Source organism: Paramormyrops kingsleyae, unplaced genomic scaffold (assembly GCF_048594095.1).
Source record: "Paramormyrops kingsleyae isolate MSU_618 unplaced genomic scaffold, PKINGS_0.4 ups27, whole genome shotgun sequence".
In the NCBI taxonomy this organism is placed as follows: domain Eukaryota; kingdom Metazoa; phylum Chordata; class Actinopteri; order Osteoglossiformes; family Mormyridae; genus Paramormyrops; species Paramormyrops kingsleyae.
Window position 1 is genome coordinate 479,787 of NW_027325965.1, and position 72,089 is coordinate 551,875.

Here is a 72,089-nt window from a genome sequence, read left to right on the forward strand (position 1 = left end):
CTCGGGGCCTACAAATCCCAGCATTCAAGAGGTGAAAACACAGACCCAGAGGGAAATTGGGAATAGCCTGTTAAATGAGGCAGAAGCAAAAACATCCTTTGACTGTGCTCTTTATTCGTGTCTGTATAAATCTCACCGAGTGGAACTTTACAGATTAAATACTGGCTGAGAATGTACTGTAAATGTAAACGCTGATAAGGAGTCAGGAACATAAAGTGCTCATGTAGTGCACACCTGGGTCCAGAGGGCACTTGTTCAGGTGGAAAACTGAACAGGCATCCTTCATGCTAAATCACAGCCGGTGCTGCTCAAGATGATGGACACTGTGGGGAAAGAGATTTGAATGAAAAGACACACAAGAGTAACAGTGCAGACTGTGAATGAGTCTTTGGTCACGTCTCCCCAGCTCATGCCTGTGCCAGGCTCCATACTGACCCTAAAACTGTCTTTACACACAGGAAACTCACAAACTCAACACAATATGATCCTTACCTTGCCTGGGGAGTTTCACCTGGTTACTGAGATGCCAGGCAGCACAGACAGTCTTACCAGCAACAGATCCGCTATTAAGGGGTGCGAAGCATCTGCTGCCAGCACATGGCTTTACGTCTGTCAGCTGCATTTGTGCTGCTCCTCCCTCCTATAAAGCAAACGGTATAGAGATTGTGCAGAGTGAGGGACTTAGGGAGTAATACAGAAGAATAAAAGCTGAATCCCATATCCAGGCGAGATGCGTGGCTGAGAGGCTGATGAACGTTTCAAACTCTTACCTCCACCGTACTGACAGCTGTTGTGCTGCTGTGGCGTCATGGCATCAAAAGTCTGTTTCTCCAGGCAAGAAAACAACCAAGACCAACCTTAATTATCTAAAGACTTTGAAGACTGATATAAATGGTAAATATGAGACGTGAGTACCACCCAACACTACCTGGTACTTACTGAATACTAAGTCATGCAGAAATGTAACCTAAAGTTATAATTATGGGGACACGTGCCCGTCCGCTGCAGGTGTACTAAACTCTTTCATACTTAAAGAACGCTTACAGTTATTACTTTATAAGGACTCATAAAACTGCAGTAAATTTATGGAATATATACTGCAGCAACTACTTTTTGGTCATTTATTAAGTAACTGACTAATATTTTCCTGCGGGATCTTCTAATTATGTTGAAATAAAAATGTAACTTACAGCGTAAAAACATGGAATCCAGTCAGAAGCGCATGGGCCTCTTGTGCGGTGGAGGAGAACTTGAGCCGCTGGTGTCGTCGGGCTCGGCCTTGCGCTTCCTCTGACTGGTGCCAGCGGGCCTCTGAGGAGGCCTCTCCTCCTGCCTCACGCCCCATGTTCGCAGAGAACTGCTCACATGCACGGAGACATGCACGGACATGAGAACGGTGTGGTCATCACCGTAGTCCGTAATGCCCCAGAGTCCCTCGGGGATGCTGAGCTCATCCAGCTTCCGCAGGTAGTTGCGGCCTTCGATCTCAAGCTGCTGCCACGTGCTGTTAGGGCCCACAGGGATCCAGAAGGTGGAGCTGGAGGGCTCAGCATGTTCTGGCTCAATCTGACTTCCAGGTTGAGTGTCAGAAGCCACAGATAAGGATGGAGATGAGGGCTCATCTTCACCCCAGGCCAAGGGGAGAGCCTCAGGAAGCCCATTAGCATCCTCAGTCGTGGATGCTGGAGCTGCAGGGGAAGCCTCCCTTCTAGAGCTGGGTGATGGCAGCTCCTGTCCGTAATGGTCATCCTCCTCAGCTGGTGATTCTCCATCCCCATGCTGGACACCAGTCTCTGTACCATGATGTACCACTTGCAGCCGTGCAGTTGCTACGTGCAATAGGCTGGGATCCAACTCCTCCCCAGTGAGCCGCCAATAAAATGAAGGGACACTGAGGGCCAGAGACTGCAAGTTCTCCATGGTCAGTGGGCTCCTCTCGAAGTTCACGACCAGAATGGAGATGAACTTGTCCTCCACAAACTCATGAACTGGGACAAAATGGAACACAGAGAGATATATAAGAACATGACAATAACTGGATAAATACTCTACTACAAAATCAGTTTAAAATGAGTCCATGGGCTTCAGATTGTCAGATAAATGAAATAATGTGAATTACCGATAAAGCTAAGAAAGCTAAACCAGAAGACAACATCCATGCATACGCTTACTCTCACACATATCCAAATGAATAAATATTAAATGAAACACATTTAGTCCTGCACTTTTGTCACTAACAGTGATCTTGCTTTTCATTTTCTTATTATTTAAACAAGATGAGCAAGAATGGGAGACAGAAGGGGAGTATAACGAACGGCATTTCCTATCACATCGTTACATTTTCTCATTTTAAAACTCTGCTTCCAATGTATCCGTTTGCAGTTCAAAATACATTCGTTTCTGTAGATAAAAGTTGAATTTTTCAACAGGTCGGTTATTTTACCTCGAAAACCAAAGGTGTTACTTATCAGCTTTACCTCAAGACTAACAAGCATTAGGCCAATGCAGACTTGGCCGTTCATTTCGTCTGTCACATACCGGGAGCTACAACTTTATTATCATTTAATCACTATAATCATTAATACCTTCTGGATCCATGTTCTCCACGTTTAAGGAGTGATGGATTCGAAATCTCATCGAGTAACAGTCCTTTATCTCAACTATCTGCACCATTTTGCCAAGAGCGAGAGTTTGCGCATCCAGAAAGTTTAACCGTTGTTGTTTTATTTCAAACTGCCTTCATTGACCGGAAACCGTAAATATTTTAAACTCTGCGCTAAGACACATTCGCATGGCGTTAGTTTTACCGATTCTGACGGGATAAGAAACGTGCGCAATTTCTCAAAATTACCACACAGTGGAGAATTAATGCCGGCAGGATCTTACTGTCTACAAAGCAAGTTCAATGCAAGTATAACCTTCACAAGTAAGACGAAGCATGGCGGCGGAAAAGAACAACATTTTTATTTTACAATTACTTCAAAATTAGGAACAAAAATATGACCAAAAATTCTTTAGTTTGACATGTGATCAAAATACAGAGTAAACTAATACATGATAGCATGCATGCAAAAGATCAACGGCAGAACAGGGACTTTTAACGTTGTCTGCATTAAAAAGGAATTAACCATCCCTCTCAATATAAAATTGGGATAATTTTTTTCTCTTCAGAGGCCTCCATAGAATAGTGCATCCATCCCCTCACTCATGTGTATAGAGACGTATCCTAAGGCTCTGTCAGCAACATTCAGATGAACAACAGCATCAACAATTTCACAGCTAGTTTTAAAACTTGCTTAAACGCACAGTGATTGCAGAAAATGATAAACAAATTAGGTAATATTAATTAAATTATTAAATTGTGCAGATTAATAGTCAGAAAAGGTTATTGAATTTTACATTATGATAAATGAGAACTATACTTGATTACTAATTATTGTTAACTAATTTACTGTATGAATTTTTCCCCCTCGTTGTTAAAAATCATTATGTCAGGGTGCCAGTCAGTGGAAGCACACAGACACGTTGGCCAGCTGTCCTATTCAACTACTTTTTGGTCATTTATTAAGTAACTGACTAATATTTTCCTGCGGGATCTTCTAATTATGTTGAAATAAAAATGTAACTTACAGCGTAAAAACATGGAATCCAGTCAGAAGCGCATGGGCCTCTTGTGCGGTGGAGGAGAACTTGAGCCGCTGGTGTCGTCGGGCTCGGCCTTGCGCTTCCTCTGACTGGTGCCAGCGGGCCTCTGAGGAGGCCTCTCCTCCTGCCTCACGCCCCATGTTCGCAGAGAACTGCTCACATGCACGGAGACATGCACGGACATGAGCACGGTGTGGTCATCACCGTAGTCCGTAATGCCCCAGAGTCCCTCGGGGATGCTGAGCTCATCCAGCTTCCGCAGGTAGTTGCGGCCTTCGATCTCAAGCTGCTGCCACGTGCTGTTAGGGCCCACAGGGATCCAGAAGGTGGAGCTGGAGGGCTCAGCATGTTCTGGCTCAATCTGACTTCCAGGTTGAGTGTCAGAAGCCACAGATAAGGATGGAGATGAGGGCTCATCTTCACCCCAGGCCAAGGGGAGAGCCTCAGGAAGCCCATTAGCATCCTCAGTCGTGGATGCTGGAGCTGCAGGGAAAGCCTCCCTTCTAGAGCTGGGTGATGGCAGCTCCTGTCCGTAATGGTCATCCTCCTCAGCTGGTGATTCTCCATCCCCATGCTGGACACCAGTCTCTGTACCATGATGTACCACTTGCAGCCGTGCAGTTGCTACGTGCAATAGGCTGGGATCCAACTCCTCCCCAGTGAGCCGCCAATAAAATGAAGGGACACTGAGGGCCAGAGACTGCAAGTTCTCCATGGTCAGTGGGCTCCTCTCGAAGTTCACGACCAGAATGGAGATGAACTTGTCCTCCACAAACTCATGAACTGGGACAAAATGGAACACAGAGAGATATATAAGAACATGACAATAACTGGATAAATACTCTACTACAAAATCAGTTTAAAATGAGTCCATGGGCTTCAGATTGTCAGATAAATGAAATAATGTGAATTACCGATAAAGCTAAGAAAGCTAAACCAGAAGACAACATCCATGCATACGCTTACTCTCACACATATCCAAATGAATAAATATTAAATGAAACACATTTAGTCCTGCACTTTTGTCACTAACAGTGATCTTGCTTTTCATTTTCTTATTATTTAAACAAGATGAGCAAGAATGGGAGATAGAAGGGGAGTATAACGAACGGCATTTCCTATCACATCGTTACATTTTCTCATTTTAAAACTCTGCTTCCAATGTATCCATTTGCAGTTCAAAATACATTCGTTTCTGTAGATAAAAGTTGAATTTTTCAACAGGTCGGTTATTTTACCTCGAAAACCAAAGGTGTTACTTATCAGCTTTACCTCAAGACTAACAAGCATTAGGCCAATGCAGACTTGGCCGTTCATTTCGTCTGTCACATACCGGGAGCTACAACTTTATTATCATTTAATCACTATAATCATTAATACCTTCTGGATCCATGTTCTCCACGTTTAAGGAGTGATGGATTCGAAATCTCATCGAGTAACGGTCCTTTATCTCAACTATCTGCACCATTTTGCCAAGAGCGAGAGTTTGCGCATCCAGAAAGTTTAACCGTTTTTGTTTTATTTCAAACTGCCTTCATTGACCGGAAACCGTAAATATTTTAAACTCTGCGCTAAGACACATTCGCATGGCGTTAGTTTTACCGATTCTGACGGGATAAGAAACGTGCGCAATTTCTCAAAATTACCATACAGTGGAGAATTAATGCCGGCAGGATCTTACTGTCTACAAAGCAAGTTCAATGCAAGTATAACCTTCACAAGTAAGACGAAGCATGGCGGCGGAAAAGAACAACATTTTTATTTTACAATTACTTCAAAATTAGGAACAAAAATATGACCAAAAATTCTTTAGTTTGACATGTGATCAAAATACAGAGTAAACTAATACATGATAGCATGCATGCAAAAGATCAACGGCAGAACAGGGACTTTTAACGTTGTCTGCATTAAAAAGGAATTAACCATCCCTCTCAATATAAAATTGGGATAATTTTTTTCTCTTCAGAGGCCTCCATAGAATAGTGCATCCATCCCCTCACTCATGTGTATAGAGACGTATCCTAAGGCTCTGTCAGCAACATTCAGATGAACAACAGCATCAACAATTTCACAGCTAGTTTTAAAACTTGCTTAAACGCACAGTGATTGCAGAAAATGATAAACAAATTAGGTAATATTAATTAAATTATTAAATTGTGCAGATTAATAGTCAGAAAAGGTTATTGAATTTTACATTATGATAAATGAGAACTATACTTGATTACTAATTATTGTTAACTAATTTACTGTATGAATTTTTCCCCCTCGTTGTTAAAAATCATTATGTCAGGGTGCCAGTCAGTGGAAGCACACAGACACGTTGGCCAGCTGTCCTATTCAACTACTTTTTGGTCATTTATTAAGTAACTGACTAATATTTTCCTGCGGGATCTTCTAATTATGTTGAAATAAAAATGTAACTTACAGCGTAAAAACATGGAATCCAGTCAGAAGCGCATGGGCCTCTTGTGCGGTGGAGGAGAACTTGAGCCGCTGGTGTCGTCGGGCTCGGCCTTGCGCTTCCTCTGACTGGTGCCAGCGGGCCTCTGAGGAGGCCTCTCCTCCTGCCTCACGCCCCATGTTCGCAGAGAACTGCTCACATGCACGGAGACATGCACGGACATGAGCACGGTGTGGTCATCACCGTAGTCCGTAATGCCCCAGAGTCCCTCGGGGATGCTGAGCTCATCCAGCTTCCGCAGGTAGTTGCGGCCTTCGATCTCAAGCTGCTGCCACGTGCTGTTAGGGCCCACAGGGATCCAGAAGGTGGAGCTGGAGGGCTCAGCATGTTCTGGCTCAATCTGACTTCCAGGTTGAGTGTCAGAAGCCACAGATAAGGATGGAGATGAGGGCTCATCTTCACCCCAGGCCAAGGGGAGAGCCTCAGGAAGCCCATTAGCATCCTCAGTCGTGGATGCTGGAGCTGCAGGGAAAGCCTCCCTTCTAGAGCTGGGTGATGGCAGCTCCTGTCCGTAATGGTCATCCTCCTCAGCTGGTGATTCTCCATCCCCATGCTGGACACCAGTCTCTGTACCATGATGTACCACTTGCAGCCGTGCAGTTGCTACGTGCAATAGGCTGGGATCCAACTCCTCCCCAGTGAGCCGCCAATAAAATGAAGGGACACTGAGGGCCAGAGACTGCAAGTTCTCCATGGTCAGTGGGCTCCTCTCGAAGTTCACGACCAGAATGGAGATGAACTTGTCCTCCACAAACTCATGAACTGGGACAAAATGGAACACAGAGAGATATATAAGAACATGACAATAACTGGATAAATACTCTACTACAAAATCAGTTTAAAATGAGTCCATGGGCTTCAGATTGTCAGATAAATGAAATAATGTGAATTACCGATAAAGCTAAGAAAGCTAAACCAGAAGACAACATCCATGCATACGCTTACTCTCACACATATCCAAATGAATAAATATTAAATGAAACACATTTAGTCCTGCACTTTTGTCACTAACAGTGATCTTGCTTTTCATTTTCTTATTATTTAAACAAGATGAGCAAGAATGGGAGACAGAAGGGGAGTATAACGAACGGCATTTCCTATCACATCGTTACATTTTCTCATTTTAAAACTCTGCTTCCAATGTATCCATTTGCAGTTCAAAATACATTCGTTTCTGTAGATAAAAGTTGAATTTTTCAACAGGTCGGTTATTTTACCTCGAAAACCAAAGGTGTTACTTATCAGCTTTACCTCAAGACTAACAAGCATTAGGCCAATGCAGACTTGGCCGTTCATTTCGTCTGTCACATACCGGGAGCTACAACTTTATTATCATTTAATCACTATAATCATTAATACCTTCTGGATCCATGTTCTCCACGTTTAAGGAGTGATGGATTCGAAATCTCATCGAGTAACGGTCCTTTATCTCAACTATCTGCACCATTTTGCCAAGAGCGAGAGTTTGCGCATCCAGAAAGTTTAACCGTTTTTGTTTTATTTCAAACTGCCTTCATTGACCGGAAACCGTAAATATTTTAAACTCTGCGCTAAGACACATTCGCATGGCGTTAGTTTTACCGATTCTGACGGGATAAGAAACGTGCGCAATTTCTCAAAATTACCACACAGTGGAGAATTAATGCCGGCAGGATCTTACTGTCTACAAAGCAAGTTCAATGCAAGTATAACCTTCACAAGTAAGACGAAGCATGGCGGCGGAAAAGAACAACATTTTTATTTTACAATTACTTCAAAATTAGGAACAAAAATATGACCAAAAATTCTTTAGTTTGACATGTGATCAAAATACAGAGTAAACTAATACATGATAGCATGCATGCAAAAGATCAACGGCAGAACAGGGACTTTTAACGTTGTCTGCATTAAAAAGGAATTAACCATCCCTCTCAATATAAAATTGGGATAATTTTTTTCTCTTCAGAGGCCTCCATAGAATAGTGCATCCATCCCCTCACTCATGTGTATAGAGACGTATCCTAAGGCTCTGTCAGCAACATTCAGATGAACAACAGCATCAACAATTTCACAGCTAGTTTTAAAACTTGCTTAAACGCACAGTGATTGCAGAAAATGATAAACAAATTAGGTAATATTAATTAAATTATTAAATTGTGCAGATTAATAGTCAGAAAAGGTTATTGAATTTTACATTATGATAAATGAGAACTATACTTGATTACTAATTATTGTTAACTAATTTACTGTATGAATTTTTCCCCCTCGTTGTTAAAAATCATTATATGTCAGGGTGCCAGTCAGTGGAAGCACACAGACACGTTGGCCAGCTGTCCTATTCAACTACTTTTTGGTCATTTATTAAGTAACTGACTAATATTTTCCTGCGGGATCTTCTAATTATGTTGAAATAAAAATGTAACTTACAGCGTAAAAACATGGAATCCAGTCAGAAGCGCATGGGCCTCTTGTGCGGTGGAGGAGAACTTGAGCCGCTGGTGTCGTCGGGCTCGGCCTTGCGCTTCCTCTGACTGGTGCCAGCGGGCCTCTGAGGAGGCCTCTCCTCCTGCCTCACGCCCCATGTTCGCAGAGAACTGCTCACATGCACGGAGACATGCACGGACATGAGCACGGTGTGGTCATCACCGTAGTCCGTAATGCCCCAAAGTCCCTCGGGGATGCTGAGCTCATCCAGCTTCCGCAGGTAGTTGCGGCCTTCGATCTCAAGCTGCTGCCACGTGCTGTTAGGGCCCACAGGGATCCAGAAGGTGGAGCTGGAGGGCTCAGCATGTTCTGGCTCAATCTGACTTCCAGGTTGAGTGTCAGAAGCCACAGATAAGGATGGAGATGAGGGCTCATCTTCACCCCAGGCCAAGGGGAGAGCCTCAGGAAGCCCATTAGCATCCTCAGTCGTGGATGCTGGAGCTGCAGGGAAAGCCTCCCTTCTAGAGCTGGGTGATGGCAGCTCCTGTCCGTAATGGTCATCCTCCTCAGCTGGTGATTCTCCATCCCCATGCTGGACACCAGTCTCTGTACCATGATGTACCACTTGCAGCCGTGCAGTTGCTACGTGCAATAGGCTGGGATCCAACTCCTCCCCAGTGAGCCGCCAATAAAATGAAGGGACACTGAGGGCCAGAGACTGCAAGTTCTCCATGGTCAGTGGGCTCCTCTCGAAGTTCACGACCAGAATGGAGATGAACTTGTCCTCCACAAACTCATGAACTGGGACAAAATGGAACACAGAGAGATATATAAGAACATGACAATAACTGGATAAATACTCTACTACAAAATCAGTTTAAAATGAGTCCATGGGCTTCAGATTGTCAGATAAATGAAATAATGTGAATTACCGATAAAGCTAAGAAAGCTAAACCAGAAGACAACATCCATGCATACGCTTACTCTCACACATATCCAAATGAATAAATATTAAATGAAACACATTTAGTCCTGCACTTTTGTCACTAACAGTGATCTTGCTTTTCATTTTCTTATTATTTAAACAAGATGAGCAAGAATGGGAGACAGAAGGGGAGTATAACGAACGGCATTTCCTATCACATCGTTACATTTTCTCATTTTAAAACTCTGCTTCCAATGTATCCGTTTGCAGTTCAAAATACATTCGTTTCTGTAGATAAAAGTTGAATTTTTCAACAGGTCGGTTATTTTACCTCGAAAACCAAAGGTGTTACTTATCAGCTTTACCTCAAGACTAACAAGCATTAGGCCAATGCAGACTTGGCCGTTCATTTCGTCTGTCACATACCGGGAGCTACAACTTTATTATCATTTAATCACTATAATCATTAATACCTTCTGGATCCATGTTCTCCACGTTTAAGGAGTGATGGATTCGAAATCTCATCGAGTAACGGTCCTTTATCTCAACTATCTGCACCATTTTGCCAAGAGTGAGAGTTTGCGCATCCAGAAAGTTTAACCGTTTTTGTTTTATTTCAAACTGCCTTCATTGACCGGAAACCGTAAATATTTTAAACTCTGCGCTAAGACACATTCGCATGGCGTTAGTTTTACCGATTCTGACGGGATAAGAAACGTGCGCAATTTCTCAAAATTACCACACAGTGGAGAATTAATGCCGGCAGGATCTTACTGTCTACAAAGCAAGTTCAATGCAAGTATAACCTTCACAAGTAAGACGAAGCATGGCGGCGGAAAAGAACAACATTTTTATTTTACAATTACTTCAAAATTAGGAACAAAAATATGACCAAAAATTCTTTAGTTTGACATGTGATCAAAATACAGAGTAAACTAATACATGATAGCATGCATGCAAAAGATCAACGGCAGAACAGGGACTTTTAACGTTGTCTGCATTAAAAAGGAATTAACCATCCCTCTCAATATAAAATTGGGATAATTTTTTTCTCTTCAGAGGCCTCCATAGAATAGTGCATCCATCCCCTCACTCATGTGTATAGAGACGTATCCTAAGGCTCTGTCAGCAACATTCAGATGAACAACAGCATCAACAATTTCACAGCTAGTTTTAAAACTTGCTTAAACGCACAGTGATTGCAGAAAATGATAAACAAATTAGGTAATATTAATTAAATTATTAAATTGTGCAGATTAATAGTCAGAAAAGGTTATTGAATTTTACATTATGATAAATGAGAACTATACTTGATTACTAATTATTGTTAACTAATTTACTGTATGAATTTTTCCCCCTCGTTGTTAAAAATCATTATGTCAGGGTGCCAGTCAGTGGAAGCACACAGACACGTTGGCCAGCTGTCCTATTCAACTACTTTTTGGTCATTTATTAAGTAACTGACTAATATTTTCCTGCGGGATCTTCTAATTATGTTGAAATAAAAATGTAACTTACAGCGTAAAAACATGGAATCCAGTCAGAAGCGCATGGGCCTCTTGTGCGGTGGAGGAGAACTTGAGCCGCTGGTGTCGTCGGGCTCGGCCTTGCGCTTCCTCTGACTGGTGCCAGCGGGCCTCTGAGGAGGCCTCTCCTCCTGCCTCACGCCCCATGTTCGCAGAGAACTGCTCACATGCACGGAGACATGCACGGACATGAGCACGGTGTGGTCATCACCGTAGTCCGTAATGCCCCAGAGTCCCTCGGGGATGCTGAGCTCATCCAGCTTCCGCAGGTAGTTGCGGCCTTCGATCTCAAGCTGCTGCCACGTGCTGTTAGGGCCCACAGGGATCCAGAAGGTGGAGCTGGAGGGCTCAGCATGTTCTGGCTCAATCTGACTTCCAGGTTGAGTGTCAGAAGCCACAGATAAGGATGGAGATGAGGGCTCATCTTCACCCCAGGCCAAGGGGAGAGCCTCAGGAAGCCCATTAGCATCCTCAGTCGTGGATGCTGGAGCTGCAGGGAAAGCCTCCCTTCTAGAGCTGGGTGATGGCAGCTCCTGTCCGTAATGGTCATCCTCCTCAGCTGGTGATTCTCCATCCCCATGCTGGACACCAGTCTCTGTACCATGATGTACCACTTGCAGCCGTGCAGTTGCTACGTGCAATAGGCTGGGATCCAACTCCTCCCCAGTGAGCCGCCAATAAAATGAAGGGACACTGAGGGCCAGAGACTGCAAGTTCTCCATGGTCAGTGGGCTCCTCTCGAAGTTCACGACCAGAATGGAGATGAACTTGTCCTCCACAAACTCATGAACTGGGACAAAATGGAACACAGAGAGATATATAAGAACATGACAATAACTGGATAAATACTCTACTACAAAATCAGTTTAAAATGAGTCCATGGGCTTCAGATTGTCAGATAAATGAAATAATGTGAATTACCGATAAAGCTAAGAAAGCTAAACCAGAAGACAACATCCATGCATACGCTTACTCTCACACATATCCAAATGAATAAATATTAAATGAAACACATTTAGTCCTGCACTTTTGTCACTAACAGTGATCTTGCTTTTCATTTTCTTATTATTTAAACAAGATGAGCAAGAATGGGAGACAGAAGGGGAGTATAACGAACGGCATTTCCTATCACATCGTTACATTTTCTCATTTTAAAACTCTGCTTCCAATGTATCCGTTTGCAGTTCAAAATACATTCGTTTCTGTAGATAAAAGTTGAATTTTTCAACAGGTCGGTTATTTTACCTCGAAAACCAAAGGTGTTACTTATCAGCTTTACCTCAAGACTAACAAGCATTAGGCCAATGCAGACTTGGCCGTTCATTTCGTCTGTCACATACCGGGAGCTACAACTTTATTATCATTTAATCACTATAATCATTAATACCTTCTGGATCCATGTTCTCCACGTTTAAGGAGTGATGGATTCGAAATCTCATCGAGTAACGGTCCTTTATCTCAACTATCTGCACCATTTTGCCAAGAGTGAGAGTTTGCGCATCCGGAAAGTTTAACCGTTTTTGTTTTATTTCAAACTGCCTTCATTGACCGGAAACCGTAAATATTTTAAACTCTGCGCTAAGACACATTCGCATGGCGTTAGTTTTACCGATTCTGACGGGATAAGAAACGTGCGCAATTTCTCAAAATTACCACACAGTGGAGAATTAATGCCGGCAGGATCTTACTGTCTACAAAGCAAGTTCAATGCAAGTATAACCTTCACAAGTAAGACGAAGCATGGCGGCGGAAAAGAACAACATTTTTATTTTACAATTACTTCAAAATTAGGAACAAAAATATGACCAAAAATTCTTTAGTTTGACATGTGATCAAAATACAGAGTAAACTAATACATGATAGCATGCATGCAAAAGATCAACGGCAGAACAGGGACTTTTAACGTTGTCTGCATTAAAAAGGAATTAACCATCCCTCTCAATATAAAATTGGGATAATTTTTTTCTCTTCAGAGGCCTCCATAGAATAGTGCATCCATCCCCTCACTCATGTGTATAGAGACGTATCCTAAGGCTCTGTCAGCAACATTCAGATGAACAACAGCATCAACAATTTCACAGCTAGTTTTAAAACTTGCTTAAACGCACAGTGATTGCAGAAAATGATAAACAAATTAGGTAATATTAATTAAATTATTAAATTGTGCAGATTAATAGTCAGAAAAGGTTATTGAATTTTACATTATGATAAATGAGAACTATACTTGATTACTAATTATTGTTAACTAATTTACTGTATGAATTTTTCCCCCTCGTTGTTAAAAATCATTATGTCAGGGTGCCAGTCAGTGGAAGCACACAGACACGTTGGCCAGCTGTCCTATTCAACTACTTTTTGGTCATTTATTAAGTAACTGACTAATATTTTCCTGCGGGATCTTCTAATTATGTTGAAATAAAAATGTAACTTACAGCGTAAAAACATGGAATCCAGTCAGAAGCGCATGGGCCTCTTGTGCGGTGGAGGAGAACTTGAGCCGCTGGTGTCGTCGGGCTCGGCCTTGCGCTTCCTCTGACTGGTGCCAGCGGGCCTCTGAGGAGGCCTCTCCTCCTGCCTCACGCCCCATGTTCGCAGAGAACTGCTCACATGCACGGAGACATGCACGGACATGAGCACGGTGTGGTCATCACCGTAGTCCGTAATGCCCCAGAGTCCCTCGGGGATGCTGAGCTCATCCAGCTTCCGCAGGTAGTTGCGGCCTTCGATCTCAAGCTGCTGCCACGTGCTGTTAGGGCCCACAGGGATCCAGAAGGTGGAGCTGGAGGGCTCAGCATGTTCTGGCTCAATCTGACTTCCAGGTTGAGTGTCAGAAGCCACAGATAAGGATGGAGATGAGGGCTCATCTTCACCCCAGGCCAAGGGGAGAGCCTCAGGAAGCCCATTAGCATCCTCAGTCGTGGATGCTGGAGCTGCAGGGAAAGCCTCCCTTCTAGAGCTGGGTGATGGCAGCTCCTGTCCGTAATGGTCATCCTCCTCAGCTGGTGATTCTCCATCCCCATGCTGGACACCAGTCTCTGTACCATGATGTACCACTTGCAGCCGTGCAGTTGCTACGTGCAATAGGCTGGGATCCAACTCCTCCCCAGTGAGCCGCCAATAAAATGAAGGGACACTGAGGGCCAGAGACTGCAAGTTCTCCATGGTCAGTGGGCTCCTCTCGAAGTTCACGACCAGAATGGAGATGAACTTGTCCTCCACAAACTCATGAACTGGGACAAAATGGAACACAGAGAGATATATAAGAACATGACAATAACTGGATAAATACTCTACTACAAAATCAGTTTAAAATGAGTCCATGGGCTTCAGATTGTCAGATAAATGAAATAATGTGAATTACCGATAAAGCTAAGAAAGCTAAACCAGAAGACAACATCCATGCATACGCTTACTCTCACACATATCCAAATGAATAAATATTAAATGAAACACATTTAGTCCTGCACTTTTGTCACTAACAGTGATCTTGCTTTTCATTTTCTTATTATTTAAACAAGATGAGCAAGAATGGGAGACAGAAGGGGAGTATAACGAACGGCATTTCCTATCACATCGTTACATTTTCTCATTTTAAAACTCTGCTTCCAATGTATCCATTTGCAGTTCAAAATACATTCGTTTCTGTAGATAAAAGTTGAATTTTTCAACAGGTCGGTTATTTTACCTCGAAAACCAAAGGTGTTACTTATCAGCTTTACCTCAAGACTAACAAGCATTAGGCCAATGCAGACTTGGCCGTTCATTTCGTCTGTCACATACCGGGAGCTACAACTTTATTATCATTTAATCACTATAATCATTAATACCTTCTGGATCCATGTTCTCCACGTTTAAGGAGTGATGGATTCGAAATCTCATCGAGTAACGGTCCTTTATCTCAACTATCTGCACCATTTTGCCAAGAGCGAGAGTTTGCGCATCCAGAAAGTTTAACCGTTTTTGTTTTATTTCAAACTGCCTTCATTGACCGGAAACCGTAAATATTTTAAACTCTGCGCTAAGACACATTCGCATGGCGTTAGTTTTACCGATTCTGACGGGATAAGAAACGTGCGCAATTTCTCAAAATTACCACACAGTGGAGAATTAATGCCGGCAGGATCTTACTGTCTACAAAGCAAGTTCAATGCAAGTATAACCTTCACAAGTAAGACGAAGCATGGCGGCGGAAAAGAACAACATTTTTATTTTACAATTACTTCAAAATTAGGAACAAAAATATGACCAAAAATTCTTTAGTTTGACATGTGATCAAAATACAGAGTAAACTAATACATGATAGCATGCATGCAAAAGATCAACGGCAGAACAGGGACTTTTAACGTTGTCTGCATTAAAAAGGAATTAACCATCCCTCTCAATATAAAATTGGGATAATTTTTTTCTCTTCAGAGGCCTCCATAGAATAGTGCATCCATCCCCTCACTCATGTGTATAGAGACGTATCCTAAGGCTCTGTCAGCAACATTCAGATGAACAACAGCATCAACAATTTCACAGCTAGTTTTAAAACTTGCTTAAACGCACAGTGATTGCAGAAAATGATAAACAAATTAGGTAATATTAATTAAATTATTAAATTGTGCAGATTAATAGTCAGAAAAGGTTATTGAATTTTACATTATGATAAATGAGAACTATACTTGATTACTAATTATTGTTAACTAATTTACTGTATGAATTTTTCCCCCTCGTTGTTAAAAATCATTATGTCAGGGTGCCAGTCAGTGGAAGCACACAGACACGTTGGCCAGCTGTCCTATTCAACTACTTTTTGGTCATTTATTAAGTAACTGACTAATATTTTCCTGCGGGATCTTCTAATTATGTTGAAATAAAAATGTAACTTACAGCGTAAAAACATGGAATCCAGTCAGAAGCGCATGGGCCTCTTGTGCGGTGGAGGAGAACTTGAGCCGCTGGTGTCGTCGGGCTCGGCCTTGCGCTTCCTCTGACTGGTGCCAGCGGGCCTCTGAGGAGGCCTCTCCTCCTGCCTCACGCCCCATGTTCGCAGAGAACTGCTCACATGCACGGAGACATGCACGGACATGAGCACGGTGTGGTCATCACCGTAGTCCGTAATGCCCCAGAGTCCCTCGGGGATGCTGAGCTCATCCAGCTTCCGCAGGTAGTTGCGGCCTTCGATCTCAAGCTGCTGCCACGTGCTGTTAGGGCCCACAGGGATCCAGAAGGTGGAGCTGGAGGGCTCAGCATGTTCTGGCTCAATCTGACTTCCAGGTTGAGTGTCAGAAGCCACAGATAAGGATGGAGATGAGGGCTCATCTTCACCCCAGGCCAAGGGGAGAGCCTCAGGAAGCCCATTAGCATCCTCAGTCGTGGATGCTGGAGCTGCAGGGAAAGCCTCCCTTCTAGAGCTGGGTGATGGCAGCTCCTGTCCGTAATGGTCATCCTCCTCAGCTGGTGATTCTCCATCCCCATGCTGGACACCAGTCTCTGTACCATGATGTACCACTTGCAGCCGTGCAGTTGCTACGTGCAATAGGCTGGGATCCAACTCCTCCCCAGTGAGCCGCCAATAAAATGAAGTGACACTGAGGGCCAGAGACTGCAAGTTCTCCATGGTCAATTGGCTCCTCTCGAAGTTCACGACCAGAATGGAGATGAACTTGTCCTCCACAAACTCATGAACTGGGACAAAATGGAACACAGAGAGATATATAAGAACATGACAATAACTGGATAAATACTCTACTACAAAATCAGTTTAAAATGAGTCCATGGGCTTCAGATTGTCAGATAAATGAAATAATGTGAATTACCGATAAAGCTAAGAAAGCTAAACCAGAAGACAACATCCATGCATACGCTTACTCTCACACATATCCAAATGAATAAATATTAAATGAAACACATTTAGTCCTGCACTTTTGTCACTAACAGTGATCTTGCTTTTCATTTTCTTATTATTTAAACAAGATGAGCAAGAATGGGAGACAGAAGGGGAGTATAACGAATGGCATTTCCTATCACATCGTTACATTTTCTCATTTTAAAGCTCTGCTTCCAATGTATCCGTTTGCAGTTCAAAATACATTCGTTTCTGTAGATAAAAGTTGAATTTTTCAACAGGTCGGTTATTTTACCACGAAAACCAAAGGTGTTACTTATCAGCTTTACCTCAAGACTAACAAGCATTAGGCCAATGCAGACTTGGCCGTTCATTTCGTCTGTCACATACCGGGAGCTACAACTTTATTATCATTTAATCACTATAATCATTAATACCTTCTGGATCCATGTTCTCCACGTTTAAGGAGTGATGGATTCGAAATCTCATCGAGTAACGGTCCTTTATCTCAACTATCTGCACCATTTTGCCAAGAGCGAGAGTTTGCGCATCCAGAAAGTTTAACCGTTTTTGTTTTATTTCAAACTGCCTTCATTGACCGGAAACCGTAAATATTTTAAACTCTGCGCTAAGACACATTCGCATGGCGTTAGTTTTACCGATTCTGACGGGATAAGAAACGTGCGCAATTTCTCAAAATTACCACACAGTGGAGAATTAATGCCGGCAGGATCTTACTGTCTACAAAGCAAGTTCAATGCAAGTATAACCTTCACAAGTAAGACGAAGCATGGCGGCGGAAAAGAACAACATTTTTATTTTACAATTACTTCAAAATTAGGAACAAAAATATGACCAAAAATTCTTTAGTTTGACATGTGATCAAAATACAGAGTAAACTAATACATGATAGCATGCATGCAAAAGATCAACGGCAGAACAGGGACTTTTAACGTTGTCTGCATTAAAAAGGAATTAACCATCCCTCTCAATATAAAATTGGGATAATTTTTTTCTCTTCAGAGGCCTCCACAGAATAGTGCATCCATCCCCTCACTCATGTGTATAGAGACGTATCCTAAGGCTCTGTCAGCAACATTCAGATCAACAACAGCATCAACAATTTCACAGCTAGTTTTAAAACTTGCTTAAACGCACAGTGATTGCAGAAAATGATAAACAAATTAGGTAATATTAATTAAATTATTAAATTGTGCAGATTAATAGTCAGAAAAGGTTATTGAATTTTACATTATGATAAATGAGAACTATACTTGATTACTAATTATTGTTAACTAATTTACTGTATGAATTTTTCCCCCTCGTTGTTAAAAATCATTATATGTCAGGGTGCCAGTCAGTGGAAGCACACAGACACGTTGGCCAGCTGTCCTATTCAACTACTTTTTGGTCATTTATTAAGTAACTGACTAATATTTTCCTGCGGGATCTTCTAATTATGTTGAAATAAAAATGTAACTTACAGCGTAAAAACATGGAATCCAGTCAGAAGCGCATGGGCCTCTTGTGCGGTGGAGGAGAACTTGAGCCGCTGGTGTCGTCGGGCTCGGCCTTGCGCTTCCTCTGACTGGTGCCAGCGGGCCTCTGAGGAGGCCTCTGCTCCTGCCTCACGCCCCATGTTCGCAGAGAACTGCTCACATGCACGGAGACATGCACAGACATGAGCACGGTGTGGTCATCACCGTAGTCCGTAATGCCCCAGAGTCCCTCGGGGATGCTGAGCTCATCCAGCTTCCGCAGGTAGTTGCGGCCTTCGATCTCAAGCTGCTGCCATGTGCTGTTAGGGCCCACAGGGATCCAGAAGGTGGAGCTGGAGGGCTCAGCATGTTCTGGCTCAATCTGACTTCCAGGTTGAGTGTCAGAAGCCACAGATAAGGATGGAGATGAGGGCTCATCTTCACCCCAGGCCAAGGGGAGAGCCTCAGGAAGCCCATTAGCATCCTCAGTCGTGGATGCTGGAGCTGCAGGGGAAGCCTCCCTTCTAGAGCTGGGTGATGGCAGCTCCTGTCCGTAATGGTCATCCTCCTCAGCTGGTGATTCTCCATCCCCATGCTGGACACCAGTCTCTGTACCATGATGTACCACTTGCAGCCGTGCAGTTGCTACGTGCAATAGGCTGGGATCCAACTCCTCCCCAGTGAGCCGCCAATAAAATGAAGGGACACTGAGGGCCAGAGACAGCAAGTTCTCCATGGTCAGTGGGCTCCTCTCGAAGTTCACGACCAGAATGGAGATGAACTTGTCCTCCACAAACTCATGAACTGGGACAAAATGGAACACAGAGAGATATATAAGAACATGACAATAACTGGATAAATACTCTACTACAAAATCAGTTTAAAATGAGTCCATGGGCTTCAGATTGTCAGATATATGAAATAATGTGAATTACCGATAAAGCTAAGAAAGCTAAACCAGAAGACAAGATCCATGCATACGCTTACTCTCACACATATCCAAATGAATAAATATTAAATGAAACACATTTAGTCCTGCACTTTTGTCACTAACAGTGATCTTGCTTTTCATTTTCTTATTATTTAAACAAGATGAGCAAGAATGGGAGACAGAAGGGGAGTATAACGAATGGCATTTCCTATCACATCGTTACATTTTCTCATTTTAAAACTCTGCTTCCAATGTATCCGTTTGCAGTTCAAAATACATTCGTTTCTGTAGATAAAAGTTGAATTTTTCAACAGGTCGGTTATTTTACCTCGAAAACCAAAGGTGTTACTTATCAGCTTTACCTCAAGACTAACAAGCATTAGGCCAATGCAGACTTGGCCGTTCATTTCGTCTGTCACATACCGGGAGCTACAACTTTATTATCATTTAATCACTATAATCATTAATACCTTCTGGATCCATGTTCTCCACGTTTAAGGAGTGATGGATTCGAAATCTCATCGAGTAACAGTCCTTTATCTCAACTATCTGCACCATTTTGCCAAGAGCGAGAGTTTGCGCATCCAGAAAGTTTAACCGTTTTTGTTTTATTTCAAACTGCCTTCATTGACCGGAAACCGTAAATATTTTAAACTCTGCGCTAAGACACATTCGCATGGCGTTAGTTTTACCGATTCTGACGGGATAAGAAACGTGCGCAATTTCTCAAAATTACCACACAGTGGAGAATTAATGCCGGCAGGATCTTACTGTCTACAAAGCAAGTTCAATGCAAGTATAACCTTCACAAGTAAGACGAAGCATGGCGGCGGAAAAGAACAACATTTTTATTTTACAATTACTTCAAAATTAGGAACAAAAATACGACCAAAAATTCTTTAGTTTGACGTGATCAAAATACAGAGTAAACTAATACATGATAGCATGCATGCAAAAGATCAACGGCAGAACAGGGACTTTTAACGTTGTCTGCATTAAAAAGGAATTAACCATCCCTCTCAATATAAAATTGGGATAATTTTTTTCTCTTCAGAGGCCTCCATAGAATAGTGCATCCATCCCCTCACTCATGTGTATAGAGACGTATCCTAAGGCTCTGTCAGCAACATTCAGATCAACAACAGCATCAACAATTTCACAGCTAGTTTTAAAACTTGCTTAAACGCACAGTGATTGCAGAAAATGATAAACAAATTAGGTAATATTAATTAAATTATTAAATTGTGCAGATTAATAGTCAGAAAAGGTTATTGAATTTTACATTATGATAAATGAGAACTATACTTGATTACTAATTATTGTTAACTAATTTACTGTATGAATTTTTCCCCCTCGTTGTTAAAAATCATTATATGTCAGGGTGCCAGTCAGTGGAAGCACACAGACACGTTGGCCAGCTGTCCTATTCAACTACTTTTTGGTCATTTATTAAGTAACTGACTAATATTTTCCTGCGGGATCTTCTAATTATGTTGAAACAAAAATGTAACTTACAGCGTAAAAACATGGAATCCAGTCAGAAGCGCATGGGCCTCTTGTGCGGTGGAGGAGAACTTGAGCCGCTGGTGTCGTCGGGCTCGGCCTTGCGCTTCCTCTGACTGGTGCCAGCGGGCCTCTGAGGAGGCCTCTCCTCCTGCCTCACGCCCCATGTTCGCAGAGAACTGCTCACATGCACGGAGACATGCACGGACATGAGCACGGTGTGGTCATCACCGTAGTCCGTAATGCCCCAGAGTCCCTCGTGGATGCTGAGCTCATCCAGCTTCCGCAGGTAGTTGCGGCCTTCGATCTCAAGCTGCTGCCACGTGCTGTTAGGGCCCACAGGGATCCAGAAGGTGGAGCTGGAGGGCTCAGCATGTTCTGGCTCAATCTGACTTCCAGGTTGAGTGTCAGAAGCCACAGATAAGGATGGAGATGAGGGCTCATCTTCACCCCAGGCCAAGGGGAGAGCCTCAGGAAGCCCATTAGCATCCTCAGTCGTGGATGCTGGAGCTGCAGTGAAAGCCTCCCTTCTAGAGCTGGGTGATGGCAGCTCCCGTCCGTAATGGTCATCCTCCTCAGCTGGTGATTCTCCATCCCCATGCTGGACACCAGTCTCTGTACCATGATGTACCACTTGCAGCCGTGCAGTTGCTACGTGCAATAGGCTGGGATCCAACTCCTCCCCAGTGAGCCGCCAATAAAATGAAGTGACACTGAGGGCCAGAGACTGCAAGTTCTCCATGGTCAATTGGCTCCTCTCGAAGTTCACGACCAGAATGGAGATGAACTTGTCCTCCACAAACTCATGAACTGGGACAAAATGGAACACAGAGAGATATATAAGAACATGACAATAACTGGATAAATACTCTACTACAAAATCAGTTTAAAATGAGTCCATGGGCTTCAGATTGTCAGATAAATGAAATAATGTGAATTACCGATAAAGCTAAGAAAGCTAAACCAGAAGACAACATCCATGCATACGCTTACTCTCACACATATCCAAATGAATAAATATTAAATGAAACACATTTAGTCCTGCACTTTTGTCACTAACAGTGATCTTGCTTTTCATTTTCTTATTATTTAAACAAGATGAGCAAGAATGGGAGACAGAAGGGGAGTATAACGAATGGCATTTCCTATCACATCGTTACATTTTCTCATTTTAAAACTCTGCTTCCAATGTATCCGTTTGCAGTTCAAAATACATTCGTTTCTGTAGATAAAAGTTGAATTTTTCAACAGGTCGGTTATTTTACCACGAAAACCAAAGGTGTTACTTATCAGCTTTACCTCAAGACTAACAAGCATTAGGCCAATGCAGACTTGGCCGTTCATTTCGTCTGTCACATACCGGGAGCTACAACTTTATTATCATTTAATCACTATAATCATTAATACCTTCTGGATCCATGTTCTCCACGTTTAAGGAGTGATGGATTCGAAATCTCATCGAGTAACAGTCCTTTATCTCAACTATCTGCACCATTTTGCCAAGAGCGAGAGTTTGCGCATCCAGAAAGTTTAACCGTTTTTGTTTTATTTCAAACTGCCTTCATTGACCGGAAACCGTAAATATTTTAAACTCTGCGCTAAGACACATTCGCATGGCGTTAGTTTTACCGATTCTGACGGGATAAGAAACGTGCGCAATTTCTCAAAATTACCACACAGTGGAGAATTAATGCCGGCAGGATCTTACTGTCTACAAAGCAAGTTCAATGCAAGTATAACCTTCACAAGTAAGACGAAGCATGGCGGCGGAAAAGAACAACATTTTTATTTTACAATTACTTCAAAATTAGGAACAAAAATATGACCAAAAATTCTTTAGTTTGACATGTGATCAAAATACAGAGTAAACTAATACAGTACATGATAGCATGCATGCAAAAGATCAACGGCAGAACAGGGACTTTTAACGTTGTCTGCATTAAAAAGGAATTAACCATCCCTCTCAATATAAAATTGGGATAATTTTTTTCTCTTCAGAGGCCTCCATAGAATAGTGCATCCATCCCCTCACTCATGTGTATAGAGACGTATCCTAAGGCTCTGTCAGCAACATTCAGATCAACAACAGCATCAACAATTTCACAGCTAGTTTTAAAACTTGCTTAAACGCACAGTGATTGCAGAAAATGATAAACAAATTAGGTAATATTAATTAAATTATTAAATTGTGCAGATTAATAGTCAGAAAAGGTTATTGAATTTTACATTATGATAAATGAGAACTATACTTGATTACTAATTATTGTTAACTAATTTACTGTATGAATTTTTCCCCCTCGTTGTTAAAAATCATTATATGTCAGGGTGCCAGTCAGTGGAAGCACACAGACACGTTGGCCAGCTGTCCTATTCAACTACTTTTTGGTCATTTATTAAGTAACTGACTAATATTTTCCTGCGGGATCTTCTAATTATGTTGAAATAAAAATGTAACTTACAGCGTAAAAACATGGAATCCAGTCAGAAGCGCATGGGCCTCTTGTGCGGTGGAGGAGAACTTGAGCCGCTGGTGTCGTCGGGCTCGGCCTTGCGCTTCCTCTGACTGGTGCCAGCGGGCCTCTGAGGAGGCCTCTGCTCCTGCCTCACGCCCCATGTTCGCAGAGAACTGCTCACATGCACGGAGACATGCACGGACATGACCACGGTGTGGTCATCACCGTAGTCCGTAATGCCCCAGAGTCCCTCGGGGATGCTGAGCTCATCCAGCTTCCGCAGGTAGTTGCGGCCTTCGATCTCAAGCTGCTGCCATGTGCTGTTAGGGCCCACAGGGATCCAGAAGGTGGAGCTGGAGGGCTCAGCATGTTCTGGCTCAATCTGACTTCCAGGTTGAGTGTCAGAAGCCACAGATAAGGATGGAGATGAGGGCTCATCTTCACCCCAGGCCAAGGGGAGAGCCTCAGGAAGCCCATTAGCATCCTCAGTCGTGGATGCTGGAGCTGCAGGGGAAGCCTCCCTTCTAGAGCTGGGTGATGGCAGCTCCTGTCTGTAATGGTCATCCTCCTCAGCTGGTGATTCTCCATCCCCATGCTGGACACCAGTCTCTGTACCATGATGTACCACTTGCAGCCGTGCAGTTGCTACGTGCAATAGGCTGGGATCCAACTCCTCCCCAGTGAGCCGGCAATAAAATGAAGGGACACTGAGGGCCAGAGACAGCAAGTTCTCCATGGTCAGTGGGCTCCTCTCGAAGTTCACGACCAGAATGGAGATGAACTTGTCCTCCACAAACTCATGAACTGGGACAAAATGGAACACAGAGAGATATATAAGAACATGACAATAACTGGATAAATACTCTACTACAAAATCAGTTTAAAATGAGTCCATGGGCTTCAGATTGTCAGATAAATGAAATAATGTGAATTACCGATAAAGCTAAGAAAGCTAAACCAGAAGACAAGATCCATGCATACGCTTACTCTCACACATATCCAAATGAATAAATATTAAATGAAACACATTTAGTCCTGCACTTTTGTCACTAACAGTGATCTTGCTTTTCATTTTCTTATTATTTAAACAAGATGAGCAAGAATGGGAGACAGAAGGGGAGTATAACGAATGGCATTTCCTATCACATCGTTACATTTTCTCATTTTAAAACTCTGCTTCCAATGTATCCGTTTGCAGTTCAAAATACATTCGTTTCTGTAGATAAAAGTTGAATTTTTCAACAGGTCGGTTATTTTACCTCGAAAACCAAAGGTGTTACTTATCAGCTTTACCTCAAGACTAACAAGCATTAGGCCAATGCAGACTTGGCCGTTCATTTCGTCTGTCACATACCGGGAGCTACAACTTTATTATCATTTAATCACTATAATCATTAATACCTTCTGGATCCATGTTCTCCACGTTTAAGGAGTGATGGATTCGAAATCTCATCGAGTAACAGTCCTTTATCTCAACTATCTGCACCATTTTGCCAAGAGCGAGAGTTTGCGCATCCAGAAAGTTTAACCGTTTTTGTTTTATTTCAAACTGCCTTCATTGACCGGAAACCGTAAATATTTTAAACTCTGCGCTAAGACACATTCGCATGGCGTTAGTTTTACCGATTCTGACGGGATAAGAAACGTGCGCAATTTCTCAAAATTACCACACAGTGGAGAATTAATGCCGGCAGGATCTTACTGTCTACAAAGCAAGTTCAATGCAAGTATAACCTTCACAAGTAAGACGAAGCATGGCGGCGGAAAAGAACAACATTTTTATTTTACAATTACTTCAAAATTAGGAACAAAAATATGACCAAAAATTCTTTAGTTTGACATGTGATCAAAATACAGAGTAAACTAATACATGATAGCATGCATGCAAAAGATCAACGGCAGAACAGGGACTTTTAACGTTGTCTGCATTAAAAAGGAATTAACCATCCCTCTCAATATAAAATTGGGATAATTTTTTTCTCTTCAGAGGCCTCCATAGAATAGTGCATCCATCCCCTCACTCATGTGTATAGAGACGTATCCTAAGGCTCTGTCAGCAACATTCAGATCAACAACAGCATCAACAATTTCACAGCTAGTTTTAAAACTTGCTTAAACGCACAGTGATTGCAGAAAATGATAAACAAATTAGGTACTATTAATTAAATTATTAAATTGTGCAGATTAATAGTCAGAAAAGGTTTTTCAATTTTACATTATGATAAATGAGAACTATAGGTGATTACTAATTATTGTTAACTAATTTACTGTATGAATTTTTCCCCCTGGTTGTTAAAAATCATTATATGTCAGGGTGCCAGTCAGTGGAAGCACACAGACACGTTGGCCAGCTGTCCTATTCAACTACTTTTTGGTCATTTATTAAGTAACTGACTAATATTTTCCTGCGGGATCTTCTAATTATGTTGAAATAAAAATGTAACTTACAGCGTAAAAACATGGAATCAAGTCAGAAGCGCATGGGCCTCTTGTGCGGTGGAGGAGAACTTGAGCCGCTGGTGTCGTCGGGCTCGGCCTTGCGCTTCCTCTGTCTGGTGCCAGCGGGCCTCTGAGGAGGCCTCTCCTCCTGCCTCACGCCCCATGTTCGCAGAGAACTGCTCACATGCACGGAGACATGCACGGACATGACCACGGTGTGGTCATCACCGTAGTCCGTAATGCCCCAGAGTCCATCGTAGATGCTGAGCTCATCCAGCTTCCGCAGGTAGTTGCGGCCTTCGATCTCAAGCTGCTGCCACGTGCTGTTAGGGCCCACAGGGATCCAGAAGGTGGAGCTGGAGGGCTCAGCATGTTCTGGCTCAATCTGACTTCCAGGTTGAGTGTCAGAAGGCACAGATAAGGATGGAGATGAGGGCTCATCTTCACCCCAGGCCAAGGGGAGAGCCTCAGGAAGCCCATTAGCATCCTCAGTCGTGGATGCTGGAGCTGCAGGGGAAGCCTCCCTTATAGAGCTGGATGATGGCAGCTCCTGTCCGTAATGGTCATCCTCCTCAGCTGGTGATTCTCCATCCCCATGCTGGACACCAGTCTCTGTACCATGATGTACCACTTGCAGTCGTGCAGGTGCTACATGCAATAGGCTGGGATCCAGCTCCTCCCCAGTGAGCCGCCAATAAAATGAAGGGACACTGAGGGCCAGAGACTGCAAGTTCTCCATGGTCAGTGGGCTCCTCTCGAAGTTCACGACCAGAATGGAGATGAACTTGTCCTCCAAAAACTCATGAACTGGGACAAAATGGAACACAGAGAGATATATAAGAACATGACAATAACTGGATAAATACTCTACTACAAAATCCGTTTAAAATGAGTCCATGGGCTTCAGATTGTCAGATAAATGAAATAATGTGAATTACCGATAAAGCTAAGAAAGCTAAACCAGAAGACAACATCCATGCATACGCTTACTCTCACACATATCCAAATGAATAAATATTAAATGAAACACATTTAGTCCTGCACTTTTGTCACTAACAGTGATCTTGCTTTTCATTTTCTTATTATTTAAACAAGATGAGCAAGAATGGGAGACAGAAGGGGAGTATAACGAACGGCATTTCCTATCACATCGTTACATTTTCTCATTTTAAAACTCCGCTTCCATAGTATGGGAGGTATTTTCTGCAAAAAATAAAATGAAAATGAAAATGATAAAAAGAAAATACAATCTCCACTTTGCCATTTAGTTTCCATAGTCTGTGCGCAAAAATCCTGCAAAAATTAAAAAGAAATCAAAATAACACCATTTGCATTTTCATTTTCCACTCAGGCACGAGTAATTTGTGCAAAAATTAAGTATAAAATTAAAAGAACACTTTGTCTTTTCATTATCTCTTTTGCATTTTCATTTTCAATATACTCGCGGTATTTTAGTGTCATAATTAAAATGAAATCGCTAATCGGTAAAAGAAAGAGAAATATCGACTTTGCATTTGCTTTATCTTCACAGCTTGCACATTAACTGCTAAAATGAAAATGAAAATGAAATCTTTTCATCATATTTACTTTTCTGAGGCTTATCGGTACATCTATGACAATATTAAAAAGAAAACTCAAAATGGATAAACCGAAATCAAAGTGCCCGTTTGGATTTTCATTTTCAGCACAAACAGCACTGAGGCTGTAAAAATGAAAAGACAAACACAAATGAGTTACAGCGCCATCTACTGCACTTTGACTTTTCGTTTTCCATTTAGCATTTTCGTTTCCTACTTTTCATTTTCGTTTTCCATTTAGCATTTTCGTTTCCTACTTTTCATTTTCGTTTTCAAGTTCACATCATGCAAATATATGCTAATAAGGCGGGTGGGTCGATGGGCGTGTCTACGACTACAAACCAGTAAGGGTTCAGTCCCAAAAAGGCAGCTGGCAGGAGAAAGTGACGTCACAGGCACCCGTCAAGGCAGGTAGCGGCAGCTGCCACTAAGGAGCTTGGCAGCTGCCAGTTCTTAGTGGCAGCTGCCAGTTCTTAGTGGCAGCTGCCAGTTCTTAGTGGCAGCTGCCAGTTCTGTCCGTCGCTAGTGGCGCTTAACAGTGGCAGGTCCCGTTCGAATACAGTGCCTGCCGGGGTACAGAGACAGCCACCGCCGCTCGTGGAAGTAAACCCGAGATGCTGTGCACGGCTACGATAAACTGGAATACGGAAATAAATTGAGGACTTGTTTAATCTTTGTATGACTACGAATTATATTATTGTTGCTGACTGTACATCTCTTTAAGATAATATTTGAGAAAGCAATGATTGTACTGTCGCTAGTGGCGCTAAACAGTGACAGGAGCCGTTCGGGAACAGTGCCTGCCGGTAGTGGCAGCTCTAGTGGCAGGTGCCGTTCAGATACAGTAGAGAGGCACCTATCCGCCAATCCTGGAAGTAGCTTAAACCAGAGATTCTGTACATCGGCTAAATGATCAACTGCAATAGTTCGGTAAAGTTGGGACGATATTGGCAGATTCGAACTTCGCGGCTCAATAAATCTTAAACAAAACGTTCTTACAACACAATATACGGGTCTATTTAACAGTAACATAGGAAGAAAGTTATTGAATTTTATTGCCAATAAAATCCCTTTAACAATAAACTAAGCCACATTTTCCCAACCTAAGTGGTGCAGTCCTACCATAATTAAATTGCAAAAGTATATAGTAATTTTGGTGGCGCTACAATTGATAGGAGCAAAGTTATTGCATTTTATTTAATAATAATGGCTTTTTTCACCAAACTAAGTGATGTAGTATGACCATAATGAGACTGTAGAAGTGTGTAGTGATTTTGGTGGTAGTACAGTTGATAGGAGCAAAGTTATTGAATGTTATTCCTAATATAAATTCTTTAGAAATAGACTTAGGTACATTTCACCAAACTAAGGGGTGTAGTATGACCATGATAACATTCCAAAAGCCTTTAGTGATTTTGGTGGCTCTTCACTCTTTGGAAGCGAAGTTATTGACATTATCCGTTGTCGATTTGCACTTTGTAGACGGTACCTAAGCTCTCCTCAGACAGCGGACTGCTCATAGGGAGCAATGTTATCCGTATTTCTGTAAATACATATTGTTTGGACGAAAATCCAGTTGTAGCTCATTGTCTACCTTACCACTGTTAAATAGACCCGTATATTGTGTTGTAAGAACGTTTTGTTTAAGATTTATTGAGCCGCGAAGTTCGAATCTGCCAATATCGTCCCAACTTTACCGAACTATTGCAGTTGATCATTTAGCCGATGTACAGAATCTCTGGTTTAAGCTACTTCCAGGATTGGCGGATAGGTGCCTCTCTACTGTATCTGAACGGCACCTGCCACTAGAGCTGCCACTACCGGCAGGCACTGTTCCCGAACGGCTCCTGTCACTGTTTAGCGCCACTAGCGACAGTACAATCATTGCTTTCTCAAATATTATCTTAAAGAGATGTACAGTCAGCAACAATAATATAATTCGTAGTCATACAAAGATTAAACAAGTCCTCAATTTATTTCCGTATTCCAGTTTATCGTAGCCGTGCACAGCATCTCGGGTTTACTTCCACGAGCGGCGGTGGCTGTCTCTGTACCCCGGCAGGCACTGTATTCGAACGGGACCTGCCACTGTTATGCTACGTTCACACCGCGAGCGTCAAAGACGCCAGCCGTCGCTCCCGCCGCCCTGAACGCGACGCTAGCCAACGCCGGAGACGCTCTCTGACGTCATAGAGTGGGCGGGGACAAGGCCGCTCAGAATGCCAGGCTCTGAGAACTTTTTAAAGGGGTCGCAAAACAAACAAACGTGTAGCTTATATCTTTGCACCGACTCCTGATAGGACATAATTTGTCAAATAAATATTGTTGTGAGCCAGTTATTTGCATTCCCACTTAACATCAAGCGTTCTGGAGGGAAAATGTTACCTATAAATAGTGTAGCGCTTCTTTTCAAATTTACCTTGGATCACAATGGATGATCGCCAAGTAGTTGCTTGTGCTTTATGTTTCTTTAGTTAACATAAATAGTACTTAAAATGTTTCACGACAGTTCTACTAAAACACATAATTATGTTTTGACAAACACTAATGCTATAAATAGGTTTAACATTACCGACAATTTGCACTGTTTTCTCTGCTATGGCGCGAAAATTACTACTGATCTCCTTCCTTTTTCACAAAAAAATATATTATGCACTTAACCATCTCACCTGGAACACCGATTGTTTCGGACACTCTGGTCCATGCCTCATTTTTTTTTTTTATTTATGTCCCTGTATGCAAACAGAGACACATCATATATAACTGGGTACCCGGCCACAGCAATAATAAGTCTCTCCTCCATTGTGCGTAGGAACGGTTGGGTCGGAACAAAAGTTTACACGCTTATGTTCTGCGGCGCTCTCTTTAGCGGAGCATCTCTACATTCCCATTGGTTGCCGCCCAACCGCGTCACAGCTCATTACCATAAAGTTGACTGGATTCAACTTCTGTCTGACGCTCCCGCCGCCCAGATCGCGACGCGCCGCACCGCGCCGCTCCTCGACGCCTCCCGACGCTCCCTCCCATAGAGAATGAATGACTTCCGGTCGCTTTGACGCTCTCGCCGCTCGCAGTGTGAACGTAGCATTAAGCGCCACTAGCGACGGACAGAACTGGCAGCTGCCACTAAGAACTGGCAGCTGCCACTAAGAACTGGCAGCTGCCACTAAGAACTGGCAGCTGCCAAGCTCCTTAGTGGCAGCTGCCGCTACCTGCCTTGACGGGTGCCTGTGACGTCACTTTCTCCTGCCAGCTGCCTTTTTGGGACTGAACCCTTACTGGTTTGTAGTCGTAGACACGCCCATCGACCCACCCGCCTTATTAGCATATATTTGCATGATGTGAACTTGAAAACGAAAATGAAAAGTAGGAAACGAAAATGCTAAATGGAAAACGAAAAGTCAAAGTGCAGTAGATGGCGCTGTAACTCATTTGTGTTTGTCTTTTCATTTTTACAGCCTCAGTGCTGTTTGTGCTGAAAATGAAAATCCAAACGGGCACTTTGATTTCGGTTTATCCATTTTGAGTTTTCTTTTTAATATTGTCATAGATGTACCGATAAGCCTCAGAAAAGTAAATATGATGAAAAGATTTCATTTTCATTTTCATTTTAGCAGTTAATGTGCATGCTGTGAAGATAAAGCAAATGCAAAGTCGATATTTCTCTTTCTTTTACCGATTAGCGATTTCATTTTAATTATGACACTAAAATACCGCGAGTATATTGAAAATGAAAATGCAAAAGAGATAATGAAAAGACAAAGTGTTCTTTTAATTTTATACTTAATTTTTGCACAAATTACTCGTGCCTGAGTGGAAAATGAAAATGCAAATGGTGTTATTTTGATTTCTTTTTAATTTTTGCAGGATTTTTGCGCACAGACTATGGAAACTAAATGGCAAAGTGGAGATTGTATTTTCTTTTTATCATTTTCATTTTCATTTTATTTTTTGCAGAAAATACCTCCCATACCAATGTATCCGTTTGAGGTTCTAAATACATTCATTTCTGTAGATAAAAGTTGAATTATTCAACCGGTCGGTTATTTTACCTCGAAAACCAAATGTGTTACTTATCAGCTTTACCTCAAAACTAACAAGCATTAGGCCAATGCAGACTTGGCCGTTCATTTCGTTTGTCACATACCAGGAGCTACAACTTTATTATCATTTAATCATTATAATCATTAATACCTTCTGGATCCATGTTCTCCACGTTTAAGGAGTGATGGATTCGAATTCTCATCGAATAACAGTCCTTTATCTCGACTATCTGCACCATCTTGCCAAGAGCGAGAGTTTGCGCATCCAGAAAGTTTAAACGTTTTTGTTTTATTTCAAACTGCCTTCATTGACCGGAAACCGTAAATATTCTAAACTCTGCGCTAAGACACATTCGCATGGCGTTAGTTTTACCGATTCTGACGGGATAAGAAACGTGCGCAATTTCTCAAAATTACCACACAGTGGAGAATTAATGCCGGCAGGATCTTACTGTCTACAAAGCAAGTTCAATGCAAGCATAACCTTCACAAGTAAGACGAAGCATGGCGGCGGAAAAGAACAACATTTTTATTTTACAATTACTTCAAAATTAGGAACAAAAATACGACCAAAAATTCTTTAGTTTGACATGTGATCAAAATACAGAGTAAACTAATACATGATAGCATGCATGCAAAAGATCAACGGCAGAACAGGGACTTTTAACGCAGTCTGCATTAAAATGGAATTAACCATCCCTCTCAATATAAAATTGGGATAATTTTTTCTCTTCAGAGGCCTCCATAGAATAGTGCATCCATCCCCTCACTCATCTGTATGAAGACGTATCCTAAGGCTCCGTCAGCAACATTCAGATCAACAACAGCATCAACAATTTCACAGCTAGTTTTAAATCTTGCTTTAACGCACAGTGATTGCAGAAAATGATAAACAAATTAGGTAATATTAATTAAATTATTAAAATGTGCAGATTAATAGTCAGAAATGGTTTTTGAATTTTACATCATGATAAATGAGAACTATACGTGATTACTAATTATTGTTAACTAATTTACTGTATGAATTTTTCCCCCTCGTTGTCACGGTGCCAGTCAGTGGAAGAACACAGACACGTTGGCCAGCTGTCCTATTCATTCAGCCAATCTAGTAGAGAATTCAGCACCACGGACAGTGACCTGTGTTACTATGACATCAGGTTCCTTCATTGGCTCTATATGTTTTTCTAGAAATAACTAAATGGCTCTGTTGCAGAAATTTCCAGCCATAGACTTGGTTCCTGTATGAAGAGGATATTTTATTTTTACTCAGACCTACAGAAAACCAGCTCTGCACACGATCTCCCCTTTACTGCTGGAGCAGGGCACACGCAGATCAACAAGTGACAATGCAGCAAATACAGATGAACAATTTCTCACAGCTTCAGAAGGAGTCAGATTACTTTGTAATTCAGAGTTTGTCTAAGACTTCTGCTAGAACATTTTGTGCACTTGAGCCTACTTTCAAAATGTATGGCACCTGGGTCTACTAAAACAAGGTGATGCTGCCTGAACCACCAACCAAGGCTGGGGAGGAAAGGGAGGAATACTAGCCAAAGCAAGGAAGAAAAGCAGCCCACCCTATCTCATGGTCATGAATACAAGAGTTAGGGAGTGTTATGAAGAAGACACCACACTTAAGACCACACAGTGAATTACACCAGAGAGAGTTATTGCATTCTAGCTGTGTTACGTAACATTCCTCAGCCTTCGGTTTTTTCCACACTATGAAGGACATAATTCAGGGTGACAAACAAAACAGCGGAACTGTAGGGCAGCCATTTATTTGTTTCAGTAGTTTTAAGAAAACTTGAACATACCTGTAAAATGTTTGTTTTGCTTAGATATAAGTCCAGTTGTAGCAGACTTATATTGGCTTTAAGTGATGGATGTTGCTTGTGTTAATACTGCTTTGATTTTGAGGATGAAGTCTGAAGTGTAGGTGACATAGAAGCATGTAGTTTGATGTTTGGAGGTTGTAGTTTTTCATGGGACAATTTGAATATGGAGCACTGGTGTTGTACTTTTTAAGAGGACAGCTCACGAAAACTAATACAGAGTATTATAAGTACCTCTCTTTAAAGGAACTGAGCTCTCTTAGTGTATTTTACATCACATACACTCTTGGTTCGCTGGGCGGTCCATCCCACTGTAGTTGGAGAAAGCTGCCATCAGTCGTTCGGTGTAGCACTCGCAGGATTTACTAGGCTCCTGCTTAAACTGATGCATCATCATCCAGTCCATGCGCGGGGCGACCTGTATCAGAAGGGCTGCCACATAGCGAGGTCTGTTCTGCCTGGGATCCAGCAGGTCACTGACAATGTCCTTCAACTCCTTCATCTACAGTGTCAGATGACCAAAGTTATCTCCCTCTTGAGGATTTGTAAATAACAACATAGGGGCAAGAATTTTTTCTGCCTCGTCCTACTGCCTGAGTTTTTGACCGCGGCACGTCGTCACTGATAAGGAGGTGGAGTCGGGCGCTGAATGGTTATGATCCTCATCTGCAGGGGGGAGAGGGGAAGGGGCAGGGGAACCAGTTGCTACTCCTCCCTCGGCGGCTTAAGGAGGAGACTGCTGTTTGGGCAGCAATGCTTGGGCAGGGGCCACACAGTTTATTCCTGGGTATCTAATTAGCAGACACCTTCAGGGGCTCCACAGACAAACTCATTGACAAAATAGAGTCGTCACAGACAAATGCTTTGTCACATGCTCAGCCGACATGGACTGTGTGCTGTTTACATATTTTTGGCAGAAACGGAAAGCTCATATGCATATCAGCATATTTTTGGCACAAGTGGAACTCCATCATTTTAAAGAGGGTAAACTCTTCAGGAAATTTACAATGTCAGAATAAACTGATTTTTTAACAGGAGTAACTAATGTGCCCTAATAAGGAAATACATACAATCAGAATAAAATACCTGTGGTTTTTAACAGTGGTAACAATCTGATACGGAAAGGTATCAGATCAACATATCTATAGCATGTAACGGAGCTTGCTCCCCTCCAGAACTCATTGTTCCAGTAGTTATCTGAAATTGTCGTTATTTGGAATATTAAAGACTATGAACAAAAATGGACAATGCAAGAAAATAAAACAATGAGTATGACAGAAAACTAGAGTATTGTTGCAACGGTTGGTACTAGCTGGGTTATGTACTAGCTCACATTAGAGAAACATCATAAATGCTACTAATACACAACTGGGGGGGGGGGTGTGGCTCAGTACATGGGCTAAGTCCTTGTGCCTGTAATCAGAAGGTCACCGGTCCAAACCCAACCTCAGCACGTCCTTTAGCAAGGCCCTTAACACCCAGCTTCCTGGGGGCCCACACAGGTGACTGTCTTTCACATAGAGCTTGATTTATAAAGAGCAAATTGAGGGAGGTGTAAAGAAGACAATTTCCCCACAGGGATCAATAAAAGTATCAATTATTATTATAACTGTAACTGCACGTAATAACCGGAAAGCATAATTGCTTACTTTCTGTCGAAAATTCTTGCAGCAATATGCTACATTTATGAGCTAGCGGACATGTAATTCTGTTCTACGCATGCGCTTTAACTGAGAGTGTGCTATTCTGATAGGTATGCTACAATGTCAAAACACCTGTACTAATGAAATGTAATACACAACAGCTTTCAAAAATGCGGTAGCATGGTACCTTTTCAATGGCGGTATAACATGCAGCTAGTCTGCAAAAACTCTTTGGTAAATGTCAATAAATAAAAATCGCTGCATTGCATAGTCAATTAATCTATGTGTGACATCGTGCTGAAAACGACTCCAGATAAGCCGTAAAATAAAGTCATTAATCATGAATTTCAGTCAGTTATGCCACAGCACTTCCCTTCGATCGTTTTCTTCAACACAAAAAATCGCTCAGGCCAGGATCATTAAGTGCAATGTGGAGAGTGCAGACCAGCCGGGGATAATCGTGCTCGGTTACAGTATAAGGCACACGGGTAAATTGTGAATACGGCCTTAATCTAGCTACAGCTTCTTGAATTGTTGGGCGGTGTGTGTAACATAACGTTTTGACATACCGATATCACTTTATATTTCACGTGTATTTATCACTTCATTTCACGTGTCTCTTTAAGTCATTGTTTGATATTATCCAGAGCTGATCGTGTGATTAATCAAACTTTCAGTGTCATCATTTTTATGCTGTTGTATACTAATCTTTAAAATTCATCTTATAGAATTCTGTTCTTATTATTACATAACAACGCGAATTATTGGTATGTTATTATTTAATCACATTATGGCCGCTTTGCTTGGTTACGTATTAGGCATCATATGGCATGTGGGACGTACGCCGCCAGTTTGAAACACGCAGCCTCACTTCCATTTCTGGACCAAGATGGCGAGGTACGTTAAGTTTCTGCTCCCATATTATCGTATAAATGATCTTATTATTTAGTATCTGTCAAACTTGCATGTATATTAAAATATGTTTACTGTTTCGGGCTACTGCGTTAATTCTATCAAAATTTTATGTGCAAGTTAGCTATAGTTTCGTATTGATATTTAAGTTTTCTGCATGTGCTTTCCTGCGCTTTCATGTTACATTCAGATGCGGATGGTTCCGGTGTTCTGTCGAGTTGAGCTACAGTACTTTGTCGAGTTAGGCTACCTTAACCTCCTGAGACCCTACGTCCTCATATAAGGACATCATTTTTGTTTAAAACTATTAATTGTTCAAAAAAATGTTTGGTTTTTATGATTATGAGGTCCTACTAATCCTAAATGGCTAAAGGAAATAACACATGCACACCAAACAAAAGCCTGAGAGTCAGGAGGATAGTGCTAATAGATAGCCCTAACGCTAGCCCCAAAAAACCCCCTAAAATCCTTACCCTAACCCCTAAAACAGGGGTGACCAATCTTATCCGCAAAGGGCCGGTGTGTATGCAGGTTTTTGGGATAACCTGTAGGTCAGCTGTTCAAACCCAGGTGTGAGGACTCTTCAGCCAATCAGTCCTGACCTGTATTCCATGTGTCAGGAGTGACTGACAGCTCCATTGCATTACCTGTATGTTGTTTTTCCTCATTCAGAATCAGACGAATGGCGAAAGCTGTCAGCTGGAGTGATGACCAGTACTGGGCAACATGGGACAAGTGGGGAGAGGTGATTGACCGGGGAGATGAGGAAGAGCTGTGCTCCCCAGCAGAATCACCCTCTGACCAGGCTGACAGTTTGAACGTGTGACACAACCGAAAGGCAATTGCCAAGGCAGTTAGCTGGACGGATGATGTGTATTGGGCAGCCTGGGACAAATGGGATGAAATCATCTGCTGGGGTGAAGCAAAAGAGTGCTCCCCAGCAACTCCACCCACCAACCAGCCTGGGGAGGATAAGGGGTTAGACGTGCATGGGTTAGAGGTCTTTGTGTTAAATGAAAGGACAGTCTCCATAAAGCCTGCAGACGACCACCAAGACAGGCTGAAAATAGAAGCCGTATTGGTCGACCTCTGCCAGTTTGAGCTTGATGATGTAAATCAAAGTAATGGTAAATTTGAAATTGTAGGAATAGAAATTGGAGAAGTCAAATTGGAGGAGACTGCAGAGAGGGGTTTTAATTCAATATTTGAATTGGAAATGATGGATTTGGAGATAGAAGTTGTAGACAGTGAATTCCAGCTGAATGCTGTTAATTGGGACATTGCTGAAACTAAAGTGGACAAATTATTAGTGGAACACCTCAACATAAATGATCTCGAAGCAGGCAGTGTGAAGGTGTCCACATCAAATGGCAATGTGGTGAAGGTGCCCCTGCAGACAACGCATGGGAAACAGAAGAAAGGCAAAAAATGGCAAAATTAGACCCCACGAGAGCCGATTGCTGAAGCTGAACATCCTTCTCAGCCTCTTATTTGAATTTGTCAAATTGTTTTAAATCATTGTGGGATTAGCCCCATTGTACCCTTCACATACATACTTACAACATCTCTAAAACACTTTAAATTGTAAACATGTTTCTTCCCTACATCCATTTATGTCTTTCCTATTAGCAATGTAAGGGGAATCTTATTAATGCTAATAATAATGAATAATAATAATAATAATAATGTAACTCTGTTTTGCTTATGTTTGGAAGTCCTGGGTTAAGGACACCTAGCTTAGAACCAGAGTTTTTGTAGAGTTTTTGTGTGCGTGCGTGCCTGTGTGTGTGTGTGTGCCTCAGTGCGTGCATGCGTTCATGCCTGTGTGTGTGCCTGTGTGAGTGCCTGTGGCCGTACCTGCATGCCTGCCTGTGTGCGTACATACCTGGCTGTCTGCGTGTGTGCCTGCGTTCGCGCCTGTGTCGCTTGTGTGCCTGCCTGTGTGCCTGCATGCCTGCTTGCGTGTGTACGTGCCTGAGTGCATGTGTACGTTCGTGCCCGTGTGTGTGCCTGCATGCGTTCTTGTGTGCATTCATACCCGTGTGTGCCTGTAAATGCCTGTGTGCTTGCCTGTCTGCTTGAAGCATGTCTGTGTGCATGCATGCATGCCTTTGTGCTTGGGTATCGCTGTGCGCACATGTGTGCATGCCTGCCTGTGTGCGTGCCTGTGTGTAAGCGCCTTTCTGTGTGCATGCATGCCTGTGTGAATGCCTTTGTGCTTGAGTGCATTCGTGCCTGTGTGTGTGTGGCTCTGTGGGCGTGCGTGCCTGTGCACATGCTATTGTACGTGCCTGTGTGCTTGCCTTCATGCGTGAGTGCGTGTCTGTGCATGCGTGCCTGTGTGCATACCTGCCTGTGAGCTTGCGTGCCTGTGGCGTGCTTGCATGCGTGCGTACCTGTGTGCATGCCTGCCTGCCAGCATGTGTGCATGCGTGTATGCCTGTGTAAGTGCCTACCTGTGTGCGTGCGTGCCTGTGTGTCTGCGTGCCTTTGTGCTTGAGTGCCTTTGTGCCTGTGTGTGTGTGGCTCTGTGGGCGTGCGTGCCTGTGCACATGCTATTGTACGTGCCTGTGTGCTTGCCTTCATGCGTGAGTGCGTGTCTGTGCATGCGTGCCTGTGTGCATACCTGCCTGTGAGCTTGCGTGCCTGTGGCGTGCTTGCATGCGTGCGTACCTGTGTGCATGCCTGCCTGCCAGCATGTGTGCATGCGTGTATGCCTGTGTAAGTGCCTACCTGTGTGCGTGCGTGCCTGTGTGTCTGCGTGCCTTTGTGCTTGAGTGCCTTTGTGCCTGTGTATGAGCCTGCGTGCGTGCCTGTGTGTTTACATGCATGTGTCCCTATGTGCATGCCTGTGAGCCTGCGTGCATGCCTGTGTGTGTGCCTGCATGCGTGCCTGTGTATGTGCCAATGTGCGTGCGTGCCTGTGTGCATTCCTGCCTGTGAGCTTGTGTGCATGCATGCATGCCTGTGTACGTGCATGCGTGCCTGCATGTGTGTGTGCGTGACTGCCTGCATGCGTGCCTGTGTGTTCGTGCCTACGTGCAAGCGTGTGTGCCTTTGTGCATGTGTGCCTTTGTTCGTGCTTGCCTGTGTGCCTGCCTTCGTGCTTGTGTGTGTGCGTGTCTCTGTGCCTGTGTGCTTGCATGCGTGTGTGCGTGCCTGTGTGTGCGCGTGTCTGTGTGCTTGCATGCCTATGTGCATAACTGCCTGTGTGTGCGCGTTTGTGGTTTCACGTGTATGTGTGGGCGTCCCTGTATGTGTGCGTGCTTGTGTGCATTCGTGTCTGTGCGTGCCTGTGTGAATTCATGCCAGTGTGCATGCCTGCATGCGTGTGTGCCTTTCTGCTTGAGTGCTTTCGTGCCTGTGTATGTGCCTTCACGTGTGCGTGCCTGTGTGTGTGTGACTGCCTGCCTGCCTGTGTGCTTATGTGTGTGCGTGTCTCTGTGCCTGTGTGCTGGCATGCGTGCCTGCCTGTGTGCTTGCGTACCTGTGTGCTTGCGTGCATGTGTGCGGGAGTGCCTGTGTGCGTGCGTGCATACCTGTGTGCTTGCGTGGCTACGTGCGTGGCGCGTGCTTGCCTGTGTGCGTGCCTGAGTACGTGTGTGCGTTCGTGTCTGCTTATCTGCACGTGTGCGTGCACGTGTGCATGCATGCCAGTGTGCGTGCATGCGTCCCTGTGTGCTTGCTTGCCTGTGTCCGTCCATGTCTGTGTGCATTAATGTGTGCGTGCATGCGTTTCTGCCTGCCTGCACGCATTCATGCCTGTGTACGTGTTTGCATGTGTCTGTGCCTTTGTCTCAGCGTACCTGCCTGTGTGTGTGCCTGCCTATGTTCGTGCGTGCCTGTGTGCATGTCTGCGTGCGTTCGTGCCTTTGTCTCTGCATACCTGCCTGTGTGTGTGCCTGCCTGTGTGCTTGCCTGTGTTCGCACGTGCCTGTGTGTGTGCCTGTCTGTTTGCCTGCCTGCCTGCCTTTGTGCACCATTCACACCTATGGTCAACTTGGTAACTCCAATTAACCTCAGTATGTTCCCAGAGGCGGGTGGCACGGTGCTGCAGTGCTTAGCACTGTCGCCTCATATCTCTGGGACCTTGATTTGAGTTTCTGCCAGGGTTCCATGTGTGGAGTTTGCATGTTCTCGCCGTGTCATCGTGGGGTTTCCCCCCACAGTCCCAAAACATGCTGTGGCGAACTCAGGTTAGAGGGATGGTGGAGAGGGCAAATCAAACGCTGAAACGGAAATTGGCCAAAATTTCAGAGTGACAGGCCTGCCCTGGGTCGATGCAGGAAGGCCGATGCGTGTTTTGTCTCCCTCACGATATGTTACACTGGAGACCGTGGATGGGGATTTTCGGACTTTTCTGACAGGTCTACGGTGAGCGATAGGTGCAGCCTGGGACCAGGTTCATGCCAATTGGAGGAATGCGGACGGTAAGCCGTTACAAGCTGTGACACCGCTCGAACCAGGGAACTAGGTGTTAGTTCGTGACTTGAGAGGGAAGAGATGGACCACGCCGAGATGGAGGGGACCACACCAGGTCCTGATGGTTACCCCTCACGCAGTGAAAGTGGAGGGAATCGACGCCTGGGTCCATCGGGTCCACTGCAGACGCGTGTCCGACCCTGGTGGTTCCTTCAAGACTGGCCCCCGAGAGGGTCACAATTGTGTGGAATCTACGGGATTCCGTACACCAATCATGATATGGCAGTCCTAAATCAAACTTGCTCCGGCTCTTTGTCCGTCATGGCTGCTCTGCTGACTGCGTGCTTATTCACGGAGCAGACGGTCTCTTAGTCGAACTGAGCAATGGTTTGGGGTTTATTCCATCCCTTGGTGTAGCAGACCTTCAGACAGAGGTGGCTGCCCTGCAGACTGCAGTTGAAAAAGTGACCAGTCAGACACTTGACACTGTGAAGGCCGTTAAAGGTGAATTATCCACAGCGAAGCAGGTAGCTCTGCAAAACCGTGAGGCATTGGATCTCCTATTAGCTGAGAAAGGTGGTGTTTGTGCTATAGTGGGGAAAGAATGTTGCACGTACATCCCTGATTCCTCTCAGGCTGTGCAGGATCTAGAGGACGCAGTGCACAAACAGCTGTCTGAGATACATGAAGAGCATGGCCTGTTTGAGTACAGCTGGGACAATTGGTTCTCCTCACTGGTTTATCCGGGGTGATTAAACCATTAGTTTTTAGTATATTGCTTTTGCTTGTAGTGTTGCTACTAATCATATTGCTAGTTCTGTCTTCCCAGGCAAAATCTCTTATGTTCCTGCAGGCTCCCTCTTTTCCATACGTGGATGATCCTCCCATTCCTGCCTGGCTCTATGGACCTCAGCCCCCGGTCGTCATCAATGTCACCAGCAACACCAACACCGCTGGTGACTCGTGTTCCATCCAACCGCCACCGGCCCACTTCTGCCCGTTGCGCTTTCGTCCAGAGGACTACTACACCGTGGACTCTGATTATTTGTGAACAGCGCGGATCTCGCGTGTTCAAAAGGGGGGAGTGTAGAAGAAAAATTGGACATTGGTAGGCCCGGGAGGGGAGGCATATTGGGTCTGTTATGTCTTAGGCTTTCGGCAAGAAGAGATTGTTTTGAACACTGCTCTACGTTTGAGCTCCATTTGTTGGTGTTTTGTGACCAATCAGAACTTAGAAGTCCTTATAGGGAATTGGGAGTTATGCTTTATCAACTGGTTGCTCTGTGTGCTCGGGGTACTTGGTACCGAGCGCCAGAGTGTGACGGGAGCGTTTGTTGGAATTGCTGGAATAAAAGAGATTTTCTTTACTCACCAAACTGAGAGGTCCAGACTTTTATTCTAGGTAACTCTCTGTGTTATCACACTGTAAAAAACATCTGTAAAATAAGTCAAAAGTCTGCCAGACAAAACCTGTTAACGGTGAAAAATATTTTCAGATAAGATGGTTAAAATCTGTTAAAATACAGTAACTTTAACTGATAGGAATACAAATTTATGCCATACTTCAACAGGTTTTGTAAGTTTTCTATCACATTAAGTAAGTTTAATAACATTTTTCAAGGTTGAATGATTATCTGTAAAAATGAGTTGTTAAATCACTAAATATTTTTGTGAAAAAAAATGGAAAACTGTCAATTTTAAATATCCTGTAAAACATTTAATTTAACCTGTAATTTGAAGGTTTTTAAGCTATAACTAAACAAGCCTTGTCTGGTTTTGGAAGGACCAGTTATCTATATGTACCACATAAAAAGACAAAAAGATCAGGTGGCAAGATAGTTTATTTTGCTTTTTCATTATTTCAGCACATTACCTATTGAAATGGAAAAAATACAGTAAGCAAATTAGTCTCCAACTTGGGACAAATAACCTTAATAACCTTAGGTAACAACTGCACAGCTTCCAAAAAATGTACAGAATTCAACTGGACCTTTTGGAACAAAGACTTAACTAGCCCTAACCCACATGAACACGGGGAGAGCATGCAAGATCCACAAAGAAAGCCTCAACGGGCATTCAACCCGGGGATCAAACCCAGGACCTTCTCACTGTGAGGCGGCAGCAGAAACCGCTGTGCCACCACACTGCCCACATATGAACATAAGAACATAAGAAATTTACAAACGAGAGGAGGCCATTCGGCCCATCAAGCTCATTTGGGGAGAACTTAACTAATAGCTCAGAGTTGTTAAAATCTTATCTAGCTCTGATTTAAAGGAACCCATGGTTTTAGCTTCCACTACACTAGCAGGAAGACTATTCCATACTCTAACTACACGCTGTGTAAAGAAGTGCTTCCTCAAATTTGTTTTAAAATGTTCTCCCGCTAATTTCCACTTATGGCCACGAGTTCTGGTATTTAGACTAATATTGAAATAGTAATTTGGCTGAACAGCATCCAGACCCGTTAGAATCTTATAGACCTGAATCATATCCCCCCTTAGTCTCCTTTGCTCAAGGCTAAACAGATTCAGTTCCGCTAACCTCTCCTCATAAGACATTCCTCTAAGACCAGGAATCATTCTCGTAGCTCTTCGTTGCACCTTTTCTAAAGCAGCAATGTCCTTCTTGAGGTATGGTGACCAAACCTGCACACAGTATTCTAGGTGGGGTCTTACCAAGGAATTATATAAGTGTAACATCACCTCCCTTGACTTAAACTCCACACACCTAGAGATATAACCCAACATTCTATTGGCCTTTTTTATTGCTTCCCCACACTGGCGAGAGTGGGACATGGAAGCATCAACATACATACCTAGATCTTTCTCGTAATCAGCTACCTTTATTTCAGTGGAACCCATAAAATATCTGTACTTTATATTTCTGCTCCCTGCATGGATTACCTTACATTTATCTGTGTTAAATTTCATCTGCCAAGTATCAGCCCATTCGCTAATTAAATCCAGATCCCTTTGAAGCCTCTCTGCTGCTAGATCAGTATCTGCTACACCGCCCACCTTGGTGTCGTCTGCAAATTTAACCAATTTACTGTATGTATTTGTGTCAATATCATTAATGTAAATTAGGAACAATAGTGGTCCTAAAATTGAACCCTGCGGTACCCCACTATGAACGGAGGCCCACTGTGACATTGTGCCTCTAATAACTACTCGCTGCTTCCTGTCAGTTAGCCAGTTTTTGATCCAAACTGCCACAGTTCCTAAAATCCCTGCAGCTTTAAGCTTTAGCAAGAGCCGTTTGTGGGGGACAACATCAAAGGCCTTCTGGAAATCTAAGTAAATCACATCATAGGCCTTTTTGTGATCAATTTCACTTGTAGCTTCCTCAAAGAACTCAAGTAGATTCGTTAAGCAGGATCTACCTCTCCTAAATCCATGTTGGCTATCCTTTATAATGTTATTTGCATCTAGGTAATCTACCATTTTCACTTGAATTATAGCTTCCATTATTTTTCCAGTAATGCTAGTTAAACTGATTGGCCTATAGTTTGCTGGATTACTTCTATACTTCTATAGATTCTAACGGGTCTGGATGCTGTTCAGCCAAATGACTATTTCAATATTAGTCTAAATACTAGAACTCGTGGCCATAAATGGAAATTAGCGGGAGAACATTTTAAAACAAATTTGAGGAAGCACTTCTTTACACAGCGTGTAGTTAGAGTATGGAATAGTCTTCCTGCTAGTGTAGTGGAAGCTAAAACCCTGGGTTCCTTTAAATCAGAGCTAGATAAGATTTTAACAACTCTGAGTTATTAGTTAAGTTCTCCCTAAACGAGCTTGATGGGCCGAATGGCCTCCTCTCGTTTGTAAATTTCTTATGTTCTTATGTTCTTATCCGTTAACCAGTTATCAATCCAGGTCGCTACAGTTCCTAAAATACCTGTTGCTTTGAGTTTAAATAAGAGCCTCTTGTGGGGGACAACATCAAAAGCCTTTTGGAAATCTAAGTAGATGACATCATAGGCCTTCTTATGATCAACTTCCTGAGTAGCTGTCAGGGTCAGCCCCTGCTGTGGTCCTTCCGTGCCCCTTCCCCGTTTGACCAGCAGGTGGTGCTGGTCATTCCGTCCTTCACGTCAGTCCTTGTTCTCCCTTGTCTCCTGTCTGGTCTCGTGGCTCAATGTATTTAGCATGTGCTGTCTGTTTGCCCCTCGGTCCTGAGTTCCCTCTTGTCTTATGTTTGAATCCTGCCTCCTGTTTTTGTATTTTGCTCCCTAGTGTTTCAGTTGTCTTTGTCTAGGTTGTTCGTGATGGCGTGTTAGTTAATTTGTATTGCCTGTGTTTCATGGTTTGTTTCTGCGATTCCCCGTATTAGTTGTGTAGTTAGGTTTTGTTATTTAATTTTGCTAATTAATCCCTTTTTAGTTTTTGACCCCTCGTGGTCCTTTTGGTTTCTTTGTGTTTGTAGCTTTTCTGTCTTTTGTAATAAACCCTTTTTTGTTCTTGGAGCCGCTAGTGGGTCATCCGCCCTTTTCTGCGCACCATGCCGCGTTCCCGTGCCCGAGATGCCCGCAACCATGACAGAATGAACCACTCCAAAGGACGATCCCCAGGCTCCACAACACCCCTCATGCTGGGATATGTCTCCCTAGCACCTGCTACTAGGCCTGCAGTGCTCCAGTTGGAGCACTCACCCCCTGGACCTGTTCTTGTTCCTGATGCACCCCGGCTTGGCAACGTCTGTTCCCAGAGTGCCTACTTTGGCACCCGCCTGGCTTTTAAATGTTCCAGGTCTCCTGTGGATGCTATCCCACGAGTCCCCAAGTTCCCTAGAAAGGGAGGGAAAGCTCCAGCTGTTTTAACAGTGGAGCCTCTGCCTCTAGAGGGCCCAGTTCTTCCCTGCCTGCCTCCAGGGGTTCCTTTTATAACGCCTGTTGAGGGGGAGGATGGACTGGAGACCCTCAATCATCGGCTGATGGATTGGGCCAAGGGTTTCTCGTCTCCAATGTCTGGCCCAGTCGCAGCCGCCATCTGCGATGCCTCGGCCGCTTCCGCCGCTCTGCCCGAGCCCTGCCCAGGGGAGGCCGCAGCCGCCTCCGCCGCTCTGCCCGAGCCCTGCCCAGGGGAAGCCTCCGCCGCTCTGCCCGAGCCCTGCCCAGGGGAAGCCTCCGCCGCTCTGCCCGAGCCCTGCCCAGGGGAGGCCGCAGCCGCCTCCGCCGCTCCGCCCGAGCCCTGCCCAGGGGAAGCCTCCGCTGCTCTGCCCGAGCCCTGCCCAGGGGAAGCCTCCGCCGCTCTGCCCGAGCCCTGCCCAGGGGAGGCCGCAGCCGCCTCCGCCGCTCTGCCCGAGCCCTGCCCAGGGGAGGCCGCAGCCGCCTCCGCCGCTCTGCCCGAGCCCTGCCCAGGGGAGGCCGCAGCCGCCTCCGCCGCTCTGCCCGAGCCCTGCCCAGGGGAGGCCGCAGCAGCCTCTGCTCTGCCCCGGCCGCCCGCGCCCGGTCCACAGGGGGCAGCAGCCTCTGCTCTGCCCCGGCCGCCCGCGCCCGGTCCTCAGGGGGCAGCAGCCTCTGCTCTGTCCGCGCCCGGCCCACAGGGGGCCGCCGCCGCCTCTGCTCTGTCCACGGCTGGTCCACGGGGGACCATGCCACTTGACTTTGCCCCTGCATCTCCGGCCAAGGCCGTCCTGGCCCCAAGCCCCAGATTCCAGACTTCTACCTCCACCAAAGCGGACCTTGCATGGTGCGGGTGGAGGTCCAGCAGAGGACCGGGCCGGTTCTCTGTTTCCCGAAAGGGGAGACGGGGACACACCAGGCGGTCCAACCGCCCAGACCCAGTCCATTCGCCTTCCAGTTCCCTTTCCTGTCATATGCCCTCCTCATTCCCTAGTTCTGCATATCCTGTGTCAGTGTGTTCCAGTTCCAGTTCCCGTCCCTGTCCTGCAGTCCCTTCCTCGTCGTCACCCTGCAGTCCCAGTTCCCATCCTGCAGTCCCTTCCTCATCGCTCCCCAGTTCCCATCCCACAGACCCCTCCTCGTCATTCCCCAGTCCTCCAGTCCCTTCCTCCTCGTCCTCCAGTTCCCGTCCTCATCTTGCAGTCCCTTCCTCATCGCCCTCCAGTTCCCGTCCCCGTCCTGCAGTCCCTTCCTCGTCGCCCTCCGGTCCCAGGTCCCGTCCTCACCCTGCAGTTCCTTCCTCGCCGTCACCCTCCAGTTCCTGTCCTCGTCCTGCAGTCCCTTCCTCCTCGCCCTCCAATCGGCCACCAGGCCCACACCCTACCCAACCTTTCCCTTTTATGTTTCCTGGCCAGCTACCCCAACAAGTCCCATTTCTGCCCTTCCCTTTCAGTTCATCTGCCCCGTTTCGGTCCCAGTCCCATGTTCCTGGTCCTTTCCCTCACCCTGCTCCTTTTGTTCCTTGCCGTTCTGGTTCCCCTACACCATTTCCTTTTCCACCTTGTGTCCCTAGTCCTGTTCCTCAGAGTCCACGTCTGTTTGTTCCAGGTCCCCAAGTTCTGCCCCCTACTGTGATCCCTCGTCTAGTGTTCTTGTCCCAGCTCCTGGTGTCTGCCCTATCTGTTTTTGTTCCCTTCTTGTCCGAGTTCTTGGTTCTGTCTGTCCAGTTCCTTGGTTTTCGTTAGTGGGTTCCCTGTCTTGTTCCCCGTCTGGTTCTACGTCCTTGTCCTGTCCGCCCGTTCTCTGTGGCCCTGACAGTGCCCTTGCGCGCGTCCGGTGTCCGCGCGTTAGGTGGGGGGTACTGTCAGGGTCAGCCCCTGCTGTGGTCCTTCCGTGCCCCTTCCCCGTTTGACCAGCAGGTGGTGCTGGTCATTCCGTCCTTCACGTCAGTCCTTGTTCTCCCCTGTCTCCTGTCTGGTCTCGTGGCTCAATGTATTTAGCATGTGCTGTCTGTTTGCCCCTCGGTCCTGAGTTCCCTCTTGTCTTATGTTTGAATCCTGCCTCCTGTTTTTGTATTTTGCTCCCTAGTGTTTCAGTTGTCTTTGTCTAGGTTGTTCGTGATGGCGTGTTAGTTAATTTGTATTGCCTGTGTTTCATGGTTTGTTTCTGCGATTCCCCGTATTAGTTGTGTAGTTAGGTTTTGTTATTTAATTTTGCTAATTAATCCCTTTTTAGTTTTTGACCCCTCGTGGTCCTTTTGGTTTCTTTGTGTTTGTAGCTTTTCTGTCTTTTGTAGTAAACCCTTTTTTGTTCTTGGAGCCGCTAGTGGGTCATCCGCCCTTTTCTGCGCACCATGCCGCGTTCCCGTGCCCGAGATGCCCGCAACCATGACAGTAGCTTCCTCAAAAAACTCCAACAGATTTGTTAAACAGGATCTACCTCTCCTAAATCCATGCTGGCTATCCCTCAAAATGTTATTTGAGTCCAGGTAATCTACCATTTTCTCTTTGATTATAGCCTCCATAATTTTACCAGTTATACAAGTTAGACTGATTGGCCTATAGTTTGACAAATTACTTCTATCCCCTTTTTTGAAAATGGGCGTTATGTTGGCATGCTTCCAATCAGAAGGTACCACACCTTCAGATAAGGATTTTTGAAACAGTAATGTTAAGGGTCGGCAAATAATATCCCTCATCTCTTTTAACACTATAGGTAAGATGCCATCAGGGCCCTGTGATTTATTTATTTTGAGCTTAGCTAGGCTTTGCAAAACATCAGCTTCAATTATATATATATTAGTTATAGACGATGTTGGATTAGTAATAAGAACTGGTAAGTTACTAGTGTCCTCAACAGTGAATACCCGTGCAAAACTATCATTGAACTCATTTACTATGTCAATGTCGTTTTCAATTATAAGACCCTTACTATCCTGCAGATTAGTAATTCCAGCTTTTAGAGCTCTTTTAGAATTAAAATACTGGAAGAAACTTTTAACGTCATCCTTAGCCTCCAATGCGATCTTCCTTTCGACATTCCTTTTAGCTCGTCTAATGTCATTTTTTAATTCAGCCTGTAGATTTAGATACTCTTGCTTTATTATGTCATCATCAGTTATTTTCCATCTCTGGAACAAAGCCCTTTTCCTCCTTACTTTATACTTTATTTCCCTATTAAACCACCTAGGTTGCAATTTCCTAGATTTATTCTTGCTGGAAACAGGTATGAAGTCCTTTTGCACTTGCAATAATGTGCTTTTAAAAAATTCCCATGCCTCTTCAACAGTTTTGTTATTTAACTCCATCCAGTTCACAGTTTCTAGTTTTAATCTCATACAATTGAAGTTAGCCTTCCTAACATTATATATTTTTGATTTGGACTTTGCTCTTCGGGCACTAAACTTAACCTCAAATTTAACCATGTTATGATCGCTACTGTCAAGTGGTTCTAAAACGTCTAATTTACCAATCCTGTCCTGGTTATTAGACAAAACAAGATCAAGAATGGCATCTCCCCTGGTAGGGGTGTTAACAAACTGAGTAAAAAAACAATCCTGTACTAATTCCACCATCTCAAGTTCATTTTCAGAAGAGCCAGCAACAATGTCCCACTGCATCCCCGGTAGATTAAAATCACCCATAACTACCACATCATTTTTATTGCTCATAATCCTAATATCACTGTATAACAATCTGCTTTCCTCAGCAGCTACATTGGGTGCTCTGTAACAAACACCGACAATTAGGCTATTTGAGTTTGTAGCATCTAATTTTACCCATATAGCTTCCGTACTTTTACTTATATCAGTAAGCTCCCTTGCCTGCAAGTTTTCCTTTACATATACTGCAACACCACCTCCCTTCTTACCTATACGGTCTTTACGGAACAATGTGTAACCATCCATATTATATTCTTGTCCATCCTTATCACTCAACCACGTTTCAGTTATTGCTATAATATCATAAGAGTCTGATGAGATAAGAGCCTCTAAATCATGAATTTTATTCCTAATACTCCTGGCGTTTAAATACAGACAACAAAGGGTAGGACTATTACAGTGCCTACTTATAATATAATTTTTTGGGGCTTTCCATTTCCCCCCAGTTACATACTTAACTAACCTCCCTGCCCCCCCAGTCCCTAGTTTAAACATTCCTCAACTACTCTACAAATACGCCTTCCCAGTACACTGGTTCCCCTCCGGTTCAGATGCAACCCATCCGGCTTGAACAGGTCCCACCTGTTCCAGAAGGTCCTCCAGTGCCCCATAAACCTAAACCCCTCTTTCCTACACCATCCTTTTAGCCACGCATTTAATCTCCTTATCTCAGCTAACTTAGCCTGACTTGCGCGTGGCACGGGGAGTATTTCAGAAAATACCACCATGGACGTTCTGCTTCTAAGCTTATTGGCGACTTCTATAAATTTATCCTGCAGAACAGCCCTTCTACCCTTGCCTATGTCGTTGGTGCCAACATGCACCACGACAACTGGATCCACCCCAGCTGGTCGCAAACCTTGACCATGAGTGAGTCCACTAGCTTACATCGCTCGCAGATGAAGTCCGACTGGACACTAACGTCCAGAAGGGCAAACATCTTGCAAACGCAACACTGAGCCGGCCCCATAATTAACTAACTCACTATGGCCCCGTACTCCCAGCCCAGTAAATTTATATAGTGTATTTAACTATAAAGATTAATTTGCGTAACAATAAATGCAGTAACGTGCGGAGTACACTAAAATAAGTTATTACTTTTGTTAAAATGGAACTTAATTATTATTTTATTTAAAATTTTAAACCTGATAAATTTACTACTACTTACCAGAAGAACCTCTGCCTGAACCAAGTATGAACTAAAAACAAGGCGAAATCGAAGTTGCTCTTGGGAGGTCGAAAAACCACAAAAACCCCCTCACAGCAGGCTACTGCCGGAGCGGGAAAAAAGTGGAAAATGTCCTCCCGGCCCCGACTGGCGACCGAGCAAAGCTCAGGAGCAACTGTCCTTTTCCGGCGCCGGGTAGTGATACCGACGTTAGATACTATTAGTTATAATCGCCCTGCGGGTGTTTGTTACGGAGTTTAAACGCGGACAGAAAAACGCCGCTCACGCGACACCCGCAGCTCTCTGTCGGTAATAATCGCGCTGTTAATTAACAGACAGGACAGACAAGCACTCACGCCGACCGAAATAAGAACAATAAATAGAAATAAACAGCCACCCACGTAAACAGGTAAAGCACACAAACACTCAAAACACTTGTCGGAGTCAGAACTCCGCCGGGTCCGTTGATGAGAAGAGATTCACTGCACAGTCGAGGAGTGGTTGCAAGTCACCAGTTTATTCTCTGACAGATTGCGCAATCTGGGAGCAAACCTCCGACATACATTCAGCATGTACAAGAAGACGCTCGAACTCTAGGGGTCGGCTCTAGGTCTTTATAGGCCTTTTGGGGTGTGGCCCCCCTCGTCTGTACTTTTCCATCTACGTGACTACATCATACTTTAGCTTTTGCTCTAGTTAGTATGTGTGCATGTTCCCAAACAAGGGTAAAAAATGAGTGTCAGCAATATGATGGGTTCCTGTTCTCTGAGTGTCTAGAACAGGGTCATCTTGACCCGTTCCCTTGCTGTAAGTTCCTGCTTTTTCCCATTTACGGGTAAGATCACCTCATCCTAGTCTCAGTTCCCTTGTCTATTTTCTTCATTGGGTTAGAGGCCATACAGTCATAAACTTATTAGTTGTATTTCTTAAATAATTAACCCTTCAATTGTATTTCTTAAATAATTAACCCTTCAATTCCCCCTTTTGATCTCCGCTAGGAGATCACCCTGATTTTAAGTAGTATATGTGATCCTGTTGATTAAGATTATAGGCAGCATGTGATTATGGGCAGTAATAAGGAAATCAACCTGATTATAAGCAATAATATTATGAAAGTTTTGCTTCGAACAAGTACTGGTGGGTGGAGGAGTGCAGATCCACAGCGCAGCACAGAGGCTGATGATGGCTCAACACAGCACTCAGGCATTTGGCCTCTTCTGTCAACTGGTTCACCTCCCGTCCCAGTACAGCATTTTCCCTTTCCAACTTCTCGCTTTCCAGGCGCAGGCTGTCGGCCTTCTGGGTCTGCCGCATCCTGCTCTTTTGTGCTGCTACCCGGTTCTGCTCCCTCCTCATGACCTTCTTCACATCGTCCATGTAGTCCTGACGATCTGCGACGGATGATGTGTTGATTTCTTCAATCAGTCAGGGGTAGACTACCCTGCTGATCTGCTCAGGTCAAGGGATTATTCTGCCCTTCTGTTGAGACCTGAGTCGCGTCTGGTTCAGCCGAACTGACGCTCTGTGTGTCTTCTCCGAGGTCCCTCTGTATCTCTGCGGTGGTCCTGCCTGGCTCCTCTGCAGCTGCACACTGGCTCCAATGGAACCACGTGTCACCTTTGCCTTTTAGACGAACTGCGTGAGACGTCCTCTCGGTAACTCGGAAGGGGCCGGTCCACCGGGGCTCTGACCACTTCCGTTTGATGACTTTCAGGAGGACCCACTCTGCCGTGTGTGGCTCAATTGGCTGATTCCCAGGTCTCGTTTCCTGGATCTGTTTGGAGAAATCTGCAACGAGAACTTGCAAACCATCATAATACGACCTCGGATTTCGCTCCCCCTTTTCATCGGGGGTCCAGGATAGCCCTCTCTGGGGTCCTGGAAACTGCCTGCCTGTCTGGAGCTCAAAGGGAGTGAACCCAGTCCCCCTATTTATAGAACACCGTACTGACATCAGTGCCAGCGGTAAAGCATCAACCCAATTCATTTTAGTCTGTGCACAGATTTTTGCCAATTTTTGTTTTATTGTTTGGTTCATTCGCTCCACCTTTCCCTGGGACTGCGGATGATAGACAGTTCTGAACGCATGTCTTAATCCCAAGGCTTTCTCCACTTTCTAGAGGTCTTCGTTCTTAAAATGAGTCCCATTATCTGACCGGATCCTATTGGGAAACCCGTGTCTCGGTATGTACTGATTGATCAGAAACTTTATCACCATCCTCCTTTTTTGTGGGCCATGTTTCTGGCCACCCCGAAAATGCATCCACACACATCAACACATATCTGAACCCCTTCACTGGAATAAGCATGTCTGTGTAATCTATAATGATTTCCTCCCTTGACCTTGTACATGTTGGGAACTGCCCTTTTTCCGGCTTGACTGTGGGTCGCGAGTTATGAACGGTACAGGTCGCACAATCTCGAACGTGTCCCTGCACCATGTCTTTCATAAACGGATGCCACCACATAGTCAAGTTTTCTAACATCTGTCTCACCCCTGCATGTCCAACCCCGTGAGCCTCTGCTAGAACTGCCTGGCGAATACCGGGAGGCAGGGCTGGTTTCCCTTCCTTATTCTGCCACAGGCCCCCCTCCTTGCATCCCCCTTTTCTCATCCACATAGTTTTCTCCTCTGGAGAGGCTTTGTCCTGTTCTTGCTGGACTTTTTCCAGGGTTAGCCTATCACTCAGCCTAAGTTCCTCTTCCACCGTGACCATCTGTTTGGTCACATGGTATCCTGCTGCTCTTTTTGCTTCTTCGTCTGCTACCTGATTTCCCTTTGCTACCATTGTTCCTGACCCTTCGTGGCCCCTGCATTTTACTACGGCCACTTTTTTGGGGAGCATTAGGGCTTCTGCCAGCTGTTTCATCTCTGCTTCATGCTTTATTGGCTTGTTTCCCGCAGTCAAAAATCCTGCTCTGAGCCATTGGCTGAGTTCCACATGCACTGCGCCTACAGCGTAGGCTGAATCTGAATATATGGTGACTTCTTTTCCTTCCGCTAGTTTTAGCGCTTCAATTACAGCTATCACTTCGGCCCTTTGAGCCGACTGGGCTCCTTCCAGCTTTTCTGCAATCAAGGTCACATAGTCCTGTTCTTGTCTAGCAACCACTGCGTATCCTGCCTGCAAACCTCCTGTGTCCGTCCTGAAACAACAACCATCTGTGAACCAATCCTCTGTTCCCTCTATTTTTTCGGCTTCTAGATCCATTCTAACCTTCTCCTCTTTCTGAACTCTGGACTCACACATATGTGGTTCTCCCATGCTCATCCGATCGGCCATGTTAATCCCTTCGTGGGAAAAATTCAAATTGGGTGCCCCTAGTATTTTGCAAAGTCTCTGCTGCCTAAGCGACGTCATGGTAAAGGTGTGTGAGTTTACACCACGCTGTGTGAGGTCAGGATATGCAACGCGTGTCCCATCACTATGTGTGCAGTTTTCTGAATAATTTTAGCCACTCCCGCTGCATGTTTTGTGCATGCAGGATGTCTTTTTTCTGTAGTCCTGTAGTATCAAGTTTTACACTCACGTACATCAACACTCTCCGCTCTCCCCCTTTTTTCTGAAACAGGATGGCGTTAACAACGTCACCTGCTTCAGAAACATCCAAGTGGAACGGGAGAGAGTAATCTGGGAGGGCTAGGTCTGCGGCCTGGGCTAGTTTCTGCTTTAAGATGATAAAAGCCTCCTCTGACGCCTGGTCCCAATTGAGGGCTGCACTGAGGCGACGTAGGCCGTGCTCCCGGACCAAAGCCCTCAGAGGCTGTGTGAGCCCCGTGTAATCTGGAATGTACGTGCGACTGTAGCCTGTGAGACCTAAAAAGGACCACATGTCTTTTACCGTAGTGGGTTTTGGATGATGCAGGATAGCTGAACGATGAGCCGGGGAGAGACCTGTCCCTGCGCTGGACAACACGCGACCTAAAAAGGACACAACTGTCCGCGCAATCTGCAATTTATCCTTACTGACCTTAAACCCTTTCTCCGACAGTCTGAGCAGCACGGACTGGGTGGCTTCTAGGGCCGCCTCCGATGTTGGGGCAGCAATCAGGAGATCGTCAACGTATTGGATGAGGGTGACACCATCTGGGAGAGAACATCCCTGCAAAGCCTGCTTTAAGGCCTGATTAAAGATACCTGGAGGAAGGGCGAACCCTTGAGGCAGGCGAGTGTACCTTAGCTGACAACCCTTGTACGTGGAAGAGAATATGTCTCTGCACTCTTCTGCTAGAGGCAGACAGAAAAAAGCATTTGCCAAGTCAATACAAGTGAACCACTTCTGTTGTGGGGTCAAATTAGTCAGGGCAACATATGGGTTTGGAACTGGTCACGCCCATGATCCCTAGCTATCTGCTCATGTTGCAAGAGGGCTGTGTCCTGTGCTGCGACCTGTATGCAATAAGTACTGCAGGAGGGTGAAAAGGAGATCTGTGGGATCTGGGTCTGCACCCAGTCCTTTGATTCTCTGGCCCGTTTAACCATCGGGCCCAACTCTTTGGCCTGGTGTTTTAGGATGGAGGGCCAGAGAGACATGTGGGACAGCCTCCTGTCCCATCATAAACCAGGTCACTTGTTCTGGGGTTAGCATGGTGGCTGAGGCTACTCCTTCGGGACCCACGTAAATGTTCTCAGAGGCAACTTACCACTGTTGGCCTTCCAGTTGCTCAACAAACAGTTCCTCATACCATTCAGTATTTTCCCTATCATAGAAAAGGGTCATATGAGGCGGGTCAGGGGGGGGCACATAGGGCTCTAGGAGCGAGATCCAGGGCCGCCACGCTGAGTAGGCCGCCAGGATGCCAGTCAGGCCGGGCTCCAGTAGGCCCCAATAGATGTCTGCCAGGGCCTGGTTCTGGATGGGCTGGACCAACCACTGTCCCGCCCCCGTGTTCCGTGCGTCACAACGCAGGCGAGTGCCTTCCGGCAGGGTAACCACCAGTCCATCCGCACTGCACAAAATCGAGGCGCCCAACTTCACCAGCATGTCCCTGCCCAGGAGATTCACTGGAACTGAAGAAGACACAACAAAAGGGTGGAGGAAGGTCTGTTTCCCCACCGCAACTTTCACAGGTTTCGTTATTGGCAGTCTCTGTTCTTCTCCCGAGAAGCCCACCACGGTCACTGTTGAGGCAGACAAATGATGTTTCTCTGGGACCACGTTAAGAGTGGAGTACGTGGCTCCCGTGTCCACCAAGAACGGCAGTACCTTATCCATGACCAGGAGGGAGAGCATGGGGTCTGCCTCCCCTGCCTCCCGGGCCGCTCGTGAGCACCGTCACTGGGGAGGGGGAAACCAGTCCCACTCCCCCCCTTCCATCACCGGGTAGAGTCCTGCTGGGGGAACTGCCTGTGGGTGTGGTGCCATCACCTGTGGGTTGGGTGCCTGCACCTGGCCTGTAGGAGGTCCTCCCCTGCCGCGTGCACTGCTAGGAGCGGGTACTGGACAATCCCTTGCCCAGTGGTCTTCTGCCCCACACCTGAAACAGACACCTGACGGCGGTCCCCTTTGTGGGCCGCCCCTTCTCCAGCCCCGGCCCCCGTATCCCCGACCCCAACCGCCTCGGGCCCTTCCCCACTGTTGGCCCCACCCTCCCTGTTGGTGGGTGGGTGTCCCATTCCAGGGACCCGGTGGCTGAGACGGTGGTCCCTCCGGGGAAACCCCCGCCACCATCTGCTTTCCCTGCCCTGCCTTTTTGTCTTGGATCGCCTTTTTTCTGGCTTCACCCACCTGCAGCTTCAGCAGCTGCGACTGCAGTTCCTTAAGGTCGCCTTCCTCTTTCTGTGTTTCCTCTTTTGCCCTCTGCAAATGATGGACGACATGCCTGTCCCACATCTGAGATTCTGCTTCTTGGAGATCTGGGTTGTTTAATATAGCCCCCTTCACTCCCGCTGGGACTCCCTCCATTACTGCCCGCCTGAACCATTCCTGCTGCGCCCCATCCTACCCTGGATGGCAGCCAGTGCAACGGGTCCTATCCTCTTTACTTATTTTATTTATCTACTTCAAAGGTTGTGGGTTTGAGTCCCACCGGAGTCGCCAATATTCTCTGGGGTGGAGTTTAGGATCCCATGTAAACTTTGGGATCACTGCTCCGCTTGGGGCGGGGAATATCTCTCGCATGGCGTCACCCAGGTCCACTATCACCGCTGTCAGAATCACACTATTTGCAACTGTCGTAACCCTTGCTCTGTCCTCTAGATCCTGTAACGCATGCTTAGTCATACATCGGGCTGCCACTGCCCGGAAATCCCCCAGGGCCAACGTCAGACCCTGAGTGAGTTGATCCAACTTATCCAGCCACTGTCCTCCCCCCTCTGCCGGGGGAGGCAGCTTGTCTGCCAAAGCCTGCACATCCCCTATTGAGAAAGGTTCATATCTTTCTCTGCCGCCTGTTCCTCGCAATAAAGGTGCAACTAGCTTTGTCCCTGTGGAGCGCAAGCCATATCCATTTCCGGAAGACCCTTGCGCTCCCCCTATGTATTGTGCACCAAGCGCGTCTGTCTGGTTTTCCCCGAAAGGCTCCTCCTCACAGTCCTCAAACCGTGGGTCCTCCTCAGTCTCCTCACACGTCCCCACTAACTGTCCCACCACCTCTACTTGCCTTTGCTTCCTGCCACTTAACTCTAGCCCTCTTCCTGGGGTGGCGGGTTGAAATATGCCATTCTCCCCGAACTCCTCTACTTGCTCCCGCGCTATTCTGTTACGGAACGCTGGCTGGTCTGGTGCCCGTGCACAGTACTGTAAATCTAACCTGTCTTCTGTCCCATGAGATGAGGACTCAGCCTCGACGTCTGAGCCCCTGTCTGATTCCTCCTCCACTTCCTCAGACCGCGCACCGACTGAGACTTCCCGAGTCCCCTGTGTGCGAATGTGGAGGGTTCCCCCTGTAACATTAATCATTGGGCACATGTGGGCTGTGGGCGCTGTTGGAGACATTCTCTGGCCTGTATATGCCGGAGGAGGATCCTCACTGCCTGTCCGTGTGCCTTCTGCAGGAGAGGGTGACTCACACTCCTCTCTCCCCTCCGTATGGAGGTGACTCGTCCCCTGCCAGAACAGAGCCAACGCCGACCACTCTCTCCTTTCCTTCTCATACTTTTCCATCTCCTTCTTCAGCTTTCCCTTTTTGATCCGATTAACGCTCACTCTCTTCTGAGCTGCCTCGTCCCTGAGACTAGCCTGCTCTCTCTCTTTTTCCCACAATATTTCTCCCAATGAGCACCTGTCCTCCACTCGACACCCAGCGCTCCGAATCGCCTCACACATACGCTGCGCTGCATCTGTTACCTCTTTCTCCTTATTATTCTCCCTACTTGCCCCGGCCACTGCTTCCTTCACCACCTGAATCTGCCTTAACAGGGGCTTCCACACTGTATTTTTAGGAGGTGCCCATCCTCCGTCATCTGGCTCTCTATCAAACTCACGATCCATTGTAATTGGGCCAGCTATGTTAGCTTTATTTTATTCCTATTATTTAGTATTAATTTTTATTATTATATATTACTTCTCTATTCTGCTTTAATCCCTTTTTTTTTTTTTTTTTTCATCTATTATTATTATTTATTTATTTATCTTTATTTTCTTCTAGCAGCGCTTTTACCTCTGGGTGGGGGTTCACCCAGCTACACTTCCTACACCTTTTATTGTAGTGTAATGTCCTACTATTAAACACCACCAATACATAAAACAGCCTTACAAACAATAATTCTTCATTCACATTCCCCGGAGTAGGGCATACCTCACACTCTTAATCCCAGTCAAATCATCACATTCATACACCTCCTACCATTTTTGAGACACCTCGCCTCGGGACTTCCAGCCCTTTTGGAGAGGGACCTTAGTTCCTCTCCCCACCTTACATTTGGGGGTCTTGAATTCCCCGGGTCCCAATACCCAGCTCGCCTACCAGCTCGTCAACCAATAGGGAGGTCGCCACACCCAAGACTATGCGGGGTCCTCCACCCTCTATTCCTTAAAATTGGTCCGGGCCGTCTTTTCCTTAAAATGTGTCCCTGTACCTTTTTTTATTTACCTACTTTTCGGCCGGAGAGGGTCCCGTGCCCTCTATTCCCTTCTTCTTTTTTTTTTTTTTTTTTTTTTGCTATCTCTTATTATTTTTTTTTATTTTTTATATCTCTTCTTATTACTTTTTTTCTATTTTTTAAATCTCTTATATTTATTTTTTTTTTTTTTTTTTTTAAACTCCGGTTTTTCTACACTCACAGACTTACCATACTCACTCCTTATACACAAGGCATAAACCACACAAGACACAATACATCAACCCCACATATACCTGGTACCCGCAATCCCCTCTCTGTGCTAATTTACAGACGGGCCACTGGACACTTCAAACTGCTCAATTTGACATGACCAATATGCAGATTTTGATATAACAGGCTCTGCTTACCTCTTCTAATCGGGCCCCGCAGTTCTCTGTGTCCAAGTGGGCTTCGTCAACACTTAGCCAATTCTTGCAGATCTCCTGCTCATCCCGGACGAGCCCCCAAATTGTCGGAGTCAGAACTCCGCCGGGTCCGTTGATGAGAAGAGATTCACTGCACAGTCGAGGAGTGGTTGCAAGTCACCAGTTTATTCTCTGACAGATTGCGCAATCTGGGAGCAAACCTCCGACATACATTCAGCATGTACAAGAAGACGCTCGAACTCTAGGGGTCGGCTCTAGGTCTTTATAGGCCTTTTGGGGTGTGGCCCCCCTCGTCTGTACTTTTCCATCTACGTGACTACATCATACTTTAGCTTTTGCTCTAGTTAGTATGTGTGCATGTTCCCAAACAAGGGTAAAAAATGAGTGTCAGCAATATGATGGGTTCCTGTTCTCTGAGTGTCTAGAACAGGGTCATCTTGACCCGTTCCCTTGCTGTAAGTTCCTGCTTTTTCCCATTTACGGGTAAGATCACCTCATCCTAGTCTCAGTTCCCTTGTCTATTTTCTTCATTGGGTTAGAGGCCATACAGTCATAAACTTATTAGTTGTATTTCTTAAATAATTAACCCTTCAATTGTATTTCTTAAATAATTAACCCTTCACACTCCAAAAAACAATCCCAAACAATCCCAAACAATCGCTGCAGCTCAACACCACTCTCTCGCAGCAATCCCAGCAATCCTCGCAGCAATCCCAGCAATCCTTCTTTGTGCCAGTAGCTCTGGTTCTGGGTATCTTACTATAGGTAAGATGCCATCAGGGCCCTGTGATTTATTTATTTTGAGCTTAGCTAGGCTTTGCAAAGCACTGACGTGGAGAATTCCTCCCGCTGTGCAGTGTCCTTTGCAAGTGGAGGAAGTTCATGCCGAACTTTATTCACCGTGCCCAGTAGCGTTGTTTTGCGCTGAAGCAGTCTGTGTGACAGTGCCAGTGAGGTGAAGAAATTGTCCGTTGTGACATTTCTCTCATCATCCAAAAATGGCTCCATCAGATTCATGACCACGTTCTCTGCCAGCCTCTCCCACTTCTGACGACTGGGGTCCTTTCTGAAGTAAGGGGATGCATTGCAGACATATTCGGTCTCCAAATCTGCGGCCATCCAGAACTTGATCCCAAATTTGTCCGGCTTGGATACGATATACTGCTTGAATGGACAAGGAACCTTGGTAGGGAACAGCCGTTCATCTATGGTCATGTGTTCTCCTGGAGTGAAACTCTCAGCACAGTTCTTAGTGAAGCATGTCCAAATGTCAGAGATCGCAGCAAATTTGTCTTTATTAGTCCCACAAGTGGAAAATTGCATCGTCACGGCAGAAAAGTGGACAGTGCAAGACAAGAGTAGCAAAATTAAAAATAATAGAATAAAAACTGTACCAACAGTACAGTATAAAAAGTGCACTATACAAACAATCTGGAAACATAAATTTGGATGAGTATATTGAAAAATATTTATATATATATGTGTGTATATGTAAACAGATAAATATATGTATGTATAAATAGAGTGTATGTATATTATGTACAGAGTGGATATATAAATATATGTACAGAGTGGATATATAAATATATGTACAACACTGGATATACAGTATCTATATGGACAGGCACGCAATGGAGTGACAGGGATTGACAAGAACTAATATTGCACATAGAAACTACCATGGTGTATTGGATGTGTGTGTTTGTTAGTCTATGTGTGTGGGGTCAGCTGCAAGGACTTTGTTGCAGAGTCTGACAGCGAACAGCATTTGAGCATAAGTATCTGAGTGAAGGTATTTGTTAACCTGGAGAGGCGCTTCTATGGGGTCACCTGTCTGTGTGGGACCATGTTGTTCATACTGCAGACAGTGAGTACATTACGCCTGCCTGTCCATGTTACATCATTGTAGCAGGATTGACCTGATCAAACTTAGGCATCTTGAGTGTGAACTGGATCATTAGCACCTAATAGCTGTGCTTTTATTATAGGTGCTCCACATTTTATTTACATTTTAAAAATATTTCTCCTCTTTCCATATTTAGCTGTGAGGTCTTCGGCAATGCCACCCGTTTTGTGTCACACTGTTGGGTGTCAGCAGGAGCCAGCTGACTTTCTATTTACTTGTCTCACCTCGTCTCAGTGACCTCCCATCATCAGCAAGGAACGGGAGAGATATATGTTGTCAGCTGAGCTCTAGTCTCCTTCTTATGTTCCCCTTCTGTTCAGGTAATGACCAGCTCCTTTTTTGAAGCTTACTCCAGCCTGAGATTTGGTTAGTCTGTTGTTTGACTAAAGTGTTTTTAACTTCCACAGAACTCTGGGGGCTGGCCGGGGATGGTCAACTTCCTGTGCAGGGTCACAGGGGGTCTGGAGACTATCCTGAAAGCTATGGGCACAAAGCAGGGAATAACCCAGGACGTGGTGCCAACTAGGGCTGCACGATTTGGGGAAAATATCGAATCGCCATTTTTCTGACAGAAATTGCGATTACGATTTGATTTGCGATTTAATTTTTTTATGTCAAGCTTCAGTTCAATATTCAGTGTGTAGTCATTTTAAAACATATGACACAGGATGAGATACCATCAGTATTAACTGGTCTATATTCTAATGCAAGGATGAGAATTTAAAGATGTGATGTGTCAAGTTAAACAAAGTAATAATGAAAACAATTGCAGCATAAAGAAAAATAGCGATCTTGCAGGTAACGCCTCAGTGGATCTGTTTGGGCGGTAGGCGAACTGTAATGGGTCTATGGAATTTGGGATGGATGAACAGATTAAGTTCTTTACCAGCCTTTCAAACACCTTCATGGCCAGAGATGTTAGGGCTACCGGGCGGTAGTCATTCAGGCTGGAGGGCTTGTTGTGCTTCGGAACGGGAACTGTGGTGGACCGTTTAAAACACGTTGGCACAATAGACAGAGCTAGGGACTCATTGAAGATCTTAGTGAAAACACCAGTCAGCTGATCAGCGCAGCATCGCAGGACTGAAATCCCGTCTGGTCCCGCTGCTTTTCTGATGCTCACCTGCTTCAGAGCCCGGCGCACATCGCGCTCTGCCAGGCTAACCAGAGCCGCGCTGCTGTCCTCGCTCACCGAGATCAGACTGTTGTTGTCTCCGTGGTGAGAGCTGTTTATCTCAAACTGTGCGAAGAACGCGTTCAGCTCGTCGGCGAACACAGCGTCAGTGCTCAACGCAACAGCGTGTTTATTCTTATAGTCCGTGATTGTATATATTCCTTGCCACAGTCGGCGGGAGTCATGAAGGTGAAAATATGACTCCACCCGTTTCCGGTTTTAACAGCAGGCGCTGTTAGAACTACTTAAGACTTCCGAGTTGGCGTGTAATCAGCGTGGACGCTGGTAGCTATGACCATGCTGGGACTGATGTATCTCCAAGCTTAACTTCTGGCGTATCCTGCTAATACTGGGACAGGTATGTGTTGTTAATCCTGTACATGTCTTTGTCATGTCAGGATATTATGATTGGCCTGTTTGCATTTTTACCGTGTCCATGTTGTATTGTTTGTTTCAGAACATTACACTGCAGTCTGGGGTAACCTGTTGCATGTATTGTTTGCCCAGGCTGTTTTAAACTGTTTTGTATACTACCCAATTGGGAGTTAAGTGTTGCTTTATTCAGTGTGTGTCAGGGTCAGCCCCTGCTGTGGTCCTACCGAGTCCTGAACTGCAAGACTTTCAATGGTCACTTAAGGTACCTGAGTACTGTGAGGGTTGCAGGGTATTGGATTGAAGTGTATATTAGGATAAGTGGGTTTGCACAGTCACGTGTGGTATAGAAACCCTAGCTTCCCACCAGTGTGTCTACCCGCCCTTGGTTCAATAGGCCTCTGTCCCAATGTCTTGGTGATTTGTTTTCTTTTTTCATCTTCCCCTTTTTGTCTGTTTACTGTCCCTTCCCCAACATCAAGGTAGTGACCTATTTAATTGGTGACCAATCAAGAATATTTGTTGTTAAAGGTTGTACTTTTATATTTCTGTAAAACCTGCATCTGTACTTCTTATTAGAGCATTGTTCCCTTGCTCTGGCACACTCCGTAGGTAATGAAGCGCAAGGGGTGGCGTAGTCAGTGTACAGTAAGGGGCGCCACAACTAATAACACTCAAAATACCGTAATGTTCATCATAACAGAGTGGCTGTTCTGTCCTGAAACCGTAAAGCTGGAATTTTTTTAAACATAATATGCATTTTATAAAAAGAAGTTCTCAGATGACACCGCCATTAAGACTCAAAAAATTGGCCAAAAATGATGTAGAGAAGTGCAAACGTGATGAAAGTCGTACCCCTCGTTGCACAACCTCATAAAGGTTTTGTTTTTTTTTAAATGATCATTCTGGTTTTTTTTTTTTGCAAACAATTTTTTATTGGGTTTTACTACAATGCACAAAAAAGTGACACATCAAAAACTGTTCAACATACAAAACAAAAAAAACACCAGAACCAAACCCCCCCCCCCCCCCCACCGGAGCAAGACATTAAAGGAAACAAAAGAATATACATCTATATACATACACAGTAATATACATACAGCAATAATAAATAAAACACATACACCTATAAATGCAAATGCATGCACCCCCCCAGACATCCACATAGATACACAACACACACCAAATATATTGCCATATAGCATATCTACATAACCGTACCAGAACATAAGAACATAAGAAATTAACCAGACACAATAGGTGATGTGCTCTCCTCAATGTACTGTAGTACAAGTGAAGCATTACGCTCCCAATTGTTGATAGTAACGTCTGAGGCACCATTTATTCAAGCAGCAGACAGCTCCAACATGATCAGATTGTAAAGGGAAGCCCTCCAGACTATGAAAGTGCAACGACTCGGGTCTTTCCACCTTGAGACCAACAGAAGCTTTGTAGCGACAGAGGATAAAGAAATCGTCTGTTGCTGAGAAGGGGAAAAAGAAAGGAGAGAGAACTCTAAGAATAACAGAGATTGAGGAGAACAAGGGACAGTCACATCCAGCAGATCAGAAAGAAAGGAGGAGACCGCATACCAAAGAGCGGCCACAGGTGGACACTCCCAGAACATACCAAGGGCTCTAAGTGGGCACAATTTACAAAGGGTATCAGGATCGAGAGCCATAGCGAAGCGCAATCGTGGAGTACAGTACATCCTGTGCACAAAACTAAACTGAACGTGCTGGTGATTGGGATTTCTAGAAGCCCGCTTAATATTTTTAAAAATGGTGCGCCAGCACAATGGAGAAGGAGAAGAGATATCACCCCATTTACGGGCAACAGGTGGAATAACCTGACCAGCATTACGCAAAAACATGTCCAGCGTGGAGACTGGTCTATTAGATTTGGACAGGGAAGCCACAAATTTGCAAAAGGGGTGAATAGGCAAAGGAGCAGAGAAGGAAATCCCACATGTTCTGAAGACAGATCGCAGTTGTAGAAAGAAAAAGAAGGAAGAAGGAGGGATAGGAAATTTAGAGCTGAGAGCCTGGAACGTGAGGAGGCCAGAGTCATCAAATAGATCACCCAAAACACGGATTCCGGACGAGATCCACCGGGAGTTTGTGATGGGCTGACCACCAATGTTAAGCGCTCTATTAAGAAATACTGGTGTATTTGAGTGCCAGACAGGGACAGAGCCAGTGCGCTTCTCGACCCGATGGAAAATCTGCACAGCATAAGACACAATTGAGCCTAGCACAGGTTTAGCTGCCTTAGCTTTCAGGGAGAGAAAAGGGAGATGTTGCAGCTGATGCGGACGCGCCAGATTCTCCTCTATTGGAAACCAGGAAGGCGGTGATGGGGGAGGCTGAAGCCAGTGCCAGACCGAACGGAGAACAAAGGACCAGTGGTACCATTCATATTCCGGTAGAGCGAGACCCCCATCATCTCTAGAAAGAGTAAGAAAGGAGTACCTTATGCGAGGCTTGCGGGCATTCCAGAGAAAGGACGTTACTGTCGACCGGACATCTTTCAAAAAGTGGGAAGGGGGCGGCAAAGGAAGCATAGCACTTAAGAAATTTAAGCGGGGCAAAAAAAAAATTTCCCAGAGGAAACTCCAATTAAGCCTGTCAAAGGCCTTCTCGGCATCCAATGAGAAAAGAGCAGTGGGAGGAGAGGAAGAATAATCATTTTTAACAATATGCAGAAGACGACGCATATTGTCGGCTGCGTAGCGAGCTGAAATAAAACCAGTCTGATCGGGATGTACAATCTTAGCTATCATTAACTGAAGGCGGCGAGCCAACACCTTAGCCAATAGCTTAACATCAGAGTTCATTAAAGATAGGGGACGGTAGCTGGAACAATCAGCAGAGTCTTTGCCCTGTTTTAAAAGCAAAGAGATTATCACAGAATTTAAAGCGGGGTGGAGCTGAGAGGAGCGTATGGTGGAGGACAGCATACGAAACAGAGGGGAGGCTAACTGTGCCCAGAAGGTGAGCAGCACCTCAGCTTGAATACCATCCATCCCAGGAGCTTTATTCTTAGAAAATGACTTAAGGGCCTCAGTGAGCTCACAAAATGTAATGGGGGCTTCCAGTAGTAAGGCATCCTGCTGAGCAAGTATAGGGAGAGAAGCCAGGGAAAAAGGCGAGTCCAGGGCTGTCTGAGATGGAGGGCTGTCGGATAAGTAGAGATCCTTATAGAAATCAAGAAAACGGTCATTAATTTCAGAAGGGTTGGTGGTTACAGCTCCATCCTTGAATTTTACACTTGAAAAGTGTCACACTGGCGGAGCCTAAGCGCCAACAACTTACCAGGCCACTAGCGTAATACCGTGTCCTAGTGCGATGTACAAGAAATTCAGCCTTACGCAAAAGTAAACCATTGCGTTCGGCCCGCACCCTGGCGATACGAGCCTCATGCGCTTGGTCCAAATGCACCAATGCACTCCAAATGTGTCTCCTGCAAAAAAGCAATGTCCACCCTATTTCTAAACAAAATGTCTGTGACACTAGAGCGCTTCTGAGGGGTCGAAAGCGTCCTCACGTTCCAGGTAGCCATAACTAAGTTAGCCATCAGCAGCTATAAAAGACATAGATCCACAGCACAATACTGGAGAGAGAGAGACAAAGAGGGAGACGTCAATAGAGTAGCACATCGTTAGAGAAGGAATTAGTGAAAACAGACAACCCATAAACAAATAAGCTCCAGTAATACAAACCCCTAACACGCCATAAGAAAGAACACCATCATCCAATGAGCCGAAGGGCGCGAACCCCAAGGCAAAACAACCACAAAACACCCCCCTCCCCCCCATCCCCCCAGAACAGCGCGGGGCCAAAAGCCAGCGCGTGACACGCAAGGGATAAGGCATGCGTGAATACTCAAGCCCGCCGGCCACCCCCGGCGTAAACTACAAAGCAAAATCAACTATAGAACAGACACAAAATCGTTAACAGAAAAGCACCCGATTTATATACTCCACACGCACAGTGTGACCGCAATATAATAACAGGCAAACAACAAAGCAGACCGAATAGGCATATTAAATTGGCCAGGACCCGGTGGAGGTGAAAGCGCCGATTGCCTGAAGAGCTTCTTCTGGGTCGGTAAAAAACCACTGGTTACCCGCAAAAGAAAGGCGAACTTTAGTCGGGTACAACAGAAAAGCAGGAACACCAGCTTCCCGAGCCTTCTTCAGAACGGGGGACATAGCCTTGCGAGCTCGAGCCGTCTGGCCGCTGTAATCGGCGAAAAAAAGGATTTTTCGTCCCTCGAAACGAACCCAGTGAACCCAGAACATGCTGAGCCCTCCAGCTCCACCTTCTGGATCCCTGTGGGCCCTAACAGCACGTGGCAGCAGCTTGAGATCGAAGGCCGCAACTACCTGCAGAAGCTGGATGAGCTCAGCATCCCCGAGGGACTCTGGAGCATTACGGACTACGGTGATGATCACACCGTGGTCATGTCCGTGCATGTCTCCGTGCATGTGAGCAGTTCTCTGCGAACATGGGGCACGAGGCAGGAGGAGAGGCCTCCTCAGAGGCCCGCTGGCACCAGTCAGAGGAAGCGCAAGGCCGAGCCCGACGACACCAGCGGCTCAAGTTCTCCTCCACCGCACAAGAGGCCCATGCGCTTCTGACTGGATTCCATGTTTTTACGCTGTAAGTTACATTTTTATTTCAACATAATTAGAAGATCCCGCAGGAAAATATTAGTCAGTTACTTAATAAATGACCAAAAAGTAGTTGAATAGGACAGCTGGCCAACGTGTCTGTGTGCTTCCACTGACTGGCACCCTGACATATACAGTATAGTGATGGATTCTAAATCTCATCGAGTAACAGTCCTTTATCTCAACTATCTGCACCATTTTGCCAAGAGCGAGAGTTTGCGCATCCAGAAAGTTTAACCGTTTTTGTTTTATTTCAAACTGCCTTCATTGACCGGAAACCGTAAATATTTTAAACTCTGCGCTAAGACACATTCGCATGGCGTTAGTTTTACCGATTCTGACGGGATAAGAAACGTGCGCAATTTCTCAAAATTACCACACAGTGGAGAATTAATGCCGGCAGGATCTTACTGTCTACAAAGCAAGTTCAATGCAAGTATAACCTTCACAAGTAAGACGTAGCATGGCGGCGGAAAAGAACAACATTTTTATTTTACAATTACTTCAAAATTAGGAACAAAAATACGACCAAAAATTCTTTAGTTTGACATGTGATCAAAATACAGAGTAAACTAATACATGATAGCATGCATGCAAAAGATCAACGGCAGAACAGGGACTTTTAACGTTGTCTGCATTAAAAAGGAATTAACCATCCCTCTCAATATAAAATTGGGATAATTTATTTCTCTTCAGAGGCCTCCATAGAATAGTGCATCCATCCCCTCACTCATGTGTCACTAAGGCTCTGTCAGCAACATTCAGATCAACAACAGCATCAACAATTTCACAGCCAGTTTTAAAACTTGCTTAAACGCACAGTGATTGCAGAAAATGATAAACAAATTAGGTAATATTAATTAAATTATTAAATTGTGCAGATTAATAGTGAGAAAAGGTTATTGAATTTTACATTAAGATAAATGAGAACTATATGTGATTACTAATTATTGTTAACTAATTTACTGTATGAATTTCTCCCCCTCGTTGTTAAAAATCATTATATGTCAGGGTGCCAGTCAGTGGAAGCACACAGACACGTTGGCCAGCTGTCCTATTCAACTACTTTTTGGCCATTTATTAAGTAACTGACTTAGGACTATACGATATGGCAAAAAATTATATCACGATATATTTCTTAATTTTGGTCGATACGGTATAATTCCGATATCGATATGGACAATATTATATAGCCTCAGGAAAAAACTGCCGAGGACACACACAATGGATGTCTGCAAACTGAATTTGCAAAGTCTATAATACCTCCAGGCTCCTCCTATTAAAATTATATAATTTTTTTTTTTATAAAAACAGTACAAAAAAAAATAAGGTTCACTTTTTATTTGTATTTAGCCTGTACAAACAAGAAATGTGAAATAAACTATCAAATAAATAAAACTCTTAGACTCAGCTTATTAACAATAATATATTTCCATTTAAACTAGAACAGGCTGATAATTCATATACAGTCGAACCCAGTTATGTCGCCGGCCTAGGAGGTTGCCAAAAAGCGTCGAGATAACCGATGATCGAGATAACCGAAAACCAATATGGCAGCAATATATTAACATGTGCTTGAAATTTATTTATGTGCATTAATAACTGAGAATGTACATGCACAGGTTTTTGGTGTTTTTGGCATTGCCGCGATTTGTTTGACGTGATCGGCATAATATAAATATGTACATGCATCGGGGCCGGTTCTAGACATGCATATATGAGGGGGCAGACATAAATGTGAAGGGGGCACATGGTGGCGACAAAGGCGGTAAAGGGGTGGGGTGGTGCTCTGGATAACAGTTTTTGTCATGTAATTGGATTGCACTTTGTCAGGCCTCTACCCTAAGACCTGTCCAACTTGGGTGTCCCACCTGAAGGCTAAGCTTCTGCTGGTGTAGCTCTTAGGGTCACTGAGGCACGCAAACCCCCTGACCACATAAGGTGGCAATCCCTCAGGGGGAAAACCGAAAAGTAAAACAACAAAAAATAAAATAAAATATTCTTCATCAGATTAAAACAAGTAAAAACATGACATTTACCTTAATTGGATGGCCTATATCAAACATATTTGAACCCAACAAAACAATTTTCACTATTGCCAATATTACCAAAACTAAAAAGGGTAGGCTAAGTTATGAAAAAGAAAAAATCAATTCACCGAGTCTTGAAATATAAAACTGAAAAATAGGATCGGTCAGGGTTCATTTCACTACATGTTGTACTTGTTATAACTATGTATGTGACGAATAAAGAATCTTGAAATCTTGAAATCACAACGAACAAGTTGCTCAATGAGAATGAATGACGTAACCGACTGGCTAAGCTGCTTCTAGCGCCGAGGTGGTTAAAATGGTACGGTCCACACTAGGGGAGGGGTGTCTGAAATAGTTTTACATAAAATTTTCCTACAAGGAGAGGTTATCTTTCTTTTAAAAAAAAAAAACAAAAGAAAAATGTTAAGACCCCCCCCCCCCAAACTGCTATTTTTGTCTATTTGGGGGGGTCTTGATTGGGGGGGTACTGGAGGGTACAGTACCCCCCGATCAAGACCCCCCCAAATAGACAAAAATAATTCGAACCATGATCTCACGAGTCGTTATGATTTTGACGAGAGAGATTGCTGCTTCCCCTCCCGCAATCGCGCAGCTCATTTCGCTCTGCCCTGCCTACTGAGAAACGGACTCATTTGCATACTAACAGTGATTGGATGTTTAGCTGGGGGGAGGGTGAGTGGGGGATCTCTGCCGAGTGCAGTGTGAGCCCGCGCACAAACAGAAAGAGCGAACAAGAAGTGAAACTTATCATCTCGTTTGTGCCTTTTTCAGTGGATTTTTCAGCTACTGTAGTAAATCTTGTCCATATTCAGTTTGTGGGTAATTATTATTTTCTTCCTCAACTTCTAAAAGTTTGATTTAAGGGGGCAGGACGTTTGCTTAAGGGGGCGTTGCCCCAGCGTAGAGCCGGCCCCGACATACATATTGGCTAACAAAAGGCATCTGCACCAACTAACAGCAGAAATTTACTAGTATACAATAAAAACCACCGTCGTTTCTCGATACAAACCTTTAATTATATTCTCCAAAATTGAAAACACAAAGATCGCTCACAAAAAACCTGCGGGGTGTACTGTAGTTCGTTTTTACAAAAAGCTAACCAGTGTCAAAATTAAATTCACGAGTCATTTCGCTCTGACACAGCTCTGATAAGTATCATACACGCGGTTACTATGGTTTCTAAAATGCTTTGTTGCTTTTGCCTTTAACAGTCTGCTTGAAAACAAATGCTTCAATATTATTTATGCTGTCTAAAAAAGTTTTACCTGGATCGCGTTTCACAGCTGCGTTGTTTAGCAAATTACCCTGCGAATGCGATTTGAATACGCGCTGTTTAGCACTTGTGATACATTTTTAAAAGCCGGCGAATCGTCACGGGGATCGAGATAACCAATGTTAAGTGCCGAATTTGGCGGTTCCACTTCAAAAACGTCAACTTAATAGGGTTGGCGAGTTAACCGAGGACGAGATAAGTGGGTTCAACTGTGTGTGTGTGTATATATATATATATATATACGAATATATATGAATTTATATATACACGAATATATATGAATATATATATATATTCAAATGTATATCGAAATATAGGAAATGTGTTTAAAAATCGTATCACCGTTATTGAAAAAAATTCTATCGCGATATATATTGATATCGAATTATTGTCCAGCCCTAAACTGACTAATATTTTCCTGCGGGATCTTCTAATTATGTTGAAATAAAAATGTAACTTACAGCGTAAAAACATGGAATCCAGTCAGAAGCGCATGGGCCTCTTGTGCGGTGGAGGAGAACTTGAGCCGCTGGTGTCGTCGGGCTCGGCCTTGCGCTTCCTCTGACTGGTGCCAGCGGGCCTCTGAGGAGGCCTCTCCTCCTGCCTCACGCCCCATGTTCGCAGAGAACTGCTCACATGCACGGAGACATGCACGGACATGACCACGGTGTGATCATCACCGTAGTCCGTAATGCTCCAGAGTCCCTCGGGGATGCTGAGCTCATCCAGCTTCCGCAGGTAGTTGCGGCCTTCGATCTCAAGCTGCTGCCATGTGCTGTTAGGGCCCACAAGGATCCAGAAGGTGGAGCTGGAGGGCTCAGCATGTTCTGGCTCAATCTGACTTCCAGGTTGAGTGTCAGAAGCCACAGATAATGATGGAGATGAGGGCTCATCTTCACCCCAGGCCAAGGGGAGAGCCTCAGGAAGCCCATTAGCATCCTCAGTCGTGGATGCTGGAGCTGCAGGGGAAGCCTCCCTTCTAGAGCTGGGTGATGGCAGCTCCTGTCCGTAATGGTCATCCTCCTCAGCTGGTGATTCTCCATCCCCATGCTGGACACCAGTCTCTGTACCATGATGTACCACTTGCAGCCGTGCAGTTGCTACGTGCAATAGGCTGGGATCCAACTAATAAAATGAAGGGACACTGAGGGCCAGAGACTGCAAGTTCTCCATGGTCAGTGGGCTCCTCTCGAAGTTCACGACCAGAATGGAGATGAACTTGTCCTCCACAAACTCATGAACTGGGACAAAATGGAACACAGAGAGATATATAAGAACATGACAATAACTGGATAAATACTCTACTACAAAATCAGTTTAAAATGAGTCCATGGGCTTCAGATTGTCAGATAAATGAAATAATGTGAATTACCGATAAAGCTAAGAAAGCTAAACCGGAAGACAACATCCATGCATACGCTTACTCTCACACATATCCAAATGAATAAATATTAAATGAAACACATTTAGTCCTGCACTTTTGTCACTAACAGTGATCTTGCTTTTCATTTTCTTATTATTTAAACAAGATGAGCAAGAATGGGAGACAGAAGGGGAGTATAACGAACGGCATTTCCTATCACATCGTTACATTTTCTCATTTTAAAACTCTGCTTCCAATGTATCCGTTTGCAGTTCAAAATACATTCGTTTCTGTAGATTAAAGTTGAATTATTCAACAGGTCGGTTATTTTACCTCGAAAACCAAAGGTGTTACTTATCAGCTTTACCTCAAAACTAACAAGCATTAGGCCAATGCAGACTTGGCCGTTCATTTCGTCTGTCACATACCGGGAGCTACAACTTTATTATCATTTAATCACTATAATCATTAATACCTTCTGGATCCATGTTCTCCACGTTTAAGGAGTGATGGATTCGAAATCTCATCGAGTAACAGTCCTTTATCTCAACTATCTGCACGGTTATGCCAAGAGCGAGAGTTTGCGCATCCAGAAAGTTTAACCGTTTTTGTTTTATTTCAAACTGCCTTCATTGACCGAAAACCGTAAATATTTTAAACTCTGCGCTAAGACACATTCGCATGGCGTTAGTTTTACCGATTCTGATGGGATAAGAAACGTGCGCAATTTCTCAAAATTACCACACAGTGCAGAATTAATGCCGGCAGGATCTTACTGTCTACAAAGCAAGTTCAATGCAAGCATAACCTTCACAAGTAGGACAAAGCATGGCGGCGGAAAAGAACAACATTTTTATTTTACAATTACTTCAAAATTAGGAACAAAAATACGACCAAAAATTCTTTAGTTTGACATGTGATCAAAATACAGAGTAAACTAATACATGATAGCATGCATGCAAAAGATCAACGGCAGAACAGGGACTTTTAACGTTGTCTGCATTAAAAAGGAATTAACCATCCCTCTCAATATAAAATTGGGATAATTTTTTTCTCTTCAGAGGCCTCCATAGAATAGTGCATCCATCCCCTCACTCATGTGTATGGAGACGTATCCTAAGGCTCTGTCAGCAA

General features: G+C 44.5%; 1 protein-coding gene across 1 annotated transcript; it reads right to left on the reverse strand.

Annotated features, from left to right (window-relative positions):
• Positions 1-21,326: 21,326 nt before the first annotated feature.
• Positions 21,327-51,084, reverse strand: LOC140583965 (uncharacterized). Its single transcript, XM_072707887.1, has 3 exons — positions 50,907-51,084; positions 25,604-26,401; positions 21,327-21,512 (listed from the first exon to the last, which is right to left on the reverse strand). Exons 1-2 carry the CDS (start codon positions 51,082-51,084, stop codon positions 25,626-25,628), a joined length of 954 nt encoding a protein of 317 aa, XP_072563988.1. The 3' UTR covers positions 21,327-21,512; positions 25,604-25,625.
• Positions 51,085-72,089: the final 21,005 nt, after the last annotated feature.

Coding starts and splice junctions, on each gene's coding strand:
- LOC140583965 (XM_072707887.1), bottom strand. CDS start 51,084: ATGGACGATGTGAAGAAGGTCATGAGGAGGGAGCAGAACCGGGTAGCA. Junction 26,402..50,906: donor AGAAGAGGCCAAATGCCTGA/GTGCTGTGTTGA, acceptor ATTTTGTCCCAG/TTCATGAGTTTTTGGAGGAC.